The sequence below is a fragment of the Brassica napus genome, chromosome A9, assembly GCF_020379485.1.
Source record: "Brassica napus cultivar Da-Ae chromosome A9, Da-Ae, whole genome shotgun sequence".
NCBI classification, from domain to species: Eukaryota; Viridiplantae; Streptophyta; class Magnoliopsida; order Brassicales; family Brassicaceae; genus Brassica; species Brassica napus.
The window spans coordinates 30461130-30533218 of record NC_063442.1 but is presented as its reverse complement, the minus strand read 5'-3'; the positions used below and the strand labels follow the sequence as shown (position 1 = coordinate 30533218).

Below are 72089 nucleotides of genomic sequence, written 5' to 3'. Positions count from 1 at the left end.
AAAGTACTTTATTTTGTTTTTCAAACTATATACTATAATAAAATCTACACAAATAAGACGAGATGATAAATAGGTCATTTTCGTGTTACTGAATTTTAGAGATCGAGAAACCAAGAAGAATCTCAGCCTAGAACACAGAAAAAAAAATACAGAAAGAGAGAGAAAGAGAGACGCAGAGAGATGAAAGTGACTTGAGGGTTGCCTTATTTATATTGATTGTTTTTAATAAATGCTTCTTCTTTATTTCCTATTTTATAGGCCTGGGAATTAAGAGGTTAATCGTTCCTTAATTGCAGCTAAATCTCTTCTTTCTTTTTTTTTTATATTTAGACATTCTAGGCCCAATCAAATAAATTTTTTTTTTTTTTATTTATAGACATTCCTGAATGAATGTTTCCTTTTTATTCCCTTTCCAATTTTAGAGGCCGGGAATTAGATGGTTAATTACAGTCAAATCTTTTTTTATAGCCACTCTACATATGCTTTGACTTTTGACTAGGCTTCATATGTATCTATTTTCGAAATGCCCATGTCTGCTGGGTTAGATAAGCCCTTCCAAATCTCTTAGTTGTAGACAGGGATCAACCAGTATAAAAAACTAACAGAGGTCCAGTGTGGTAAAATGTGTATTTAACCTTCTTTAACTTAATACATTTTTATTAAATGTCACAGTTAGATCGCATATTTGCATCGTGCGGGATGAAAATCATCCGACTGATGCTTTAGCAAAAAGAAGTATCCAAGATTTTAATAACTTTCAGTTTCATTTTTATGTACCAAGGTTTATTACGAACGAACTCATAAGGATTTTATGTAAACTACTTCCATAACTAAATAAAGCTCAAGAATTATATATATCCCTTTCTTATTAATGAAGAAACATTTTGAAAATATAACCTTACAAGTGTAAATTATTTACAGGGATGCCATCCTTATGTGGCAGCACCATATTCACTCTCAGCCTATATAATTAACTGCCCATTCTTCCCTAGAGAATTTACAACAAATGCCATTGACAGTCCACCCTTAATAATGTCGTTCTCCAATGTTCATTCAAATTATATTACCTTAATTACATTAGCTTAACATTTAACAAAAATACAATAGAAACTATGTTACACGATCATTGCTCCCTGGACCCTGGACAGTACTGAAACACAATAGATCCATCATACTGAAACAATATATGTTCGATTCTTCAGCTATCTGCACACTTATGAAACACAACACTCAAAAAAACAATCCATATGATATAAGATTTTGAATTTAAACACAAAAATGCAAGAAAGTATCAGAAGATTCCAATGTAACTAAACCAAAGGATACTTATAAGTCTAAAAATTCAAGAAAGTTTCGGAAGATTCCAATATATCACACTATCTAAGATCGTAAGTGAGTCCATCCAATATATTGCTGCCAATTTTGGTCTTTCCACAGTTTGATCGAAAGCATGTATTTTTATTATAACTCAAGAACCGGTTATTTCTTTTGTATGCATGAACCGGTCATATTCGTTTTTGCAATGTGATTAAACCAAAAGGTTTTTTTAAATTGACTACAACTTACGGTGTTAAAACGTAAGTTGAAATTTATTATAGGTTTGTGTAGATTGACTTAATTTAAAATATTTTGGATAATATATATATTTCTGACTATTAAATGTACTTTTTTCTATAATGATTGTTGGTTGTAATCGGGGAATTAGTATGGGTTAGTGGCAATTGATATTGACGAGTATAATATAGAAAGTCTTGAATATGGTTAATGATTCGTTCTCATCATGTATTTCATATATGGCAAACATATTTTTGTGATTGCGCCAGTGATTGGGATACTTTCTTAGATTTATCGTCAAGGCAATATATATGGTAAATGGTATTGTGATTTTGCGTTAATTAGAGTGATTGACAAGTTAAATCACTCACATGATTTGTGCTAATCTTTTCAAAAGATACGCAGAGATCAGTGCTCTGGTTTTAAGCTATATATAAGCCAAGCCAGAGTTAGCACAATTCATCAGAAACCTAAACCACCACATATCTTTCGTAAAACCCTACTCTTTATGATTTATTCTTTCTTGAAGCCTCTACTCTTTATCATTTATATTTTCTTGAGTTGATTCTATATAGTTCTGGATTTCAACTTAAAATCCAGGGATTACTGTCCAATCGGGTTAAAAGAGTCATGACTAAATTGATGGTTTTATATTAATTTGTTTTTTTATGAAAAATTTTGAAATTATAATTTTATTGCGTTATGTTTTCCTCATTAAAGTTGAAATTTTTTTGGTGGATACATAAGTATATCAGTCTAATGTGGACATACGATATGGAGTCTAAATCTGAATCTAAGTTTGAGTGTAATACCTGTATCCGTATCAGTTTTGGAATCATTCAGCCAGCAATCACCAATCCACCGCGTCTCTTCCCCAAAGCCATTTGAGGACAATGATTTGCAGATGAATCAGAGGATCGTCGGGGAAATTTGTTTTTTTTTTCAATGAGATCAATTGAAAAGAAAAAAGAATCAGTAATCGAAAGAATTGGTGGTAGGGACAATAATAAGAATACAATATGCTCGGTAGTTCGTAGACGTCTTCTCACCTGTGTTCCTCTGGTGAAATATCTTGATTTTGTTAGAACCCTAATCCTTTTTTTGTCCCGAGAGAGTCAATTTGTTATTATTTAATTTATTGCATAATTCATAAAAGAAATGGACTGAATATGTTCAATTTTCAAAAAGTCCATCGTATGTAGTAGGATTTTTGAGTTATCTATTACAATATTGGGCTCTACTATAACAAATTTAGACCCATATTTGGTAATGTAATTATTTGCTAAATATGTTCAGTAACAACAAAGCCCATCATATGTAATTTTTTTTAGTTTTTTAACTACGTTCATGGTACAATTGCATCACTATAAACTCTAACTTCCCTGGAGAATTTACTCAAATAATGGACTAACGATATCCATAAATTGTTTATGCGTATAAAATACTCATTTTTTTTAATATTAATGCATTAGAAATATTTAGGAGGGGTTATTGGGACATGAATTTTAATGGAATTTGATGATTTCAATAGTTGATAAGATTTTACAAGTTAACTAGATTTGACAAATTTTATCCAATATTCTTACATAGATTTTCATTACTCGTGTATAAGATTCTATTGATTGTTATTAACTGATAAAAAATTAATGGTATAATAGGAGAAAAGAAAAAAGAATCATTTCAATTATTAAAAAGACAAAATGTCATTGTACCTTTTAATATATAGATATATAAATAAAAGTTATTTTTTATAATTTTTAAAATATATGGTTTTAAGTTTGAACTTTTTATATAAAAGCTTTCGATTTTTTTTTTCAAATTGTATTTTTTAATTCTTTTTGAATTCGAAAATACTTTTTAAAACTATTTTAATTTTTTTTTACATTTATTAAATTTTTAATATTTGCTTTCTACTTTTATGTTAAAGTTGTGATTTGTATTATTTCATTGTTCAATTTTGTGTGTTTTTGTATGCGAGTGTATTTTATTGCATAGATTTCAAAAATCTTATGAGTATAGATGATATTCTCAAAGTTTAGTCTTATGAGTTAAAACAAAGAGAATTTACATCCCAATAACAGTAGATTTTAATAGAATCTTAAAATCAATGAAACTAAACTTTTCCAATAACAAAAGATTTTGAGTGGAATTTAAAAGTCATCATCCCAATAACAATGGATTCTAATTAAATTTTAAAAATCCATAAACCAATAACAATGGAATCTCAAAATTTAATAACTTCTTACATTGTTTTTTTATACTAATGGTTCCAACAAAAAATATACTAATCTACTCTTAGTTATTATACAATTGTTTAAATAAAAATGATTTAACTAAATATTTATTGGTCATTTAAAGGGTTAGAAAGTATAATATGAAAAGTACATTGAAAATATAGAAAGACACTTTTTTGAAACAAAAAAAAAACTAAAATAACATTCTTTATAAAACAGAAAGAGTAAATCTTTGTTTTATCAATTATTTTATGTCCATATTGTTACATATAATTCATATTTTTTGAGAAAATTGAATCTTTTTAAATTCTAATAATAAAACAAAAAATCAGGAAAATCACACAATACAAAGTAGCCCAACATGTATTTTGTAAAAATGATAAATTTTATACAATATTTAATTATAGTTCAGATTTTTTCAATGTGTTTTACTATAAACACACTATCCAAATTACGATCTACTACTTTGATTTTTCAATTTTTACATGTGTTTAACATATTACACAACACATTTTATATGTTTTATCCATTGATTTTATGAAAAATATCTAAAATATGTGATATATAATAAAATTCAAATCAAACTCTCATCCCGCGCAAGGCGCGGGTCTTATCCTAGTATTTTCTTAAACTTAAAACATGGCAAACATTGCTACGATATACACGGTAGCAGTCCAGTCGTTGTCGACGTGCTAGTCTATTTTTTCTTTTTACATTCTTCCTCTCTACGGCTTTTCACAAATATTGGTACTATTCAGTTAGCATGGGCCCATGCCTCTAATCCGCAACAACGAAATGCTTTGGAAAGTGAATTTCAAGCTTTGCTATTTGCTATGATTAAATGCTGGAGTAACGGGTATCGAAATGTCCTCTTTGAAGGGAGATAATATAAACACAGTTACAAACTGGTTACAATGGAAAACAAAGTTTAAAGATGCTCAATTCTGTTGGACAAACCGACTTTCCAATACACACAGACAACCTTGCAAAGCACGCAATCCCTTCACTATCATCTTTTCATTTCTATAGCTTTGTACCTAATTTCATTAGCTCTGCTTTGTCAAATGATTTCTTTGATTATTAATGAAAGTAATTTTGTTAAAAAAAAATGTCAGCTACTGCAAAGATCTCATAACAAATCATCTGATTTCACGTGTAAGGTGGAGATTGTACGTTGATTTTTCAGACCAATAAACCAATATCTCTTGAATATTTCAGAATTCAACTATTAATATATCCAGAAAACGACACCATTTAGTAGCGCAGTCTAGTAGCCTCTTCTTGGTCTTTTTTTCTTCGTATAACAGCAGCTCCAACGGACATTTCCACCTTGACAGCGCCGAGAACTGGATCGGTGGCTGTTCATGAGATAGGACATCTCCTAGGGTTAGGTCATTCCTCGGTTCAAGACTCTTATCATGTTTCCGACCATCACGACAGGGAGGCGTAAGGTTGACTTGCATATCGATGACGTGGAAGGAGTTCAGTATTTGTATGGTTCGATCGAATCCTAACTTCAACGGGTCTAGAACTACAACACCGTCCACTCAACAACAAGACACTGGCAGTGGCAACTCCGGGGATGCTGGGAGGATCTACGGTTCTGGATCGGGTTTACTCAATAACCATTATATTGCAGGGCAAACTGAAGAAGAAGAAAGCAAAAGGATATGGAAACACTTTAATTTTGCTTTTAGCAAAAAAAAAAAAAAACAATTTTTGCATGGCAAGGGAGACGACCTTGGGCTTATTGAACCCAATCCAATTATATAATATTTTTTTTATTAAATTAATCATAAATTCATTATTAATGTTCTTTATAATTTTCTTATATAAAAATTACACAATTGCCTAATGCGACTAAAGTATATATAAAAATTAATGATTTTGAATAATAAATATTTAATAAAATTAGTGTATCTTCTATCATATTTATTTAATTTCAAACAATTAAAATAAATTAAATAACCACAATCACCATATAATAAAATTTTAGATTTTTATGTATATGTTATATTTTGAATTTTTAAAAATGACTATAAATTACTAAAATTGTTAACAGTCTCACATTCAAATTTTGTGATACATGGTTTAAAATTTTTGTTATGAAAAAATACAAATGATTACAAAATCATATACTAAAAAGTCTAATTTAAATAATTATTAAGATTAATATATATATATATATATATTTTAAATTAAATTATAAACCATATCAAATACATAAATATTTTAGTTTTGAAATTTAATCTGAACAATTTGTTTGATAAAACATTTGAATGAACATTGACAACTTAATTTTTATAAAAAATTATAAATTACTAAAACTATTAATCCCATGAAAATTTTGTTATCAGTAATTTAAATTTCTTACTATAAAAGATACAAATTATCAAAAAAATCATATGAGTAGAAAGCATCATTTAATAGACATTAATATTAAAAATATAATATGTATATTAATATCATTTAAATTTTAATTACATATCCTATCAAATAGAAAAAAAATTGTTTGGATTAATAAAATTAATTTAATTATATGTTCGCACCAATTTAATTATATAAGTAATAGTTAATGACTTTTAATTATTCAATATATATTTATTATTTCATGTAAAAACATTTAATATATTTAATGTTCATCACGCGCAAGGCGCGGGTCTTAACCTAGTGAGTCATTTATAAACCATCCGAGCTAGCAAATTTCTTTGCACACTTTATAAAAAGTTAATATTTATACGTAGATACTTAGAAAATAGTTAAAAATTAGGTAATACTCCGCGCCTTGCGCGGAATGTGATTATTAGTTTCGTTATTTTTTAATAAGAAGACATTAATCTGTTTAATCTAGATATCGGTTTCTAAAAGGTTCGGTTCTAGGCTGTTTTTTGGTTTTTAATCTCCTAAAATATAACTATCATTTTAAATCAGTATTTATTTGGTTTGTTCGGTTAAAATGTTTGATGTTTTTGTTTTTTTTTCTTGTGATAATCAAAAATTACTATTATTTGTTTATTTTCTTGTTATGAATCTTAGATAGTCGTGATGTGGAGCCAATAGTTTCATATTATAGTTTCCAAACGGATAATAGTTAAAAAGAAATATTAAAACAAATTATTTTACTACAATTTGGTCGATAGTGAAAGAAGCATTAAGGAAAATAATATTTTAACTTCCAAGAAATTAAATATTTCAGTTGTGGTAAATAGTTAGTCATAAAGTTTTCACGTCAATGTGCACATGTATGTGTATGTCAAAGTATATAAATATGGTTGATAAAAGATATTGTTAATTAATATTAAATGACATTTTTTTCAAAATAATACATGAAAAATAAAATTCTTAAAATGAAATTTTTTAAAAACAAAAATATCGTAAAATTTATATAAACTATAATATAACTATAATATAACTCTTTAAATATATATATATGCATATAACATATCAAATTGGATATCCATTCCTATAAATATGGTTCTGTAGGTTCAAAACCTAGAACTTCACCAGTGTTCAATATCTAGCAGAGAAGACAATTAGATTCTTTAATAGTATGATTTGCCGTAAATGGCTGTAGAGTGTACAAGTAACGTCTACATTATTGAATATGCAACAGTTATTAAACCATGTGCCAGTGGTTGGATGGTAGCACGGTGGTCCAGCGTCGCTAACCAAGCTAAGTTCGAATCTGACTACACTCAGATATCCCTAACACGTGGCCACCGGTGTTTTAATATTCTCTTGCCGGGGAGCGATTTACCGTTTCTTTTTATGTAACAGTTATTACTCAATGTACGGACGTGTGAAGAAATGTTATTGATGAGTTTGGATTTGAACTGGAGATTCATTCATCCATCGTTTACAAGTGTGGTGGAGTGTAACAGGTACTACTCAATATACAGACATGTGGAGAACCTAGCACAAGAGATTAGGAAATTAAGGTGCTGGCTTCTGTTGATGGTGTCGATGCCAAACTCTGGCAGGTCAGTTAGTGCTCTCTTACTAGCTTTTATATGAAGCATATCTGACAATCCTAGACCACAATGAGACACAGAAACTGACTATGAAATCATTGAAACAGAAAAGGAGAAGTTTTTTTTTTTTTGGCACGCAAAAATAGGAGTTGAAGTTATAAATGAAACTATGAAAAAGGGAATACATTTCTATATTTTATTTACTAGTGATTGTATTTTTATCTGCCACCATTCTTTAGGCTATGTGATAATATTTTGAGTCATTTAACACTTATTAACTCACTGATGCATGTTTTAACTTGCATCCTCAAAAAGAAACAAGAAGACATTCATACTGAAGCATTGAGCTAAGTTTGTTCTTGACAGGTACCAGAGACGCTCCAAGAAGATCTGCTCTCTAAAATGAGTGCACCGCCAAAGAGTGATGCTCCTCTTGTCACCCCCAACGACCTTGCTGAGGCTGATGGGTTTGTCTTTGGCTTCCCAACAAGGTTCAGTATGATGGCTGCTCAGTTCAAGGTATTCTTAGATGCAACTGGTGGCCTCCGGCGGACTCAACAACTTGCTGGTAATCTAGCTGGAATCTTATACAGCACCAGGTCTCAAGGTGGTGGTCAAAACCGCGTACGTTTATTTTTCAAACTAACACCTTATCAAAGACATTTGCTTCGCTTTAAAGTTTTGGAGTATTTACTTGTGTTGTCATTGATTTCTAACAAAAAAATTTTGTAATCTTTGTAAGCATAGTCAAAAACTATCTTTAGAACTAACTCTATTTTTATAAATCTTGATCTCATGCCAATTAAGCAAAACATAAGAATTTTTTCTCAATTTATTTATTTATAAACATAAGAATCAAGATATATGTTTACAACTACATGTTTGGTTGCTAATGACATTTGTAGCATATGGTAAGTTGTTTTTTCGTCACTTTAACTCATTTTTAGTTATAGTATGAAGAACAAAATAAAAAATCTAGAAAGATCAAAGTATAACTTATTTGTCTGAGCAAGATAATAACACTATCTTACAAATTCTCTTAACCCTTTTGTTGAGCCCGACAAAAAACATCAAGAAAATACAAAACCAAATATTACCCATATAAGTGTGTAAATATATTTTCAAACTATTGAAAATATAGATACCTAATTCAAAATCAAAATCGAAAATTTCATATTCACGTTCGAATTGAACTCAAAAATTTATTAGTTTTCTCACATTGTTATTTAAACGGTGTCTATATTTCTTGAACCAAAATCAAAAATCATAATCAAACCGGAACTAAACTGAAAACTAAAAAAAATACAATTTGGAAGTGAATGGAAAACCAGAAAACCGAACATCCATGACTAAACATATTAGTGAACAAATAGACATGTCAATAACATAGTCAACAAAAAATAATTTCACGCTTTTAAAGCGTGAGTTCTATCCTTGTTCTAGTTTACAATGGAAACCAATAGCTGTAAAAGATAACAAACTATTTTATCGGGCTGGTAAAATATACCACATGTCCTAGCTAACAGCCTAAAAGGCTAAAACAAATATGTTTCTATGGTATTTTAAAATAAATTTTTAGTAGAACTTTACATGTAATCTTGAACAAAACATGTGATTTTGTTTTTTTTTTAACTTAAGTTCAAGAAAAACATGTGATTTTGTTGTCGGGAGGTATATGCAAACCCTCATTTCATGGTGATTTTCACTAGTCTATGATATGATTAGACTTCTTCTCTATGGTAGGTAAATAGACTTTCAGGGAAACAGAAGTTAGCCATCACTGCTGTTCAAAATCCATTTATATGTGAGGACCGTTTTATTCATTTTTCTCAGTTCCAGTTATGAACCTTTGTTCTCTATATATTGGTTGGATTTTTACCAAACTATTTTTATATAGGCGCAACTACCTTATATTGTTTTTAGAGTGAAAATGGCGTTAGCGAAATAAAACAGGTTGAAAACTAGTTTTTCTTTATTTCTCGAAAAAAACTAGTATTTCTTTAGCTCCAACATTTTCTTCCTGATAGTTTCTGATAGAGAGCTGAAGCTAAGATATAAAGTTCTGGAAGAAATTCCCAAGATAACTCTTGAGAAGATGGACAACTCTCGGCAACTTCAATAATAGATTATTTAGCCCCTTCGACGATGGACTACGAGTAGAGGTATTCAAAAGTACAAATGTCTTGCAAATAAAAAGTCTTTCAAATATATACGAGCTTCCTATGAGAGATTTTATTGATTTTCAAAAGCAAGAATGAAAGACATAAGATTTGATATATATCTCGATTTTAAAACAAGAAGAAAACGAAAACTTAACAAAGAAAAATTGATTAGAAATTAGAAGTTTATACTTAAAAAATATATACACTTTTTATTGGCAGCCATCTTATATATATACTAGGATTATGGCCCATTACTATGCTTAATAGTTAATACTATTCTGTTCTAAATTTGAAAATATTTTTGCTACGCTGAATCTAATTTTGATTAAAATAATATTAACTCTGAAAAATAAATATAATAGTTATGAATAAATAAAATAGAGAATTTGGATATATCAATGTCTAGCTTCCATAGGCCATAAAAAAAGATCAGTTTTTATTAAGATACTAGGTGTCTTGCCCGCATATACGAGCTTAATCGCTTTACGAATATTTATTAGTTTATTTTTACTTAATTCAAAAACCAGCATAATTATTATTTATGTTTTCAAAAAATTAAATCTAACATATATATATATAACAAAAATGTAATTAAATATATATGTTTAGTTAAAATTTATTAAGGATAACACTGACTTTAACTACTTAATTTATTATAATTGTTCTATATTATTTTTCAGATTTTATAATTGAAAAATATGTTATAAGAAACAACACAATATATAAGAATTATCTTCTTTTTTTTAAAGTTAATATTATTAATTAAAATTCGTTTTTGATTATATAATTAATAATATATAAAATTCATTAAGGATAGTATAGATATTAACCGTTCTAACTTTCAACGTGAGAGCTCCGTTGCTAGAAATTACTTCGCAAATAATAGTATAGATCATTATACACAAGATATGAGCCCGTTGCGTTGCAACGGGTTTTGTTTGATGTTTTAATTTAATAAAAACCATATAATAATAAATAATTTTATTATAGTATTATGATTGTTTTTTGCATATGTTGTTTTTTGTTTTATAATTAAAACTTATTTTCACACATAAATTCATGCTAATATTTATATTTTATAATCATGGTGCATAGATGAGTTGTTATAAACTTTATACTAAGGATTAGAGAAAATACTATACATAAACAAACATTTAAACTGGATACAATCCGAAATAAAAAAATGAAAAGTAAAAGGAAATGAAAGTTAAATACACCAATCGAATCAATGACAACATTATACATGTTCTTATGTACTAATTTTATTTTTTGTTAAATAAGTCTTTACAATTTTATTTTTCTAGGATTTGTAAAAAAAGAAAAACATTATATTTTATAAATCTCCTTTTTATTTACAATTAAAAAAATTAAATACTCTTTTGCAATTTTCTTTAATATTTTAGAAAAACTAAATTACTATTATATAACCTATTATAATTATCATCTCTTTAGAAATTCAGAAAAAATATATTGCTATCAAATAATTATTTTTAGTTATTAATAAATATTTATAAAACTTATATTTTTACAATTTGTTTCAATACTAATTTTACACTTATTTTGTTAATTAAATAATTTTTAGTATCATATTCATCATTAAATACTCTCTTAAAATAATATCAAATAAATTTTTGCAATTCTCTTTGGGTTAGGGTTTAAAAATATTATACAAATTTCTTTTGTTTAGGATTTTTTTTTATAAGAAAAAGGAAAACAACTATCAAATATTCTTTTACAGTTTTGTAGGATTTTTGAAAAGGAAATTAATATTACATAATATTTTACAATTATATTTTGTCTAGGATTTAAAAAATAAATTTTCTATCAAATAACTATTTTCAGTTAATATTAACTATTTTTAGAAGTTAGGAATATTCAAAAGGAAAATTGCCACAAATAGCACATTTATAGTACCATATTTCATATTTATACTAACCACTTTTACCCTCACTTTTATTGAAGGGTAAAAGATAATTATACCCTTAGGGTTAACTAATCTAGACTTAAGGTTTAGAGTTGAGGGGTGAGATAAGGTTTTTGGAATGTGAAATTTAAGATTCTAATAAATATATAAATAAATACTTATAAAATATTTAAAAACAATTTTAAAAATAATTTCAAACATAATTTTTGTTTTTCAAAAAGAAATTTGAAAATAAAAATAAAAAAAATTCAAAAAAAAATTCAAAAAAAAATTATAAAAAAGTTCGAATTTGAAAAAGTATAATTTGAATTTTTTTTTTAATAATGATTTATTATATATATAAATAACAAGGGCATAAGAGTCTTTTGCCACTTAATGAAGAAAGTATTTTTGAAAATGTCTCATTAGTGGTGGTAAAAATGAAAAGTGGTACCATGAAAGTGGTAAACATGTAATTTCCCCTTTTCAAAATTCGTTTTTCTCAATATCATTAATAGTTTTACAATTTTTCTTGTTAATTGAATAATTGTTACTATCATGTTTATCATTAAATTTTTGAAGTTATAATTACTATTAAATAAAATTTTGCAATTCACTCTTGTCACGATTTAAAAAAAAAAGGAAAATTCTTAATTCATAAGATTAGAAAAGACTTTTTGTTAGAAATCTACTTTATTTAAGATTTTAGGGAACAAAAGTTATTTTCACATAATGTAAGTTTTGATTGACACATTCACAATCTAATTTGAAGTTAATTTAAAAAAAAAAAATTTGAAGTTAATTTTGGCTTATATTTTTAACAGATAATTATTAAAAAGTAAAGTTAGTTAATTATAAGAAAAATAAGATTACTTTTACGTTTTTATTTTATTTAGACTATTAAAAAAGAAATTAATTATTTTATTTCTTTTTGATTTTTATACAACTATTTTATTTTTTTAATAGAAAAGTCATGTTTAATTATTTATATATTTTATCTTATACATACAAACACATATTTATCATATTCACATTGTTGGGGTCAAAAACGGTTACGACAAATTTAACATTCAAAACGTCCGAGGAAGAAAGTAAGAATTTCTCCGAAGAGTACTTTTCGAAATAGATTCTTCCTTACGAAAAAGCTTTACGGAAGAAAGAATCGAGATGTCCGACGAAAGCTCAAACAGGTCGTTACGCAGCGACCGAACGTCCGTCCCGCTCGGTCGCTACGTAGCGACCGAGCTCGAGCCCAAGCTCGGTCGCTACGTAGCGACCGAGCTCAAGCCAAAGCTCGGTCGCTACGTAGCGACCGAGCGATCGTCCAGCTCGGTCGCTACGTAGCGACAGAGCTCAAGCCAAGGCTCGGTCGCCACGTAGCGACCGAGGGCTCGTCCCGCTCGATCGCTACGTAGCGACCGAGCTCGGCCAAGTTCGGTCTCTACGTAGCGACCGAGCGATCGTCCTGCTCGGTCGCTACGTAGCGACCGAGCTCAAGCCAAAGCTCGGTCGCTACGGAGCGACCGAGCTCGAGCCAAAGCTCGGTCGCTACGTAGCGACCGGGCTCGAGCTGAAGTTCGGTCGCTGTGTAGCGATTGAACTCTTCCGAACATCGACATACATCAATCCAGGCATTCTCGTTAAACCTTCGAATGCTATCTCCCGAAGACCGTAGCATGCTCAGTCCATGTTTTCCGCTATCGAAATTCATCGATCAAACTTCGCGGATTAGAAACCGCGGAAAGTTTGTTCTTTATCAAAAAAATATCGTAGTAAAAGTGTCGAGTCGGAAGACGACCCAAAGGGACCTAAAACACGACTCGAGGCCCATCCTACGATTTCTTAACCAAAAGCCCGTAAACCGTAGCTCGGTTTACGCTTGCCCCACAAGGAAGGATAAATGTCAAGTTTCCGCGGATAAATACGGAAGTTTTGAAGATAATTGTGAAGATCGGGAAAAATGGAAAATTTCCGTTTTTATGCTATGACGGCTTAAGGGCAGAAGAGTAAAAGCGTAAACCGACCTTGGAGCTAGTATATAAGGAGTCCTAGGCGAGGAGTATGGAGGAGAATTTTTTCAGAGCAAACTTAGCACTTAGAGCAATTTAGGCAATTTTCTGTTTTTGTTATTTCGAGCTGCGACTCAATTAGGTTTAGCCGTCTTAGGGTTACTAGAACTAGGAATCTCGCCGACAGCTCTCGAGCCCAGGCTTATACCTTGTTGTAAACGCTCATACGCAAATTCGGAATAAGATTTTCTTTGCTCTCTTTTTCGATTTCTTATACTTTATCATTGTTATTCTCGTGTTCTGATTGCTTGACGTGTGGTAATTAGCAGATATCCGGGTCCTCTGGGAAATTAGGGTTTTCCTAGTTTCCTTATTTAAACGGAAATCGACAGTGCGAATTTCGGTTCCCACACACACATACTTATGCACGACAATATCTTCAAAAATTAAAAGTTACGCTAGCATCATAAGATGTAATAATGATAGTAAAAAGTTGAGTTGTATCAAGACATTAAAAGAAAATATTATGTGTAAGTTTAAACCTAAATATAGATGTGAAATACTTATAGTTATTTTTTGTCGTTATTATTTAACATACAATTATCTATTAAAAAAAAGAAAGTTATTTACTTATAAGAAAATAAAAAGAGTACTTTTACAATTTTCTTTTAATTATGCTATTAAAAAAGTAATATTATTTATTTTAAAGTTAGTTTAACATTTTTTACAATTCGTTTTTGTTTAACATTTTTTTCTTAAAAGTTAATGTTAATCTTTATAATTCTCTATATGTAGTATCTTTTAAAATAAACATTATAATAAAAAATAATGATAATAATATATTAGTAATAATAATAATAAGACTATTAAATAATATTTATAATTAATTTTTATGATAAATATTTTTTATTATTTTCGTATAAAATGTTTTGATATTTTTTATCATGATATAGTTTAACACATATCACATTTTAAATATATAAGTACTGTGTGTCACAATCATGTTAATTAACAATTTTGAAGAATCAAGCTCAATATAATCTTTTATAATTATATTTTCACTTAAAGTTTAGAAAATAGAAATTATATTAAAGAAATGTTTTGCAGATCTATTTTTTAGGATTTTGAAAAAGAAAAATTTCTAAAAATAATTACTACTAATTATTTTTAAGAAATCGTTTTTACTATCAAATAATTTTTGAAAGTAGTTTTTTCAAAATTCGTTTTTATTATCTTATTATATATATTTTTAATCATTATATATTTAAACACATGTCACAATATTAGAAGAAAATTTATTATCAAATAATCTTTTGCAATTATCTTTTGATTAGGATTTTAAAAAAGGAAAATTACTATTAAATAATATATATAATAAGATTTTTAATAAAATTCATTTTTGTTAATATCTTAGTATATATATTTTTAATTATAAGATAGATTAACAAATGTCACAATCTTAAATATATAATTGCTATGTATCGCGATCAAGTTAATTAGCAACTTTGAAAAACCAAGTTTTATATAATAAGATAATAAACTAGGTGTCTTTCCCGCATATATGGGCTTAATCGCTTTACAAATATTTATTAGTTTATTTTTAATTAATTCAAAAACCAGCATAATTATTATTGATGTTTTCAAAAAATTAAATGTAACATATATATAACAAAAATTTAATTAAATATATATATTTAATTAAAATTTATTAAGGATAACATTGACTTTAACTACTTAATTTATTATAATTTTTCTATATTTTATTTTAAGATTTTATAATTGAAAAATATGTCTTAAGATAACAACACAATATATAAGAATTATCTTATTTTTAAAAAAAGTTAATATTATTAATAAAAAATCGTTTTTGATTATATAATTAATAATATATAAAATTCATTAAGGGTAGTATAGATATTAATCGCTCTAACTTTCAACGGATCAATCAGTGCAGGAACGAAATCGAGGATCAAAAGCTCAGACACACGTCGCTTCACCATGCATGGGGGAGGCTCTCGCAATCAGAGAAGGTTTGCTTCAAGCAGCGTCTCACAACATCACTCATATCTGTATCCGTACAGACTCTCAAGTGCTCGCAACAGCGATCAACTCTCGCCGGAAGACGACGGAGCTTTACGGAGTTCTCGCCGACATCGACGACCTATCCTTCTCGCCTCTTTCTCCCTTTTCTTCTTGTCGTTTTGTTTACATTCCTAAAATCACAAATGGGCCAGCGGATGGACTTGCTAAGGCATGTCTTTCAACCCATCTCGCTATGGACCTGAACTCTATCTAAACCTTTTACCTAAATGAAAGTCTTATGTTGCTCAAAAAAAAAAACTTTCAACGTGAGAGTTCCGTTGCTAAAAATTACTTCACAAATAATAGTATAGATAAAGAATCCATACAAATTTGTGAACTATTATTTTGAAAAAGACTGAATAAAAACAATAAAATATGCACATTTTGAATTTATATATTTCTATATGATATGATAAATTTGTTTGTCAAACATAAAACAAAAAGTATTATAAGACTTTTGCTTCTTCTTTTATGGAAACAGAAGGAAATACACATAATTGATTTTAATTACCTTTGCTATGTACGTGTTATTGAACTAATTAGCCTCATTACCACACTTCGACAAACTTCTTTCTTCTACTAAAAGCCATAAATTATATATAGGCTGATTGGCAAGTACTTTAGAAGTGCTGTAAGATTTTTCTAAAGCTTAAATTACTGTGGAAGCACCGTAGCCTATTGGTTAATGCTTAAAGGCTTCTATACTCAGGTTTGAGGTTCGAATCCCCGACTATGAAAATTATTGCAGATTACAGGAAATCCAGGTTTCAAGTCCCGGAGAAAGCGGTTTATTAAACAATTATACAGACTAAAGAGGAAAGACTTGCAAGGGATCTTCAACATGGTACAAGTAAATCTAGCCAGGCGTGGATCTTCATAGAACGGCTCAGGTGATGCAGTTAGGTGTAGGTCTTCATAAAGCAAGTAGTATTGTCGGTTGTCGAATCGTCTATGTAATCTTTCTTATATCATAATTGTAAGGTCATAATAAATCAGCGTTAAAAAAAAACCTAAATTACTTTTAAAGTATAAATATTTATCAATGATGCTTTGTAAAGAATTTTTAAAGCTACATATTATTTTTTTTCCTTTTTGTTGTAGAAAGCAATAAACCTAGAGCACTTATTTTTTGCTTTAGTAAATTTATATATAAATCATTAAATCTTTTCAAAACTACAGCTAAAATCCTACAGCAAAATTATTTACAACACAAAAAAAAAATCTACAATCTTATATATTAAACATAAAGCTACAGCTACTTCCAATCATCCTCACTTAGTAAATTGTAACAACTTACAATTCTAACTAACTAAAATACCTCTTTTAACAATTGACGTTTATCTCGTTCTCGCAGCAACATCTATATACCATCTTTTCATGTTCCTCAATGGTAAGATAACCTAGTCTTTCTTTTTCCCTATAATTATAATAAATCAAAATCTTAAAACACTGAAATTTTCCATGGTTAACTGTAAGAAAAAGGTCAAAATACTCACGTTCATATTTCAAATTGAGTTAAGGTTGTACCATGTTTTATATGATTATATATATCCATATTAAACAGTCAACTCCCCTTGGTTTTCTTAAGAATAAAAATAAAAGAACACAAGGTAGTAATATAATTAATCTTTTTTTGTTAAAGAAAAATAAAAGAGTAATCTAACTCAAAAAAAAAATTGAAACTGTAACTCAAAAGTATTTTATATAATAGAATCATCATATACTAACTATTACCTCAGCTGTCGATGATACTTTAATTTCCCTTTTTCTGAAGAACTAAGCTCTGAAATAGGAGAAATCTCAACTGCCATCTTCAAAGTAAATCATGCAAAAACGAATATCAAGTTGAGAAGAAGAGAACATTTAATCTGAATAAAAAAGTAGTCATAAACCTGTATCTTTTTTTTTTCTTTTGCTACACTAAATTAATGAAGAAGTCTCTCATGCCTCTAATGGCAGCGATGAAGTGCTCTGGAAGCAGGGCCGGCTGAGCCATAGGGGCAAGGGGGCGTCGGCCCAGGGACCCAAATTTTTTTTTGCATAATTAGTGTTAAAATGGGATCTGATTTTCAAAAAAAAAAAATTAAAAAAGGGCCCAAAATTTTTAAGTTATCCATAGAGTATATGTAAAATTTTTTTTGAAAAACTATTTTGCCCAAGGACCCAAAATTTATTTGAGCCGGCCCTGTCTGGAAGTATTCAGATGGTGATCACAAGCCCAGTTTCTCGTCAGCCAGAACTTGGGATCAGATTAGAGAAAGGAAGAGTGCAGTGTTTTGGAGTAAAGAAGTTTGGTTTAGCCAAGGAGTTCCGATCCGCGTTTCTCGTTTATTGTGTGGCTGGCAGTGAGAAATAGACTGTCAACGAGAGATATAATTAGAGGTTGGGGAATACAACAGGGCTGTGCTCTATGTGGAGAAAGAGATGAGACGAGAGACCATGTGTTTTTCACCTGCCCGTACTCATTCAAAGTTTGGGATACGCTAGTGAATCGATTGACTGGGCACAGGACAGATCCATACTGGTCGGAAACGCTGCAATTTGTCTGCAGAAACAATCTGCAAAGCATGGATAAGATCCTGCTCAAAATGGTTTTTCCAATCATGCATTTACTATCTGTGGAAGGAGAGAAATAAGCAGAAACACAACACTGGGTAGTTGAGCAAGTAATAAGGATCATAGATAAGGGAGTGCGCAACAGAATCACTTCACTCCATTACAAGTCTGATCATAAGCTGGCAGGTTTGAAAATACGTTGGTTCGAAGTTACACTCTAGTACTTAGAAGATCAATCATTTTTCAAGTCTTGTAAATGTTTTTAGGCTTATTTAGTCATATGTAAATTCTTATTTTTTTTTACATGATCAATAAATTTCACATGTCATCAAAAAAAATTAATGAAGAAAACGAAACTATGGAAAAAAGAGTGGGAGAAAAAACAAATTAGTTGTTAAAAGTTACATAAAAAATCTAGTGAAAGTGTGGTCGTGTTTTGAAAATATATTTATGCAAATGTTTTTACTTAAAATTTCACTATTCTTAAAATTTCAACCATTATAACATAGAAACGTATTCAGAAACTTAAACGCAATAAGAGGAGAACAATCGGAACCAACATCATCTGGAATTTTAGCAAAAGAAACATCATGTGGAAACATGATATTTTTTTGACTAATTAACGTGCATTCGCCTACAATTGGTTTATGTGTATTGTGTAATCGAAAGTCTAGTCAGGAATCTGCGGCGTATGATGCTGAAGTCGAGCTTTCCCTTAATTTTCGGAATCATAAACTCAGCGTTCATCTTTTGTTGTGCCATTTCTTTTGTATTTTCCTTTAGATGTTTCCGGATTTCTAATATAATCACAGGAAAATAAAATAAATATATGTCTAGTTTCTATTGCTGCCTAGTACATATTACATTCCATCAATCAAAAGAACACTAGCCAGGAAACGATCAAAGGCTCGTTTTAACATCTTTGGGCCACGGCTCATTTATTTTTACATCTTTGGAACTCTCTAGTCAGTTCCAATCCTTTTCCGTCTTCTATATTTATTTTTGGTGGATTCGCTGTTTCATGAAAACCCATTTAAGCTATCAGAGTATCAGAAACACTGTAGGTAACAATCTACGTAAATGTCTTCTAATAATTTAAACAAAGAAAAAATAGATATTATCATTAAAAACGTGATACACCATCTCATGAACGTGTTTCACATTATCACATTTCTTCAAGTCAATTTTATTTTTTCTTCGTGCTTTTAACTCTTCCAAGATAAACTATGCACACCAGCTGACCAGCACGTAGTATTTTGGGCTTATATATAGAAATAACTAGTGACCAAAACAAAATAGAATTGATACATATTTAACTTCCAGGCACAATAATTTTGCCTGTATATATCAAGATATACGAACTTCTTGCATTACATGCTTTATTAAGTACGAATATATATATTAGAAACTTAGTTTCGTGTTTTCACGAGATACAAATTTCAGTGAATAAAGTTTAAAATAACCTGTATGCTTACATCTCAAAATAAGGTTTATCTATTAAATACATCTCGCTATTAATTATTACGGTCATTATCGAGTCAAAACGTGTTATAAATAATGAAGCTTGAAGAAGTCAATAAACGGGTTTGTAGGAGTAGTTGAGTAGTGAATGAGTCTTCCTGGTTTGTAGGAAGTCGAGTTCAAGTTGTTTCCAAGTTTTTAGGAAGTCGTTTAGATTTGATTCAGTTTTCTATTTAATGTTTACGTATCACTTCAGCTTCAATAAGAAAGAAAACAGAAAATTGCAGTAACTTGTGCTCTAAGGTTCATACTTTCTTCTTCTTGCTTTAGTAACAAGTGGTATCAGAGCCTTGCAATCCATTGTATTGCGAGATCTGAGACGTGAGAATGAGTGATAAAGATTCGTTGTTGAGTATTCCTAAATTTGATGGAGATTATGAGCATTGGGCAATGCTTATGGAGAATCTGTTACGATCCAAGGAGTGGTGGGATCTAATCGAAGTAGGACTCGTACATCCGGAGACTGATGCTCAGAGAATCGAGCAGGCTGAGGCAAAACTCAAGGATCTTAAGGTGAAGAACTACCTTTTTGCCTCCATCAACAAGACGATCCTCAAGACGATCGCCAAGAAGGAGACTTCGAAGGATATTTGGGAATCAATGAAGACGAAATATCAAGGTAACAAGAGGGTCCAAAGTGCTCAGTTGCAGAGACTTAGGAGGATGTTTGAAGTTCTTGAGATGAAAGAGGAGGATACCATCACAGAGTATGTCTCCAAGGTGATGGTGGTGGCAAATGATATGCGTAATCTCGGTGAGGACATGGCGGATGACAAGATCGTTGAAAAGATCCTGCGTACTCTGGTTGAGAAGTTCACATATGTGGTCTGTGCAATTGAAGAATCAAAGGATATCAAGGAGATGACTGTGGATGAGTTGCAGAGTTCACTTCTTGTTCATGAACAAAACTTGAGCAAGCACACCGGTGAAGAACATGTACTCAAGGTAGAGGCTGGACGAAGCGGTTCTTCACAAGGAAGGGGAGGATATCAGTATACACGAGGAAGAGGAGGCTATCGAGGTGGCAGAGGTGATCGCAGAAGCACTAGCTTTGACAAAAGCAATGTAGAGTGTTTCAAATGCCACAAGATGGGGCATTTCAAAAATGAATGTCCAAGTTGGGAGAAGAATGCCAACTATGCGGAACTTGAAGAAGATGTGCTCCTGATGGCACAAACCGAGGCTGTTTATGAGCAAGTATGGTATCTGGATTCAGGATGCAGTAACCATATGTGTGGAACCAGAGAATGGTTTGTTGAACTCGACAGTGAGTTTCGCCAACAAGTGAAGTTGGGAGATGATAGAAGAATGCAAGTTGAAGGCAGAGGAAGTCTGAGAATGGAGATCAACGGCATTACTCAGGTAATAACATCAGTCTACTATGTTCCGGGGTTGAAGAACAATCTGCTAAGTGTTGGACAGCTGCAGCAGAAAGGGCTGAGGATAGTTATAGAGGAGGACCTCTGTGAAATCTGGCACAAACAACAAAGGAGACTACTCATGGTTTCAAAGATGACCAGGAACAGGATGTTTGTGGTGAGGGCTACGGTGATGCAGACAAATGAGACGATGAAAGGAAATCAGATGCTGAGTGTGATAGAGAATGAGGAAGATGTATGGCACATGAGATTTGGCCATGTCAGTCACTCTAGACTGGCGATGTTAACTGAGAAGGAGATGGTGACTGGTCTGCCAAAGATCAACAAGGGTAGTGAAGTTTGCGAGGTCTGCATGAAAGGGAAGCAGATCAGGGAGAGCATACCAAAGGCAAGCGTATGGAAGGCAAATCGTGGCTTGGAATTAGTTCACAGTGATATTTGCGGTCCTATCTCCCCAACCTCTGCTAGTGGAAGAAGATATGTCATCAACTTCATCGATGACTATAGCAGAAAGTGCTGGACATTCTTCCTAGCAGAGAAATCTGAAGCTTTCCGAGTCTTCAAAGAGTTCAAGGCGGCAGCAGAGAGAGAGCTAGGCGTGGAGCTAGTGTGTCTGAGAACAGACAGAGGTGGAGAGTTCAACTCAAAGGCATTTCAAGAGTATTGTGTTGAGAAGGGAATTAAAAGACAGCTCACAACTGCCTACACTCCTCAGCAAAATGGGGTTGCAGAGAGGAAGAATAGGAGCATTATGAACATGGTGAGATGTATGATGTTTGGCATGAAGGTACCTCTCAAATTCTGGCCTGAAGCAGCTCAGTACGCGGTGCATATACTCAACAGATGTCCTAGTGCTAGCCTCGGAGATACAACACCATCGGAGAAGTGGAGTAAGCACAAGCCATCTGTGGAGCATCTGCGTGTCTTTGGTTGTGTTGCGTTCGCTCTCATACCATATGAGAGACGAATCAAACTTGATGAGAAGAGCATCAAGTGTGTGATGTTTGGAGTAAGCAAAGAATCAAAGGGGTATAGGCTCTACGATCCCGTAGGAGAGAGAATCATCATCAGTAAGGATGTGAAGTTTGACGAGAAGAAACAGTGGGATTGGGAAGAAAAGGTTGAAGATGATCAGCTTGTGGAGGTTGATGAAGCTGAGAAAGATCAAGATGAAGGCGGTAGAGATGAAGAACCAAATGAAACCACTGAAGAAGAAGAAACTACTGGTCCACAAGAACCGATAAATACAGAAGCTGAGCCAAGAGTACCAGGAGAAGGGTCGAATACAGAAACTATCAGATCAGGAAGGAACAAGGCAAGACCAGTGTGGATGAAGGACTACGTATGCGAGAACAGAGGTATGTTCGTGGAGTTTGATAATGAAGACGTCATGGTATTATTTACCTCTGAAGATGATCCCAGCACATTTGAAGAAGCAGTAAGAGAAGAAAGGTGGAGGAGAGCAATGGAAGCAGAGATCGGCTCAATAGAAGGGAACCACACTTGGGATTTGGTGGAACTTCCTGAAGGTGCAAAGGTTATTGGGGTTAAGTGGGTCTTCAAGACAAAGCTGAATGAGAAAGGTGAAGTGGATAAGTTCAAGGCAAGACTGGTGGCTAAGGGATTTCTACAAACACATGGAGTTGATTTCTATGAAGTGTTTGCTCCGGTTGCAAAGTGGGATACTATCAGAGTTCTACTTGGATTGGCCGCACAGAAGGGTTGGAGTGTCTACCAGCTCGACGTGAAAAGCGCCTTCTTACAAGGAGAACTCACTGAAGATGTCTTTGTGGAACAACCCAAAGGTTTCACAAGAGAAGGAGAAGATGAGGGCAAGGTCTATAAGCTAAACAAAGCTTTGTATGGTCTGAGACAAGCACCAAGGGCTTGGTATAGCAGAATTGAAGGCTACTTTGTGAGAGAAGGTTTCAGGAAGTGTTACTGTGAGCATACACTTTTCGTAAAAGAAGAAGGCGGAAGCATTCTGGTGGTAAGTCTGTACGTGGATGATCTGATATACACAAGCGATTCTCAGCCAATGCTTGAAGCTTTCAAGATGTCTATGAAGGAGGAGTTTGCAATGACTGATCTTGGCAAGATGAAGTATTTCTTAGGTGTTGAGGTGATTCAAGATGAGGTTGGAATCTTCATTAATCAGAAGAAATATGCCATCGAAACATTGAAGAAGTATGGTCTTGAAGACTGCAACTCAGTTAGGAATCCCATGGTTCCAGGTAACAAACTGACAAGAGAAGGAAGTGGAGAAGCTGTGGATCCAACGATGTATAAGCAATTAGTAGGAAGTTTGAGATATCTCACTGCTACAAGGCCTGATCTTATATATTCAGTCAACATTGTTAGTCGGTACATGGAGAACCCGCGAGAGTCACACATGCTTGCGGTCAAACGAATTTTGAGGTATGTTCAAGGAACACTTGGTTATGGTATACAGTATAGAAGAGATGGAGAAGAGGAGCTAGTTGGGTTTGTTGATAGTGACTATGCTGGAGATGAAGATGACAGAAAGAGCACATCAGGCTACACGTTTATGATTGGTGGAGGAGCTGTCTCATGGAGTTCAAAGAAGCAGCCTATAGTCACACTCTCAACTACTGAAGCAGAGTATGTATCAGCCGCAAATGGAGCTACTCAAGCGATATGGTTACGTAATGTACTTGAGGAGATTGGATTCAATCAGAAGAGTAGCACAGTCCTATTCTGCGACAACAGCTCTGCAATCAAATTGTCCAAGAATCCAGTGCTACATGGGAGGAGCAAGCATATTCATGTGAGGTATCATTTCCTTCGTGAGCTTGTGAATGAAGGAGTAATTGCTTTGGAGTATTGTTCAACGAAGGAACAGCTTTCGGATATCATGACTAAACCAGTGAAGTTAGAGGTGTTCGAGAGACTGAGAAGCAACATGGGAGTTGGTCTGAAGGAAGAATAAACTGGAAGCAATCCCAGTTTAAGGGAGGGATTGAAGCTTGAAGAAGTCAATAAACGGGTTTGTAGGAGTAGTTGAGTAGTGAATGAGTCTTCCTGGTTTGTAGGAAGTCGAGTTCAAGTTGTTTCCAAGTTTTTAGGAAGTCGTTTAGATTTGATTCAGTTTTCTATTTAATGTTTACGTATCACTTCAGCTTCAATAAGAAAGAAAACAGAAAATTGCAGTAACTTGTGCTCTAAGGTTCATACTTTCTTCTTCTTGCTTTAGTAACAAATAATACATGACGAATATCACTACTCTGTACGGCCGGTCCGAGAGGTTGCTCCTGACTCCTGAGATGTGCTTTGTCGCGCCTAGGCTTTGCTTGGGAGTAGCCGGAGAGATCTACGTACGTGGTCGCTCCTGCCACCTAACTGAGTGGACTACTTGTGATGGGTTGGCTCGTGAGTCAGTTTCACGGGTCTTTGACGGGAGCTGAGTTATGTGCTAAGCTCTATAGAAGTCGGGTCTTCAAGGCCGTCTTTCCGTTAAGATCATTTCCCACCACTTCAGATATGGTGATGCTTGTGGTCTTGAATTTGAGTTGCAGGTCAAGCAGTTCTGGTTAAGGAATGTGTTCGTTTTATTGTGCTCATGACTCGTAAAGCTTCAAGAGGAAGTAGTAAGGTCTCGAAGTGGTGATGCTGTCCCTTTCGATTTGTCGGCTTAGAGGATGAGTGCGGTTGTGGACGTTAAGCGCAGTTGTGAAAGTTGGGCGCTATTAAGCTTCAATTTCAATGGTTACTGTTATCCTATCTACGATCCGATCTTGGTTCCAGACGATATCCCAGCTCAGACTAGAGGGCGGTCTTCAAGCGGGTCTCTATGACGCCGAGAGGAATGGTCTTTGGCTTCAGGTGACAGGCTGAATCAGCTTCTTTCTCGCTTTGTTTGTTGTGTTGCCACTTTCTCTTGGGTTTCTCCTTCATACCAGTATCACTCGACATCTCATTCAAGTGCTTCAAGTTTATATAGGTTATTTTTTTCCTGTTTGCTACCAAGCTGAACGGATGAAGTATGGATTGTCTTTTGATTCTATGTTTTTTTACCTTTTTTGGTTACCGAACTTTTGAGGTTTGTAATTAGTTAATCCCTATTTGTAATCCTCATCTTTCATTTCTTGAAATGCCATTTACATTTTTTGTACTAAAAGAAAATGATCACACGCAAGAGGATTTAAAGAAAGTGGCACAACCATACCAAACACCATAAATAAAATTGAAAATAAGATAATCCAAACTAAACGACCTCGAAAACATCGAGGTCTTCGTCGGGTTTCTATCATATTTTAAACAATTTAAATTCAATCACAGTTTGTTACAAAAAAAAAATTCATTCACAACTTCTACACGTTTTATATTGAATATATACAGAACAGACGTCCAAAGGTGCAAGCATAATTATATTTATTTGCAACAAAATTCAAACATTTGATCATTAGTAATCTTAAGGAAATGCACTGTCATTAATCATAAATATAAGAGGCTCGTGATACACAGACTACTATCCTCGCGCGCATAGAATTAAGATCTATACACATATATACATAAACCATGTATTATATATAATATATGAGTTGGCCTATAATATATCATAACATTTGAAGTAGAAGGCAACAAAATACTCATAATCATAATAAGATAAATTTCCTGGCGACAATAGATGATTTATAATAGTTCTCAGATAATTTATGAGAATATTAGTAATTAAGCAAGCTCCTAATGATGGCTGCTTCCGCGCTGTTGTCGTCCGTCGTAGCCAAGAGTTCCGACAAACGGTCACTTAGATCATCAACCTCTCTGTGCAAGTTCCTGATGTAGTTGCACGTCTCTTGTAGTACCGTAGATGCTGACACCTGTCCATTAATTTTTATTAGAATATTGTCAATTAGAGTACAAAATAACGATCATTTAGATATTCACAAAAAGTACGTACATGATAAAATGTTTTTATAACATATGCAGTTACTTTCTATCCTATATAAAACATCTTGATCATTATGAATAAAAACTTCTTACAAAAGACTAGTATTTCATGAGTTTTTTCAAAAGAAAATCATTTAAAAACTTCTCACTCTCTTCCTTTTAATTATTCTTATATATATATATATTGTGAGATACCCATATAAGAAACTTTTATAATGGAATTTATCTAAAAATTTCGTATATATCTTGAAAATTAACTAAGTAGAAAGATATTCTCATGATTACCATTTTCAGTGTGCAAAGATATTCTCATGATTACCACTTTCAATGTGCACAACGGTATAAACGGCCAGTATTTAATAAATCCTATTTATCGTCTATATGTAGAACTATAGTGAGTATTTAGGTAGAGAAGAGTAATGGGAGACATGGAGTTAAGGTACTTGGAAGTAGGAAGGGAACAAACTTAGTCCCACTCCACCAACTTGTGAATTTAAATTCATAAAATAAAGCATTCAAGGAACAAAAGAGATACTAGTATATATGCATAAATGAGGCTGTGAATTAATGTTACTTTATCTACGGATAGATAACTGTAGGCCACATGTATTTTACACTAGACGGCATTGGAATTCACCATGCATATTAATTAGTTATATGCACTATATAATGTTTCCATTTCATTTGAACTTTCTAAGTCCATGTGCTAACTTAATTATATATCCATACAAACAAGGAACATATGTTTGTTTGTATTTGCAAGAAAGATAGATTTACAAATAGATGTTTGAAGTGTATATACCTTGTCAGAACGGCGGCGGCGGAGTTCAGGGATAAGGTGTTGGAGCCTTGTTACAAGATCAGAAATCTGATCGTCAGAGATTCTTGAGCTCCCTGATGACTGTCTTGAACGTGATGATCTTCTGCTCGACATCTTCTTTCTCAATGTATATTAAGTGTCTTTGTGTTTTGTATGTGTGTGTGCGGAGAAGATAGGAATCCAGGAAGGATAGTTAGTTACGTGTCAGAGAGAGAAAGAGAATGAGAGTGGAGAAGATGAAAATTGTGTTGAAGAGGGAAGAGCAAAGTGGATGTGTTTTTATAATGAAAATTTATGAAGAGAGAGAAGATGAAGAAGAGACAAGTGCATGGAGGGAGGGTGTGGGCTGTGTTTCTTTTAACAAGAGTATCCTAGCTTTCAACTATTTAATTATTTTCTCTTCTCAGTTTCTCTCATTAGCGCTAAGTACAAAAATATACTGTTTATTTGGGTAAGCTTCTAGCCATACTTTCTCACGAGACCAACGTCTTGTTTGTTACAACTTAATCTCCCTTATCCCTTTGCCCAAAAAAAAAAATCTCCCTTATTCCTGTAATCCTGTTCCACTTCACGTTTTTTTTTCTATCGAGCTATTCACATGGTGTAGTGATGTATTATAATAGTTTCAACTTCAACTTAATAGCCATTATTGAGATTTCAAAGCTCCACATTTTTCTCTCAATATTGAACATATAGCCATATAGGTAACCAGTATGCGGATAAGGGTTAATGCACTTAGATGTGGCTCCATATTATGTGCAAACATTTATTATTTCAGGCCACCGGTCTTATTAAGTTTTTGGGATAATTTTTTTACCAAATAGGTTTTTGTAGTCTATCTGAATATGTGGTTGTGATAAATTCGTACCAAGATAGACCAACTTTCTATTTGTTTTATTGAAAATTTCAAAAAAGAACTGTTTACGCTAGGACCTCATATAATGTTGGTTCTGCCGGCGATCCAAATATCTAGTGCATATGAGCCATATAGAGGTGTTGTAGTAGAGCAAAATTTCATAAGCAGATTCTTCATGATGAGTTAGTAACTTAGAATCAGATGGTCTTTTAACATTATTTAAAACTTTGCAGCCATCTTTTATCCACTGCCAAAAAGGCATCACTTATCCAGATAATATTGGACCAAAACTCAGTTGAGATCGAGACGCAACCGGCTAAACCCTTTGTCTTTGTGGTTATAACATTTAACAAATGCGCACTCTATCAAGATTCAAAACCAAACCAAAGTCACTCCTCGGTGCTACAGAGCCTTCCAAAATCGGGCAAATTGGTAGAATTAACTCAGTGCACTATTTTTGGATCTACACATCCGAGTAGACTAAACAAATGAGAACAAAACAGAGAATTATATAGAAGCGAAAGTGACACCGAAAAGGAGAGAGGGCCATGGGAAGCAGAAGAGGGATCAAGTGGGGTTTTAAATGGCAAAATCTGTGTTTATCGCCAACGACACCGTCCCTCTTTGCCTTCTCTCTCTGTCAGCCTCAACATTGCATCCCCACGTTAATATGTATTACTTCCTTGTCTCTTTTAATCACTATTCTCTCTTCTTCTCTTTCTCCAATTCTTTCTCATTTCATACTTACACTTATTTATGGGAATCTGTATGTTTTTTTAAGAAAGATTTGTATGGGTTTTGATCACATATAACTGTGCTCTTCATACATACATGTTTGATGTAAAACATGTATCCATATATCTGAAGAAAATGTTTGGTTTTCTTGTTTTTATGTATAACGAAGACAAAATACGAAGAGAACACAAAAAGAATTACGGTCATTCATATGATTTATATATATAATTTTATTTTTACGCTGGTCGATATCATCAAGGGAATGTAAGACATGTTGGTACACGAATATACCAAAAAAAAAAAGAATACCAAAGATGTTGAACCACCATACGGATCATGTTGGACGTTAGGGCTGGACAGATAAACCGAACCCCAAAATCAGAACCAGTCCGATAAAAATAAATCCTAACCTATCCGAACTTGACATAAATACCGAATAGATCTTATTTTATGGTATTTTGGATTATGGATTTTATCCGAATCGAACCTGAATCTAAATGGATATCCGGTAGAATCCAAAAATTTCAAAATCCCAAAGAAAAACTTGTACCGAACATAGTTTTAATTTTTAGTATATATCCAAAATATACTAAAATATTATTAAACATCACAAATAATTATCTAATATAAAAATAATTGACTCAAATTTTTAGTTTAATACATATTTTTGGTATTTGGTTAATATTAATATTTTTATATTTTGACAATTGAATTTGAAACTCAATTATGGATAAGTTTGCTTCTCAAGTTTAAACGGTGGGTTTAAAAGTTTTAATAGTGTTTCTTAGGTTTATAGAGTTACTAGTTTTAATTTTAATTTGTTTACGTTTCATTATGTATGATTTTCGTTTGTACAAGGTTTTGGTTTGTCATGCTTTATCTGATGTTGTTACTATAGTTCAAAGAAGAGTCTCGTATGGTTGATAGAAGACAAGTATGCTAAAGTGATTTTGAAGAAAAACAATATGGTTTGAGGAAGTCATGCAAAAAAATTTATTGAAATTATTGGATATATATTAAGTTCAGTCAAATACAAATCAATATTTTTGGAACCGATAACAGATTAATATCTGAAATCAAAACTATTTTGGATTCAATCGGATGTCGGGCAAGTAACCAAACCGAATCGAATTCGACTAAACCCGAACTTTTATAATATTGGAATGGGCTAAAATTCATGAACCTAAAAATCCAAAATCCGAATGAACCAATACCTAAACCCGATTGAGATCCCAATTTCCCAGCCCTATTGGACGTTACATTTTTTTTTGCATAAAGGGATAACATTACACTCGACAACTCTAAATTAATTTAAAATATCATACCTATAAAAATGAATTTCATGTATCATGTGGTAGACAGTAGATGTATAGTTAGGTGTTGATTATCAACTGGATTGTCTGATTACTTTTCGGTTGATCATGTGGTAGATGTTTGGTTTGTTACGGTTTATCTTTATTTTTGAGCAAATAACGATTTCAATGTATATATATATATATATATATATATATATATATTAAAAATTAGCTAAACAACAAAATATGTATTTTGTCCAACTAATTAGACTTATATTGGCTTAATTTTAATTTTGGTTTGACATCAATCCAGTTTGAAAGTAGTATGTACATGTTTGGTTTGACAATAATCCCAACCAAAGCTACATGACAAATAACTTGTACCAAAGACTAAACCAACATCTTGGATTACTATGAAAAGAAGCATCCAATTGGAAGCTACCGATTTGATTCAGGTTCGGATACACATTGATTATACACACATATAACCTAAAGTAACTTAGCTTGTTGAAACACACATTTAAAGCTCTAAAACACTATAGAAACTGAATATAAATTAGACTATTTTGAGTCGTCCAAGTCAGAAATTGGAACGAGACTTGAGGGTTTGATTGGAAGAGAAATCTGAAAGAATTATGCGGTTAATTCCGGGGGAGTTAATACAACATGCATATGCATGCTTTAATGACCTGACCTATCCTTACACGCAGTCCGAGATCAGTAGCTTTCCTATTAATTAGGAACCACACCATCTCTTAATTTATGCCTTTGAACCACAACATTAAAAACAACAAAATTTTAGTTTTCTACATAATACTTTTCAGAAAAAACAAACGGATTGAACATCGAATAAATATGAATGAATTAACTGGCTACTACTAGCTTGGTAGTACTAAGTTATATCTTAAAACATGTGTTGTGTTTCTAAACTAACTCTCTGTTTGTTGGCAACGGGAAACCCTAGACCGACCAGCGACCAATGTCAAGATTTTGACGAGAAGATGCTTATCACGTCATAAGTAAATAGTTGCGGACATTCATAGTATCAGTATGGGTTAAAAGGTTAAAATCGATTCGAGGAGCCACACATTGTTGACGGTCAAATACATATAACGATAAAACTAACCCATCCCCGAGATGTTAAAACATGACATGTGTTCTCGCAATCTCTGTTTTTTTCCTTTCATTAACAAACAAAATATACTCATAATTCAAATGCATATACAGTACAGTATATTGATAAAAACATATTTACATATATTCAATTACTTGTGGAACAGTGTAAGGACGATATTCCAGAAATTTTCTGGTTATTATTACTAAACCACGATCTTGGAGTTCGGATGACGCAGAGAATCTCCCTAATTTTGTTTAAATATTATTAATAAATCATTTGTTTATGATCGAATACATGTGTTTGTGTGTGGCATCTTACTGTCTTACATAACTAGGTTGGATGTAGGTAGGATCAGGATTCCTCGAGATCAAATCCGATTGCATTCTACTTCTTAGTTGGTTAGTTTAAATACAATAATTTAGTCGATCTCTCAAAAGGAAATTATTTGCCACGAAATCGACTCTACGCCAACACATGAAAATAAAAAGAAGAAGCATTTTAGCATAGATTCATAAAATCATACTAAAACACAACTAGTTTAAGAGGTTACATAGGTATTTTGTCCGCATGTCGGCTCACTTCAATGACAGTAATTATATTACTAAGAGATTGATGAGAGGGTATATTAGAAAGAACTATATTTACTACACTATCTACAATCATGTAAGTGACACTTTAACCTGTTTAAAATTAATGATAATACAATAGACATATATATAAATCACTCAGATGTATATGATATAGTATTTGAGATGTTTTGATATCTTCTAGATTCTATTGGATCCTTATACATTCACAATCACAACATTTGTGAAAGACTAGCCTAGAGATATTAAATATTTTTGTGGTAGAATTTTCTCTTGGTTCAAAGCGATATCTCAAAAATTAACTTTTAAAGTACTATAACAAACCACCTATATAAATAAATAAAACTGTATAGCATGGAAATAAGTTAGTATCTTATTATTTTGCACATTGCTAAATAGATATAAACTATGAAATTAGTTTTATTTTTAAATTCATCAGTATATGATAAAATATACAAAATACAAGCAAATAGAGGTGTTGGAAATTTTTATTTAAAAGGAAGAAAAACAACTTATTTGGTCAAATATTATATATTACTTTCATAAATTTGACGCAGAGAAGCATTTGAAGTGAAGAGTACACTTGAACCTGACCCAAAACAGGTATTATCAATTTATCATACCAAATTTTAACATTTGGTGATTTGTACAAATATAAACATGTTACAGATTTATCTGATCGATACAAACATGAACATTTGTCCAAAACCCACAAGGCTCTTACAATTTTTATGAGGTAGGGTGTATGAGGCTCATGTGATGTTTCTGCCACTGTTGTCCTCTCATAAAATCCAATTTCTATACAAATTTTTGGATACGTTGATGTACGCTGCAATCTAATATCCATTGTTGGAATTTATCGTCTATATACATAATAAATCAATTCGCATAACCGGACAGATAATATCTGAAGGTACTACAACATATTCATTTTTGTACTCAGCCATAACAATTTGGTCATTACAAAATACGTTAGAAAACAAAAACAAGATATACAAACTTGTAGCTATTAAAACACTTCGAAACAAACGAGATAATTTTAACCCATTGATACAAAACAAGGGAGTAATATTCATCTTATGACGTTGACTTGCAAATTGCAATGCCCCACAGAACAAAATTAAGATAATCCATTCAATCCCCGACACAAATGCATGATACAAAACAAAAACAATGATAACATCTTTGGTTTGGAGTTAATTTGACATTATAGAAAAAAAATCATCAGCTCAAATTGTAGAGTAAAATAAGTAAAAACAAGAATGAACATGAGCATTATGAAAATGGCAATTTTTGACGATAAGTTGTATTTTCTTAGATTAATTGTCATCAAATCAAATAAAACCTAGAGCCAGAAAAGATGTGAACAAAAACAAATTCACTCATAGAACTTGACACTGCAAACACATTTGTGATGGAATTGAAAACGATGTGATGCTGATCTATAAAGTGGACATATGAATCAAATCACGTATCAGATTTGATTTTTGGTAATAGACTATTAAAATTGTTTAAACCCTGGATATTAATTTCTTCTATTAGTTGCAAACCAATGGGCTAAAGAAGTACTGCTGTGGGTCACCTAAAGTTGTCACACCACTAAAAGCCGCCCAATACACCACTTGTGTTTAAAACCCATTGGCTATAAACGTCTAATTGGCCATCATATGACCTATTCCTAAGTTTTTGGGTATAATTTTTTCTAAGAACCCTAAACAACAGACATAACAAGCCACCTCCTTTAATGCAGAAGAGGTAGCAATGCTTGGATTTTCAGACCAAAACAAAATAGGGTTTGATGAAAATTAAGAGCAGAAGGAAAAAAAAGGAGGAGAAAGGAAGAGACAAAAGTCAACGAAAGTGAAAGACCTGGATAGCCCATGCCTTGTTTTTCAAGAGAGAGAAGAAGAAAGCGCTACAAAAGCAGAGCACATGTGTTGTTGCTATTCTCCTCCGGAGCTATTCACACTAGATCAGAATTTGACTATTTTTAGTGCTCAGAACCTGGGATTTTGTCCCGGTAAAATCAGATTTTGCAGACCGAAAATGAAACAAACCATGATCAAATGTTTCTCAACCGTTTTTGATGTTAATTATTCTATTAGATGATAATCCGAGCGCATAGTGAACTATTTTAAAAATATATTATATTTAAATATTATAAATAATATATATTTTGTTATCGATAATTTTTTTTTAACATTTGATTAGAAGTGAATATTTCAGTACCATTTGGTTTGATTAGTACAATTTGGTTTGATTCGGATCCTTAAGAGTTTGGTTCAATTCATATTTTTGTGGGTTTGGTTCAGATTCGGATAACTTATTTAAATTTTTTTCAAAAATTAAAGTTCATATATACTTTAAAATTTTCAAAATCTAAAAATAAAAATAATATATAACATATAAATTTGAATAATGTATGCTAAAATACTCAAAATTAACATAAAAGTTGGTTTAGCTTAAATATTTGGATAGAAAATCAATAGATATTTTAAGTACTTTAGGTATTATAAGTATCGTTTAACTATTTTAAACATGTACCTATAACTATTTGCTTATATTTCCAAGTATTTTGGACAACTTAAAAACTTCTTATATATTTTTTATATTCTTTTAGATACTAAATTTAAAAAGAATGAATATATTTAAGTATATAAATATTGTTTGGATATTTTCGGATACCTAAAATATTAAGGTTTGGATCGGGTTTGGTTTTGGTTCTCTAGATACCAAAATTTTGAACCTATTCGGATATCTAACCAATTTTGGTTAAAGTTTAGTATTATTCTTTGCATCAACCTTGGTTCGGTTTTTTGGATTCAGTTCTTTTGCCCAACCCTATAGTTTTATTGTGACAAAATTTTAACGAAAAATGATGATAGTTTATATTGATTTTGGGTATGCTACAATTTTTAAACTAAAACACATTTTACTATGCATGTGGCCTATTTAGTTAATCATTAAAAACTGTTTAAAGCTTATTTAAGAAAAACAATAGGTTGAACTAAATTTAAAGTCATTTTTAAACCAAATCACAAAATTTTCAAAGAGATTTTTAACATTTTTTGTAATTTAAATTCGTTTAAAAAAAATCAAAATATAACATATAAGAAAAAATCTAATTTTTTATTATATGGTTAATGTGATTGTTTAATTTTATTAATAATATAATATTATACAAAAAATGAGGAAGAATGCAAAAATTATTATCAAATCTTTATTATTCATAATCATTAATTACCATATATATGTTAATTATATTAGGTAACTTCGTAGTTTTTATTTAAAGAAAGAATGCAAATTTGGGATTTTTGCAAAATTGACCTACAACTTAAAGTCAAACATAAAACTAACCTCTTTTTTTTTTGAAAATTGGTTTTGCCCTATTCACCCCACAAGTTCATATAATTTACGAAAATGCCATCAATTTTTTTTTTTTCCGAAAATGACATTTTTACTCTCTCACCCTCATCATCTTCAAGTAATTACAAGATTGCCATTGTCATCAATACCACAACCACCATGAACAACCAATTTGAAGCTCTTAATGCTCCCAAAATCGATTTACCCTTCTTCTTTTTCCATTCTTGTGAACTAAACACAACATATCTCTCACTTTCTCTCCACAATGAGCTAAAAAAACCCCAAGATTTTGATTCTAAAATTTTTATGGTTCATAGAGTCATAGATGCTAACGATTATGGGTGGGTGACTTTCGTTTGTGATTATGTGTGCTTGGAGAAGCCTTATGTATGCTAAGGAACTTATCTCACCAATTTAAAGTATGACATCAAGTTTTTTTCCAGATCTGTTCGTCAGACGACTTACTTGGGAAGTCGTCTGGCTGTAGACGACTTACCTTTCAGTCGTCTGGCTGTAGACGACTTACCTGCAAGTCGTCTGGTCAACGCAGAGGTTATTTTTGCAATTGACTTTGAAATCTGTAACCTGAGACGACTGAAAGTTAAGTCGTCTACTATTGTTTGGTTTCAAAAAAAATTCCAAAGAACCTAGACGACTTACATTTCAGTCGTCATAGGTTAGTTTTGCATTTGACTGGATAATTTCAGAAGTTTGACTTCCCCAGACGACTTACATTTCAGTCGTCTGGCGATAATTAAAATAATAATATTTTTTTAAAAGTAGACGACTTAAAGTTAAGTCGTCATAGGTTAGTTTTGCAATTGAAAAAAAAACTTCAAGATTTAATTATACACAGACGACTTATAATTCAGTCGTCCACCAGACGACTTAATTGTAAGTCGTCCAGGACTTTTTCTGAGATTCTGGTCAAACCTCGTAAATCCTGGACGACTTACATTTCAGTCGTCTCGTGGACGACTGAATTATTAGTCGTCTGTATATAATTAAATCTTGAAGTTTTTTTTTCAATTGCAAAACTAACCTATGATTAAGTCGTCTACTTTTAAAAAAATATTATTATTTTAATTTTCACTAGACGACTGAAATGTAAGTCGTCCAAAAGGTCAAACTTCTGAAATAATCCAGTCAAATGCAAAACTAACCTCTGACGACTGAAATGTAAGTCGTCTAGCTTTTTTGGAGTTTTTTTTAACCAAACAATAGTAGACGACTTAACTTTCAGTCGTCCGAAATAACAGATTTCAAAGTCAATTGCAAAAATAACCTCTGCGTTGACCAGACGACATATAGTTTAGTCGTCTAGACAGCTTAGATTGAAGTCATCCGCGTCTTCTCCACTAGTTTTTAAGTCTTCTACGTTAGTTTTTGAATAACTTGTATTTTTAAGAGTGATAAGTAACTTTAAGATATGTAAAACTCATATTTACAAAATATGTTCTCTCCCTTAGTTTTACTAAATTTGACTAAGTTTTTCAATGCAAACTTATAAAAAATATGATATGCTTTGACTAGTTACTATTGTTTGTTTCCATCTCTTACCAACATTCTTGTTTATTATGATGAGAAAAAGGCCATTGGAGTTTATTATTGCATATGAGAGATCCAAAGATAAGAAAAAGGCTACTGAAGTCTATTATTTCATTGATTTGTAAATGTGTAAACACATTGTTAGCACATTTAATACATCTTGGAAAACACTATTACTGATTTTACAAAAAATTCACAACTAAAAGAGTATACATGCAATTCACAAAACAGACCACAAACAAAACTATTATAGATCATTTATCTACAATGACAAGCTAGGATTCCACTTGAGTAGACAAGACCAGACAACTTTTAAGAAGTCCAGACGACTTCCAGGAAGTTCAGACGACTTTGCCAGAAGACTTTTAAGAAGTTCAGACGACTTCCAGACGACTTTACAGGAAGTCCAGACGACTTTTAGGAAGTCCAGACGACTTTGTCAGAAGACTTCCAAGAAGTCTAGACGACTTCCAAGAAGTCCAGACGACTTTTAGGAAGTCCAGACGACTTTTAGGAAGTCCAGACGACTAACAAGTAAGTCGTCCCAAAAGTCTTCCAGATCTGAAAAACCTGCATATTAAATCCAGATCTGAAAAACCTGCATATTCAAAAACGTTCAAATGGCTTAAAAACAGAAAAAATGAATGGAAGATTAGATAAATCTACCTTTACAGAACACACAAAAATACATATCTAAAAATAATAGATCTACCTTTAAATTAGTGGAAGATGAGTACCATCTAATAAAAAACCTGCAAAAAAAAATAGATTAGTAACAAAGACATGAGAGAAAATTGAAAAATTCATATAAAGTTTGGTGTTTTCAAGTCAAAGAGATTAGAGTGAGTTTGGAGAGTTTTAGTTTGGGAAAAAAGTAAGAACTTTATACAACAAAAAGTTACCAAATGAAGAAAAATCAGACATAAGAACTTACCAAAACGCTCAGAAAAATCCAGACGACTTCCTAGAAGTCCAGACGACTTCCTGGAAGTCCAGACGACTTTGTCAGAAGACTTCCAAGAAGTCCAGACGACTTCCAGATGACTTCCAGACGACTAACAGGTAAGTCGTCCCAGAAGTCTTCCAGATCTGAAAAACCTGCACATCAAATCGAGATCTGAAAAACCTGCATATCCAAAAACGTTCAAATGACTTAAAAATAGAGAAAATGAGTGGAAAATTAGATAAATCTATATTTATAGAACACACAAAAATACATATCTAAAATTAATAGATCTACCTCTAAATTAGTGGAAGATGAGTACCACTTGATTAAAAACCTGCAAAAGAGATAGATTAGTAAGAAATACATGAGACAAAACTGAAAAATTCATATAAAGTTTGGTGTTTTCAAGTCAAAGAGATTAGAGAGAGGTTGGAGGGTTTTAGAATGATGAACATTACATTTTTGTTGCAGCCATTTGAGAGGAGGAGAGAGAATATGTAAATTTTTCTTTATATAGGGAGACAAAAAATTCAATTAGATTAAATATTTTTGACTCAGACGACTTCCTGGACGACTTACATTTCAGTCCTCTGGTGAAGAAATTAAAACAGACGACTTACATGTAAGTCGTCCAAAAGAGTTTAATATTTTAGCGGGAAATTAAATATTTTTAGCGGGAAACTAAAATAAAAGACTTTCCAGACGACTTACTTGTAAGTCGTCTGGACGACTGAAATATACGTCGTCCGGGTAAATTATTCAACAGGCGACTGAAATATAAGTCGTCCACACCCTAAACATAACCCCTAAACTTAATTATCTAATTAAACATTTTATAAAACCAAATCAAACTTGAACAATGTTTACTATACACAGAAATAAACACATATAAGTGAAAACTAATTTTTGAAAAAAACATTTTAGTTTTCCAATATCTAACCCTAACAATACATACAATACTATAACATATGTTTGCCAAACTCCTAAACCAAAGTATTTCATGATTCACTACTTCCACTCATCTATCTTCAAAACAATTCAATTTTATCATATCTTAATTTATATCAGTTAAAACTGTTTATAATTACTTGATTTTTAATTTTTACGCATCAAAATATTTTTTTACAAGATTTATAAATTATTTTTAAAATAAACTGGTACCAGACGACTTACACTTCAGTCGTCCAGACGACTTCCAACATCTCGGACGACTCAGACGATTTACTGGGGCTATATTCGTAAAAATGGCTTCTGTTTTTTTGTTTGGTCACAAGGGGCTGAACTGTAATTTCACTAGGCTTTTAAGTTAGTTTTGCATTTGATTCAAGTTTGGGTATAGGTTTGGGATTAAAATCAAGTTGTGGGTTAGTTTTGGCAAAAACCCCTACAAATTTCTTATATTTTGTGTTAATATAATATTCCCTAGTAATTGGATTTTGGACCAATATTTTTTCAATTGATTCTTAAGCTGCCACGTAAGCTAAATTGACATCCTAATTAAATGACACCTAAACATGAGAACTTTTTAACTAGTACAAACCTAAAGTTACAATTTTTTAAATGATCATCAGTTAATATACATGGGATTAAAACATGATCATGACATATTGATAAATGTTATGTCTAACTATTTATTCCATTTATTTAACAAACATCTTATTATTCTCTTTGTATAAATGTATCTAATTTTATTTAAATAATAATCACTACGTTAGCGCGGTTATCAAGAAGTAAAAGAACTAACCCTACATATAACGTTATATAACCTTATGTTTTCCATAAATGTACACTAACCACTACATTAAGATAACCCTATGTTTATAACTCTATATAGTTAAATTTCTTTAACATATAAGAAAAGTTTACAAAAAAATGCTACATATTTACAGAAACATTAAAAAAAATTCAAACCAACATTATATCCGCGGGTCAAGATCTAGAATAGACAAATATGATTATAAATAAACGGGTATACGGGCATATGATTACAAAAAACCAAACAAATACCGGATCAACTTTTAAATTGTTATTATTTTATAAAATAGATTTTGATTAAGATTTATGCACAAATATAATTACAAAGAAAAACACAAATATGAAAATAAAATTCTAAAAAAAAAATTAAAACAAAAAATATATATATATCCTTTAAAAAGGCGGATCAGAATCTAATTGTTTGTTAAAACAATAAGACTGCAACTGAAATTACATTTTTTGGAATAAAATCATTTGGAATATATCATTCCATGGGATTCTATTAATTACACCAATTATCATAAAAAATTTCATAACACAATTCCACGTATTCCATTTTGGAATGAAACAAAAAAAATCATTTGTAAAAACTATTCTTTTTATTCATGATTCTAAACCTTCGTGAATGAATGGAATGTGTGGAATCTCTATTCCATTTATAATTTTAATTTTAATTTCATTTTTACATCATTCCACTTTTTCTATTCCACAAATAATCATTTTTTTATTCATAGTATTCCTATTAGGAATAACAAGTTTACTTTCTTGATAAAACGACAAAAGATCATATTTTAAAAAATTATAATTTCCACAAAATTAGAAACAAAATTTTAAAATATTATTTAAAACTATATTTTATATAAATAAAAAAAAAATAATATAGCAAACATAAATCAAAACAAAAATATATAAATATTTGTTTACTAAACTATCTACGTAAAAGTAGAGATGAACAAACAAATAGAAATCCAATTAGATGATTTATGTAGAAACGGAGAATCACTAATAACATCCTCTCTCTCTTTTTTTGAACACAACACTAATAACATCCAAAGATCTATTTGGATGTATCACTTATGGAATTGACAAACGAATAGCACCTTAAACTCAATAACTAATGAATACGTGTCGAAGCAGCCTGGGTTACAGCAAATGAAACAAAGATGTCGGCTTTAACTTTGTTTTAGGCTCTAGAACTTTACTTAGCAAAGGGTCCTAAACACAGATTCACGGGAAGCACTTCATTCTCTGTCAAAAAAAAAACACAAGGGACCATAAAATGTTACGGTTTTATTGAAAGTGTCGAGCTTTCTCATCAAAAACATGATCTATAAGACATTTCAAATCACCTGTCTTTCGACCTCAACAAAAGATGCTTCAAGCCTTCTTTTCAGGACAGATATCTCTTCTTCGCAGCTCTCCATCTTAGTGTCTGAGAACAAGATTATAACGAATCTAACCCGTGAGTTTCAGTCTACTATGATCCAAAACATCATCAATCGTTCAAAAGGCTATCTATTTATCTTGAGCCTTATCTACTAGTAGTACACATGAATGACCTGATTTAAAGCAAAATACAGGCTACAGTCACATCTCTTTTATGGACTCTAGTTAAACCATAATTGAAGTGTTGTCCCATGTCAGCATCAAACATCAGGAGAAAAAGGTTTTAAGCTAACAAACAAAGTGGATTTGACTGCATTTACCGTAATAGTATGTCGACAAAATCGTGATCCTCTCCGTCGGCTGCCAAAAGGGAAAGTAAAAAGGCAACTAACTATTTACTAGACGGACCAACCAACAACAAAAAATAAGCCTAGTATTGTTGGAGACGTACCATTACAAAGATCCCTTCGCGGCGAGTAGGGACCTCTTCTAGCTTCCTCAATGTTTCATCTCCTTTAGTCACTTTACCAAACACAGCGTACTGTTGTACATCAACAATCTTATTACTAGTTCATCTTGACAAAGAGCTCAGGTGGTTTGAATTAGCTATAACTAACCTGACGATCAAGATGAGGAGCGTCACCAAGAAGCATTGAAAATGAAGACTGTGCACTGTTTGGATCTTCATATCTACAAAACAAAAAAAACCATAGAGAAGCAAACATCATCATCATAGAGATATGAACACACAACAAATAAAGAACATTCATAGACACAAACCAATAGCATAACACACCTTCCCATAGAAAGAATACCTCTGACATGCTTGACATCACTGAACTCTCCAACAATAGTCTTCTCAGCTTCTTTCCTTTGCTCCTCGTTCATCGGGGCTGATCTTCCACTCGCCACATCAGCAACTTGAGCAACAAAGCCTTTATCAACCTTCAAAATGACTTCAAACACTTAGCAGTAGCACCCAATCAAATCCAAAGCTTGAGCCTTTGAAAGTACCCTGAAGATATGATTAGTATTGTATCCTCCTAACCGAACGAGCTTGAAGATGTGATCCACTGTCTTTGGCGCAACCGTGGGGTAGAACCCAAACTCGATGTCCCCATAACTAGTCTGCACATCCACATTAAATTTTCAAAGTTGAGATTTTGATCATAGAATCTAAGAACCCAGAACAGATCATTCGAAATAGAGCGATCTAGTTGTAATAGCAGAGAAGTGGAATGAACCTGGAACACGACACGAGCTGAGCCAAGTTCTGGTTCGTGAGAAAGAGCTTTGACTACAGAGAGTAAGGCTACACACGCCCAGACGAAGATCAAGATTCTCGTGTTTCCCATTTCCCGTCGCCGATCTGATCAAAGTCAACACCGTCGGAGTAAAGTTAGTTCTTCCGATCGTTGAAGACGATGTTTTTTTTTTGTTGAGTTGGGCCTATTGTTTGTTCAACTAAAGGCCTCAAAGCTGTTTTAGTGCGGCCCATGGAGCTTTGTATGTAGCTTATTAGTTATTTCAAAGCAAGCTCTTCAACTAGAAAGTTTTAGGCCATGCGCAGCCATGAATTCTCAACTGATCTCTCATCATTAAATTAATGAAAATAAATCAATAAGGAAGAGAGAGAGTGAAAAACGTTTCTTCTTGAAGAGATTAAAAAAAATCTGAAGAGACTCCACTTCCATTTTTTCTTTCTTCTATTAGGTAAATTTCATTTAGTTTTGAAATTTAATTACAAATAATATTATACTAGTTTTTTATTGATTATGTAGAGTGGATTATGCAGTTGTGAACAAACAAAAAACACATTACTGCATATATAGAGTAATTCATTTTTTGTTTATTCATAACTACATAATTTACTATATTTTGCGTTTATAGTTTATATTGAGTAGTTTTATTTTATCATGTAAACCCTTAATTATATCATCCATTTACTTAGAATACGACCTGTAAAATCACACAAATGTATTTTTATTTTTTATGGATCAAAATTTTATGATTATATATAATGAAATTATTGTATAAACTGTTTTTATGGATCAAAATTTTATGATTATGTATAATGAAATTGTTGTATACTATTTATTATGTATATGTGGAATTAGTAAAATAATTACCGTATAATGTATGTAATTACGAAATGTATATATGGAATTAATTATTTTCAAATACACATATGTATAATAAAAAGGAAAAGACAAAAAATATTAAAAGTTAGGTTTATTAATTATTGTTGCCATGATTTTTTAGTTAGAATTTGATTTTGGAAATACATTAATTGAAGAGAAAAGACAAAAATCCTAAAAGATAAGTTAATTAATAACTTCAGTGGCATGCCATTGTAAATATAGTGGAAAACTAAGGGATAATCTAATTTTGTACTCCTATTTTAATAGATTAGATGTTATTATATGTATATATATATATATATATATATATATAAGCAATGATCTATGTTAACTTTATTGATATTATTTTGACATTTCAAATTTTAATTTTACTAATTTGTTACTTTGATGCTAAATGTTAAATGCTAAAACACTAATTCAATACCATTGATATCAACACGACAACCAAAACGATACAATAAATTTTATTATTAAGATCATGATGATTAGATAAAAATCAGTGAGTGTTATAATTCGAATTTAAAAAACAAAACATACGGATGAAATTTTTGAGTCCTATCAACTATGAAGAATCTGACAATTACGAAGAGCTAAGGTCGGCCCGCCCTACGGGCGGGATATACTTTACTGATCTAGATTATTATTTTTATATGATTTTGCGGTTTGTATTTTAGGTTTACATTTGCAAGAAATGTGAATGAGGTATACTATTTTATTAATTTAAGTTGTTGGTTAGTAGTTTGTTTGTAAATAGTTTTTGTTTTGAATTTTTGTTTCTATGGCATCACCATGATTGAGTTGTTATATCATTCTCAGTTGAATAATTTGTATCTAACAACTAATGTATATGACTCTTTTTGAGGTTTTCGTCAGCCGTAAGGCTTATACATAATTTTCCAAACAATTTTTTTTTTAACTTTGGTGAAAAACTGGCAATCAAAACATTAGCCATCCAATTGGATTGGAAATGGTGTTGTTCGGTTGGGAATGTTGTTCATGGTGTTCATCAGTCTCATTTCTTAAGTTTATTTTTATAAGGTATGCATTATCAAGGGTTGCAGTTAACTAAATTTTGTATTTGAGCGTTGAGATAATTTTAATGAGGATATGTTTTATCTTATTTTTGTTGGATATATCTTTTGATATGTTTGTTTATTTTAGGTTGTCAACTCATATAATTTTATTCTTAATTATTCATCGTTCAGTTGTATTTTAAATATGTTGCTTTACCCTTCAGTACTATCATATTGGCTGTTGAATAATATGAGCACCAAAGAAAGGTATTCATATACTAAATAATATATAACATATAAATTTGAACAATGTATGCCAAAATCCATTGCCTTCCTAGGATCGTTCCGGGCTATGTCTGGGATTTTTGATTAAATTTAAATTTTGATTATATATTTAGTATGTTTACTTTATTTATAAATATTATAATTTCTAATAAAAATATAAGTAGCTAAACAATTATAAAATTATTTTAAATTATTCATTGTTTTTTTTTAACGCATTTTAAACAATTGGGTTGTCCGGCGCTGCGTGCCGGATTTATATAATAGTTTCATTTTAATCGTTTTGGTACAATAATTTAAATATATAGTTAATTGTTAATATATTTTTTATTGTAATTGTATAAAATCAGATTTTTCCATCTTAAAATATTTATCAAAAGTATGTATATATAATTTATTTCACTTTATACATCATTGATCCTGAAATCATTGTAAAGAAAGTGAATTTTAACTTATGCATAAATTAATTAACCATTTATAGAATAATTGGTCCTGAAATCATTGTAAGGAAAGTGAATTTTAACTTATGCATTAATTAATTAACCATTTATAGATTGATATCTTATAACCTTTTGTCTGAATATATGTTACTTTGTGAAAAATTATCATAATATATATTATGTTCATTTGAGCAATAAAAAATATATTAGGTTCTTACATTTTGAAAGGAGTTATACATTGATAATGGATAGTCACATCTCATCAACTCACAGTGATTAATCAAAAAGTGAAATCCTTAATAAAGGAAACCAAAGGAATATCATTAGTCAAATTAAAATAACATACGTAAGGGATCCAATATATTTCAGTATCATCAAAACGGATGCCGTAGAAGTTAAAACTGATAAAAAATTATGTAGCATATTTTACCGATTCAATTTGGGAAACTTAGTTTCCACAAAACATATATTTGAATATCAACAAATGGGACACTCCTTGAATTGAGACAAAGAATGTGAAGCATACATTGCTTAATCCATTTAATTTTTTTCACAAATACTCTTATTTCACTCTTGCAGACATAGTTTTCACAAAGACTACTACTTTCAAACTTTACTCGATGAATCCTTACTGATTATCGACGATTATTTTTTGAATTGCTGTATAATTCATTTACTAATTTATAATTCTGTTATTTTTAATCTTTTCGGGTCACGGAGACTGACGAATTAGTAACTATTCATATACCTTTAATTAATATTGCTTTTCAGTTTTAGTTTTATGAAAATTAAAAGTAAGTCGACAGAGTTTAAAGATCATTTTATAAAATATAAAATTGAAATCAAGTTTTTGTTTTTGTTTTTTTTTTGGTGTGGGTTGTTTGTATATGTACATGGTGTACAGAAACATTAATTTTATTTATAGATTTAATAGTTGCCTGAAATTGCATTCATCTATCATCATCTTAAACTTTGATTCATTAGGTGCAATTGCAAGGTAATTCATATATAGTCCTTTTCTAAGGAACACAACATTTCCACCTTATACTGATCATCTGAGTGGTCATAAGAGGATGGGTCGAAAAATAAACTTAAATCAATGAATCATTTGCAGAATGTTAAGGAGAAACCCAAGCACAGAGCTCTCCTGTACATCTTCGATGGAGACTGCAGGAATCTGATAGTTAATTTCGATTTTCCTCTTATTTTTTTTTAAATGGTGAACTTGGCTAAAGAATCAATCACCTTCTTCTTCTTCATCCATCTTGTGAGATTTAAAAGTTTGATCATTTATCTCCCTGACCTAATCAATGATTTTGTTTTCTTCAGTTCCTTCAATAAACAAATCAAATAAGTATCAATGAAACCTTACAAAATCTTATAATCCCGCATGAACAGAAAAAAAAAAGAAGAAGGTGATTTTGGAGTGTATGGAGCCAATTGAAGAATAGATTCTTGAAGATGGGTTCCTTGCTGATTGACTTAATTATGATTGTAGCTTCCGTTTTGTCTCTCGACTAACAAAAGAGTATGTGTGGTGAGCTTAAACTAAATGCTGATGCTTAACAATTCACACACCAATCCAAACACACAAAGTCCCAGATTAGAAAAAAAGAGTGAACTGTTGTTACGTCGATAATGTACCGAGCAACGGCGGTGCGGTTGTTCAATGCAGACCATTGAAGAGCATAGTAGCCCAGTTCATCAGGCTAAGAAACAGAGCAACCCTCAAACTCAACCAATCTATGAAGCTTCTCCAAATCACCATAAGCTGCGGCAGTGTACACATCTCTCTTCAAACTCTCATCTTCTCAGACCACCTTTTCATATTAGCTCCACCTACGATAATGATTGAGTTCTGTCCGTCCATTTCACCTCCCTCTCCACCTTTCTTCTTCTCTTCTCCATCAATCAAGAACCCAGAAACTAACTTTTAAACCTCATGGACTTCTTCTCCTCCAAAAACTGCATCTTCAACTTCTTCACCGTCTTTGAATTCACCTTCTCCGGCAATCAACAGAGATATCTCTTTTCCAACACTGTTGGTTCACCATCCTCCGGCAAGAAGAGGCGACACTCACCACCTCGTCTCCCTCACATCTACCTCATACGGTTTTCTCCTCCTCATCGATCTCCACGAACCCAAAACCGCCTCCGATCCTTCACGATTCAAATTTGGGTTAGTGGATATTTTAATCACCACGCCATTAATATCTACATGGGGACGGAGGAAGAAGGTGAATCGAAAGCCTATTCTCTGAGCCGATATCGCGACACGTTTCAAGAATGCCCAGTTTCTATTATTCAGGATGGGCTTCACCAATCTTTATTTTAAAATCTTGTGCAATCAAAAGCCCAAACAAAACTTAAACTCGAATAAATGAAACGATGTGTATTGAGTTAAGGGACACGTGTCGCACCAGGAAACTTCGAATTAGTGATGTGGCAGACGACGTGGACACCCTGGGAGAGAAGCAAACTGTACTTTATATAATAAGATATAATGATCATCACCATCTTTTTTTTAATAATCAAATTTATGACAATAACAAGCTTGGCGAATCATGGCAATCCCAAAGATCACGATGACTTTCATGAACCATGACAAATATTGAGGTTAAATGTTTTTCCGTTTCTTTTATTTTTTACTTTTCCCGGTAAGTGGTAACTAGTCGTAATTGGGTGTTAAAAACAGTGAGTAAAGCTTCATGTAACAGCGTGTGGATATTGGATGAGTTGAATTCTGAACAAAAGCATTTGTTCGTCTTCCTTTATTCGTGTGTTTGAAATTTGGGTTTAGGCCAGATTCATACTTTGATTTTAGGTTTCAGTTACATCAATCGACATATAGTTAATGCTCCCCTCGAAGAATATGATTCCCCCTTCCCCACCCCCCCCCCCCCCCCCCCCCCCCACCCCCCCCCATTTACGTGTAAACTATAAGATCAAGCGTGGTTTATGAAAATGACGACTAATTAATACTTAGGCATGTTTTATCTACATTTGTTTTTTGGATATATTAATAGATTCTACACTTGTTAATCAGCATGCATGGACTTGATAGTTGATATGCGCCATTAGGGAAACTAAATATAATTTGTCTATAAAGATGATTAATAAAGTCTATCTAAATTTGTCTATAAAGATGCCCACTTCCTTTCTTCTCCTCAATGGGGTTTCCACTCGTCCTCCAAATAATTCCGATTTTTAAAATCCGACACACGTCACTACATTATTCTTTTTAGGCTATAACATTACATTCTTGTTATCCTGTATATGTATACAAGCTGGTACGTGTGTGTATTCATCAATGAGACTGAGTAGATATTGTAAAGCTACTATTTAATGTTCTATAAGAGACGTGTTGGTGTTTTGTTATGTATAGAAAAGATAACTTATGTGTATTGAACTTGGTTCTAATAATACTTTTGTTACTCGTTCAATTTGGTTTGGGTGCGAAGCTATTAAACATTCGGATCAACTAGTCTCCTCTTTTGTGTGAAATAAAGATGAGAAATTATCCATCATCTATCATCCATCTTTTTCCCCTTCTTTTTCTATTTTTGTAAGAAATGTTAGAGCACCCGCAATGGTGTTACTCAGAGGGGAATCCTTAGAAAAAGTGTATTTTAATTTTTTTAGTATTATTATTTTTATTTTATTTTTAGATAAAAAAAATAAATATCAACCAATCGCGGATCGCCACATGTCGTTAGGACCCACAAATAGTGCAAGGATTCACTAAAAAAGAATCTTTATTTAAGAATTTTAAGGATTGAATCCTTAGTTTTTAGTGGGGTCCACAGATTATTTAATTATTTTTTCTTTAAGGACTCCTCCTTAAGAATTCCCATTGCGGGTGCTCTTAGTAGCTTCTTTCCTTTTTTTTTTCTCCAAACTTAAATGGGTAGAATGAGATGGGGCCATTACTAACTTAAGCGTCGAGTCTAATCTAGTCAGATGCTAAATAAGACATGTGACTAAAACCCAGAGGCTCATTTATCTTTTGACATTTTCTTCATTTTGGACAATTTTTCCTTAGCTTCGTATTCATTTTCTCTGATTTCTGCTTCTTAATAGGCTAATAGCCTAATACCATTAATATTGTTCAAATTTGTCATTATACTTCTCATTTTCATGCGTGTTGAAACGCGTAAGATATTTCTTTATATTCTAAGAAAACGTTGAATTCTATTTACGTACAGTGCCATCCACTAAGGCAATCAACGATATGTAAAGTAGAGTGTCGAACGCTTTTATTAAGGCAAGTTTTTGCTTGTCCAAGATAAAATCTCCATTTTCCTTTGTTTTGATCATAGTTGTTACTTGTTCTAAAAAGGTTGAAGGTTAAAGTAAAAAATAATCATATTCATTTACGTATCGCTTTTACAACTTAAAATATTAACGCAAGTCAGAGGTTGTTGTTCGTTTTGATAAGGGCAATTGTCAGTAATAGCATTTTTTGAGTTTTTATCTCAAAAATGGCACTAGAAAGAGAAAGTCACAAAAATAACATTTATTAAAGGGTAAAATATCTCTAATACCCTTAGTTTAAAATTAAATAAACAAACAAAAATAAATAAAAACAAATAAAATAAAAATAAAAAATGGAAAAAATAAATTTTTTTATAGCTTCAGATTATATGTTTTCAGATTCGAAATTATTTATAATTTTTCTTTTGAAATTCTTTTTTTCGAAATTTTTTTGTTTTTTTCTAAATTTTCTTTTTATAATTCAAAAATTTTATTTTTAAATTTTTATTTTTTTAGTATTTATTTTTTATTTTATAAAATCTTAAATCCTAATTCCAAAATTCTATCCCTTAACTCTAAACCTTAAGATTTGGATTAATTAACCCAAAGAATATGAGTTTATATTTACCTTTTTAGTGAAACATATTTTTGTAATTTTGAGCGTTAATTGCTAGTTTGGTAACAAAAACTTGGTTTGGTGCTATCTTAGTATTTTTCTCTTTTGATAATGCGTGACTCATCGCACAATCAAAACAAACATCACTTGATCCCAATTCGAAGATTAAGGCCGCCAGAACCTGCGTTAATAAAACGATTAGCATTTTGTCATAAGTCGAAAGTCGCAGATCACATCAACATGCAAACAACAAGGATTAGAGGTCGAAGACTCATGTCATAGAAACAACTGAAAGCATTTGTATTAGAACTCTTAAGAAACTTTCAAACAAAGAAATAGTAGTATTTTAATATAAATTGGTTATAAAAAAAAATAAACTAAAATAAAGTTATATTATTCATAAAGGGTGAGTATCTCATAAATTTTATGAGTTTTTATTTGAGGAATTCTCTTCACTTTACTTTCCTTTTATTAATTTTTCGTTTATATTGTGAAATGTCCATAATAGATGTTTTTAATAAAAAATGTTCGTACATGCATGATGAATATAACTAATATCATATATAATAGTAGTTAATAAAAAGATGATCTCAAATGTGTCGATATCAAAAGTAGAAAGTTCGCATCTAAACTCAGATAAACGGCGTGTCAAATGGGAAATTGTAAGATAAAAACTTAGTTTATATGACTATATCAGTTACCTAAAAGAATTTGATTTATCTAGGTATAAATTAGAATAAAATTACTTAAATGAAGCAAACATAATACAATAATTTTAATTCGTGACACTTGGTTTAATAATTTTATTATAGACAATAGAATAAAAAGTATGAAAGTTAATAATATCACTGCGTCTTTAGCATTGTTTCCAACCTGCATTTTCTTAGAATTTGTTATTGATACTAAGAAAATAAAAATTTGCTCTTATAAGCCATTTGTAGAACAAATCTTGACATAAAAGCATATCGAAGATATATTGTTCGATATGCTCAAGAACTTTATCCAGTATCCTAATTTGATTTAATAAAATGGTGTGACGTTCATCCTTAACTTCATAGCTGACTACTTATGTTTCATGATACATAATCAACCGCATAAAGACTATCAACTACATTCAACTCCAAAACTCTTACCAAAAACTGTTTGGAAAGCTTTCGATCATACAACGCTACATTAATTTCAGAGACGAAAATGTAGGTTGCTAAAATTACTGTCATAGAACATGAGATCATATATAAACTCGTGATATTAAATATACAAGCTAAACATCTACCATAGTAACCATACCATAAAAATGTTGGGGGTTTTAATTACATAACTTGGAATGTGCATTTGTGAATTCTGTCAACTCATGTAATAGTTTTGTGTGGACTATATTCGTGTTTGTTAAAAAACTGCTCCACCTTTATATTAAGCATGAGTACATATAAAAATTAGTCAAATTATCGGAAGATTTCAACATGAAAATAGTGTTTCACTTCCTTTTATATCTTTAGAGCATCTTCATCCTTACTCCATTTTTTTCTCTAAAATAGAGTAAAAGTGAATATGGAATAAGAAAAATATTCTAATCCAATTCCATATCTCACTCCATAATAAAATTTACTCCACAAATGGAGTAATCTATTTTTTGTTTGTTCATCATTTTATTATGGAGTGGGAAATATAATAGGATTAGAACAATTTTACTTCATTTTTACTTTTAGTACATTTTAAAGGAAAAAATAAAGTTTTACATCGGAGATGCTCTTAAATTAGAATCCAACCATTGATCTATGTTTTGAGTTTCCAAGTGAGTCAAATGGTTAGGTGTAAAAACGATCATCGTCATGGCTCATGTGACCAAAAACGTTAATTAATAGGGGTCCAATCAGTAACATCATAAATTACATCCCGCTGTATTCAAATACCAAACGTCCCTCAAGTTTCGAATATGTGGACCCCACGCAGCAGCAGGTGTATCGGCTCGTAGGCTATTCCAGTCTGTTCCAAGCTGGTTTTTTTAAAAGTAAAGTGGGTGATGACACGTGTCGAAGCCGGTATTTATTTTTAACGCAAAACTTAAGCGGCTCCGTCGTATAATCGCCGGGAAAACAACAACCGACCGGTGAGTACGTTATATTCGTCCTTATCCAACTTTAATTTAATGTTTTCTACAGCAATTATAGTTCAATAAACAATCATCCACATTCTTGACACCACCCATGTCCCAAGAAAGGAAAGAGTACGATCGCAATTTATAAACTACTTTTATGATAAACTAGAGATTTTTTCCGCGCTTCGCGCGGATTATGTCTTATAAATTTATTTTATTTATAATATTATTTGTTAATTTTTTTCTTTTATATTAACTTCTTGTTTTTCCAATGTTAGTTTTTCTTAATTTAAATTTATAAGTTAATAATTTTTCATTTTTTTGTTGTAGATGGAGAATTATATTTTTTATTGATGGTTTTTTGTATGTGATAGTGACATAAATTTTTTGAAATTTTAAAATAATATTATATATAGTACGATTAACACATTAAAGAAGAGAAACATATTCAGACACATTTTACACAGGTTTTATATGCATAATTTTAAACATTATATATGTATATATTATAAGTTTGAAACATGTAAATGCTTTCTAAAGCTAAATACTTGTTCTGAGTTTACATAACTTATCGAAAGTTTTATCTCTTTTTAAATTCAAATCACAGAAAAAATATAAAAAAGTCAGTATAGATAGGTTTTTTGGGCTTTTAAATCAACACTGAAAAATTACATGAATCAGATAATAACAGTTTTGTAAACAACTGGATAAAATTTGACCGAGCCAAAGATTTTCACACAATATGTTCTTTCTTCTTCAAATTGCGAAGAGCCTATAGGCACAAGAAAAAAATCATAAATTTTGTTTTCACTTATATAACATTTTTTATCCTTTACACACGGAGTTTATTACACTGCTATAAGCAATGTAGAACTCTATTCATATAAGATTCACATCTATGCATTTTGACAAAGAAGAATTTCAGCCATATTTAGTTTCGGAATGTACCAACTTCAGTCATATACACTATATTTTCTCTATGATTCAAAACTTATAATTTTAATATATGTGCAGATTTCCATGTGAAAAGGCACGCATGCCATCTATCATTCAACCTATTACTTTTTCCAAAGTAAACACTATAATCCTCGTTTGGTTAGCTCCACAAACTAATCTCTTTGGATCAGTTTATCAAAAAATATGGATACTAATGTCAGAAAAGAATATAAACACTATCAACAATACATATTGGCACAAGAATATTTGGTTCAAGGAACATATTCCACGTAATGCGTTTATATCATGGCTGGCTTTGCGGAGAAGACTGCCAACCAAGGATCGCTTGAGGCGTTGGGGATTAAATGTCTCAGGAACGTGCGCCCTTTGTAATCTGGAAATAGAGACTCACCATCATCTCTTCTTTGAGTGATCTTTCTCTCGCTTGATATGGGAGCCTTTTGCTGCTGAAGTTTGGATTTCTCCTCCGGCTGATCTACACTCTGTTGCAGCCTAGATCAATCAACCTCGCGTCAACGTAGATGCACATGCTACTCCAGTCATCAAGCTCTACTTTCAGTCATGTCTCCTCACCTTCATCAGTCATCCTTGCCTCTTTCGACCGTATGATGCGTGACCGTCTCCTCTCTTACCCGGTAAGTTCTTCTTTCTCATCTTCTCTACTTCTTTTTATATTTCTTGTATAAGACTTCCTTAAGGCTTTTTTTACCTTGAGTTGTTGTTGGTTGTTTTTGTTTCCTTGTTGTAATAAGTTGTTTAAAAACAACAGTGTAACCTTTTAGAAAATAATAATCTTAACATCTTACCAAAAAAAAAACAACAAATATTGACTTATTTATGTGAATATATATTTTATTTTAAATCATTATAGTGGACGAATAAAACACCATAATTTGTACAACAAATTTTCTTAGATTCACCTCATCATACTCACCATTTTACCATTTTAATTACATAATTTTACATGAGCTTCTTCATCCTTCCCGGTTATTTTCTCTTTATTTATAACTACAATATAATGTTATAAATTATATATATTATAAATTAATAATTTATTTACCCTTAAAGTCTAACTATTAAAATATAACATAATTCAATATAGATATATGATTCTATTAATAAATTAGTAGTTACAAATTTGAAATTTTTAGAAATATCAAAAATTGTATGTTAGTTAATTATTTTCTAAATAATATTTATTTTTAATTCTTTTTAGATGAGAATATTTTGGCTGAGGTGGATAGTCTCAAAAGCCTTGAATTTAGTCCCTTTTATATAGTAGGATTATGATGGAATTGAAAGTAAAAAATAAAAGGGATAAGAGTTTTGTACTCGGTTTATAATACAGTTTAGTACGATTGAAGCAATATCATGGTTAGATTCGAGGTATTGGATTGGATTACACTTATGTTCAGTAATGAAGTAAAGAAGAATTGAAGTACAAATATTTATTATTTTGCTTAAAGTTTACAACAGTAAACCAGTACAGAATAATTAGATAAATATTTTATTTAAACGTATATTTGTCTACAAATTCCATTAGCTTCTTCTGATTTGCAGAGGAGCTTAAGCCTTAAGTTATATGAAATATAACAACTGGAAATACAGAGAGAGAGAACCTTAGCTAATTAAATCTTAAGTTTTTTAGTTAGTTTTTTTGTTTTTTGTTTTTATCATCATCTAATCAATCAGCAACGTCTCCTTCATCTTCTATTACAATTCTCCATTGCTTTTTTTGTTGTTCTTACAAGAATGTTATATTGTCCTAATGGAATCGACTTTGTACTTGTTCTTGGTTAAAAGCTCGGATCCAATCTAAAGAAAGGAACCAGTTTCTTGATTTTCAGACAAGATGTTTGAAGGCCGACCACGAGATTCTTGTCTGGTTTCAACGCTTTTCTCCATGCCAAGTAACGAAGCCCAATGGAGCTTCTCGCTTTCTAAAAAACGTTCTCTACTCAACAGCGACGAGACTGCTCTTCATAATAACCACAAGAAGAAGATTTACAAGCTCACCGAGTTCTTGAATCTTGACGGAGGTGATGATGAATGCTCAGCCAGCAACAGCAACAACAACGGAGAAAACGGATCTTCAGATTCAGGAGGATCGCTAATCCCGGGGATGAACAAAGACGACTCCATAAGCTGTTTGCTTCGCTGCTCACGAGCTGAGTACTGCTCCATTGCTTCAGTGAGTCGTAGCCTACGCGCTCTGATCCGAAGCGGTGAGATTTATAGACTCAGGAGGCTACAAGGGACGCTCGAGCATTGGGTGTACTTCTCGTGCCATCTCAACGAGTGGGAAGCTTTTGACCCGAGGTCGAAGCGGTGGATGCATTTGCCGAGCATGCCACAGAACGAATGTTTTAGGTACGCAGACAAAGAGTCTCTCGCTGTCGGAACTGATCTGCTTGTGTTCGGTTGGGAAGTGAGCTCGTATGTAATCTATAGATACAGTCTTTTGACAAACTCTTGGTCAACCGGGAAGAGTATGAACATGCCTAGATGCTTGTTTGCCTCTGCTAGCTACGGAGAGATCGCGGTTTTAGCCGGCGGTTGCGATTCCAACGGTAGGATTCTTGATACCGCGGAGATGTATAACTACGAGGATCAGACTTGGTCGGTATTACCGGAGATGAACAAGCGGCGGAAGATGTGTTCCGGTGTGTTTATGGATGGGAAGTTTTATGTGTTTGGTGGGATTGGTGTTGGGGAAGGGAACGAGCCAAAGGTTTTGACTTGTGGTGAAGAGTTTAATTTGAAGACGAGGAGATGGAGAGAGATTCCTGATTTGTCTCCACCGAGGTCTAATCAGGGGAACGGAATGTCTGCGGCTGCGATGGCTCCACCGCTTGTAGCGGTTGTGAATGATCAGCTTTACGCGGCTGATCATGCGGGTATGGCGGTTAGAAGGTATGATAAGGAGAACCGGGTTTGGGTAAAGGTAGGGAGTTTACCTGAGCAAGCGGGTTCGATGAACGGTTGGGGTCTAGCGTTTAGAGCTTCTGGGGATCAGGTTATAGTGATTGGTGGACCAAAGGCTCCAGGTGAAGGATTCATTGAGCTTAACTCATGGGTACCAAGTGATGGTACTCCACAGTGGCATTTACTTGGGAAGAAACAGTCGGTTAATTTCGTTTACAACTGCACCGTTATGAGCTGTTGAAAGAAAGCGCATAGAGATTTTTACCGGGAGATATGTTGGAGTTAGCCAGGGTATAAACACACAAGGCTTGTTAGTAATGATGATTAATATATAAAATCTTGTTGTTCTGTTACTTCTCTAATTGTGTAGTTTCATGTTTCCTGCTGAGTTCTATATTTTGATCTTTACGTTTCAATGGATGTGTCTTCTTTTCATTTGTTACATTAGCTGTTAGATCTCTCACTTGCTCTAAAGGTTCCATAGTCTTGATCTTCATAAGCAATTACAGCTTTTAAAGTCATTCAAGTGTGGTCACATCTCAATTTGCTGTAAAAAAAAAAAGAGAAAGTCACTAAGATTTGCTAGTTGTTTTGTCGTTTTGTACTTTGATTTATCATTGATTGGCCATTTAGTAAAGAAAAAAATGGAGAAAACAGAAAACTTATTGATTCAATCGATGAATCGAGTACTGGAAGTCCAAAGTCTGAAGAATTTATTCACATTCAGTAGCAGCTGCATCGCCTCTAAAAGCTTCAACTATTTGATTATGCTAAAGTATTAATGTTTAAAAAAATGAATTTCCCTTTTAAATATTTAATATATTATCTTTCAGTTTTTGTGGCATGAATTGTTTTGGCAAGAGGATCATATTCGAGAAGAACTTTCATTTGATAAAATGACATTTTTCAATTGCCCATTACAAAAAATGAACCATGATTAAGGCATAAAAAAAATTCAGGCAAGGTTAGTATTGGTGGAGGCTTAGGCTTGTAGCCCATTTTGGCATTTTTATTGCACTTAAATCTGTTACGGTCGAACTGGTGACCATATAAAGGAACATTAAGAATGAGTATAGGGAAAAAATGCAGATGAATAAAATTAAAGGAATGAAAAAAAAAATTATTTTTTAGTGAAAAACAAATTTATTCTATATTCTTTTAAAATAAAAGAAATGAAAAAGAATGCAAAGGAAAAATTATTCCTTATAAATGGTAAAAAAATTAGGTATTCTTTTTCATTCTTTGGTCACTAGTTACACTTACACCCTTAATTTGTCGTCTAATACAACTGTAAAATCTGATAAAAATGAGATTACTTTTGTTGACTCCCTAATGTTTCTTCCACTAATGCAACATCAGCTTAAAAAGTGAAATGAAATAGCAAAGAATATTGATTTGCTCATTGTTATAATATTATTCTTAATGCCATTGCCTCCACTGACCACTACTCTAAAGTAAACACAATTTCTAGATGCGAAACTTTACAGAAATACATAATTTGAGCTGCAAAAGTAACTGTTTACAATATAAAATTTGATTAAATATAAGAACAAGAAAAGAAAATCGATATCTGTAAATCTGGGGGGGGGGGGGGGGGGGGGGGGGGGGGTGTCTTGGAGGGGAACATGATCATGTCTAGGGTTCAATCTTATCAACAGTGGCAATGAGACAAATATACCTTGTTCTGGTCTTTCATTCAGATGACCATGGGTTTGAGGTTCAGAATTCATGGGCTACAAAAAAAAATTAAAAATACAAGTGCAAAGAGAGAGTTATATATATATATATATATATATAATCTATTAATTTAGGATCTTAATTTCTATCTACTATTTAAAAATGGACCATTTAATTAGCCTAACTTAATATAATTAATTACCATAACTATCGACTATATATGTCTACATAATTAATATAATCGATAACAACTTCTTACAATTAAATATAACTTATGGTCTACTAGGGTCGGCCCGCCCTACGGGCGGGATATATTTTATTTGTGTTCTAGATTATTATTTTTTATATGTTTATGGTTTTTGTTTTTAATTTGCATTTGCAAAAGATGTGTGATAATGATTTTTGTTTTTTAGAAAGAATTAGGTGAGGAGGATTATATGTGATAATATATATTTTGCTTGTTTGCAACAGTTGTTTCTGTTAACCATGTTATTTAAAAGAAAATTCTAATAACCATGGCCTTACAATTTGTGTTGTTTTCAGAGATGAGTTTTCTATTGTTTAACCATATTATGCTTTGTATAATGGGTTGGCTTTTTTGGGTTGCCCGATTGGGTGGTGAGTGGTTCGTATCGGGAATAAAATCGTTAAAGTACGATTCATTATGAGATTTCTTAAAATTTTAAGGTTCATGCAAAATTGCATGGATTGAGATATTAAGAACTCAGCGGGCACCTTCTTGCATATTCACATTACTGACTACCAAATACCCTGCAGTCCATTGCATCTCACTGGCATATTCAGTGGCATCAAGTCCAATTTTTTTATGAAGTCAGATATAATCTAGAGTAGAAAATTTAGGCTTTGAAAAAAAATCATGGAAAAAATTCACTCAATAGCAAGCCTGATAGAACTTGAAGCAAGGAAACCAATTCAATGATCTTACAACGTGGCATTCTCTCCATTGAATAAACATTACTTTATATATAAGGATAAAAAAAAAATTTTGAACTGATATATATAAGGATAATTGTAGGATTTTTCTGACAAAAAACGTTTCTCGGAAAGTTGTCGTTGAAGTTTTCAGAATATCTCAGATTATACCGACATATAAGTTTCTCGGTACTTTGTCGGAATTATTCATCGGAGAATGGACAGTAATAAAGTAAATTGTTTACCGATGAATATCCGTGAAAGTCGAAGTTGGAATTTGTTTTTGTGTTTCAATAGATATATATTTATTAAATATACTGTTAATTATATATCTAATACTTTAATCTTAATATCTAACTCTCTAATCCACGTGTGTGGTTTATATCAATTGCATGCATTTTTACATTTTCTAAATTTTTATTTAATATAACATAGATTTCCTGTTTTTGTGTTCAAAACAAAAAATCCTCTTATCTTCTCTTCCACATATCTCTGCAAAGAGCTGATCTTTTTCGAATCGAAGAGCAGGTCATTGTTTTTTCTTTTCTTCTCCTCCTTTCCTAATTTTGCATCCTTCATTTATTCTTTCTTTTTCCTTTTTTCTCTTTCGTTCTTCCCCTTCTCTCTTTCTTTATGCCTCTTTCAGATCTGTAGTTTTTTTTAGCTAAGTAAGATCTGTGAATCGCTCAAAACATCACCACCACTCACTCAACTCTTTGCACGACTGCCGTCACTACCGCAACCTTTTCACTGCCACCGTCACAATCGCAACTTCTCTCATCGCCAACTTTGCAACTCCTTGCACCGCCACCACCGCACTTCCACAACCCTCGCTGCAATTACTCCCCCGCCGTTTCCGCTCACTCCACCCTACACCTACGCTGTCGAAGAGAGAGCATCCGGAACCCTCACCACCGTTGCAATTTACACCGACCAATAGTAAATATAGTTTATTTTTATTTCTTTTTTTATTTATATAGGATTTTGATGGTTAATTTTTTTATATGGAGAATTGGAAAATTATTGGGATTGTATTCCTGAAGTTCATCGGAATGTTCGGGTATATTTTCAATACAGAGTTCCGACTAATTTCGGAGAAACTAAGATTTCCGAGACCCAAACTCCAACTAAAATTTGATTGTCGGAATGTAGTAGGAGATACTCATTACGGAGAAACTATGGCTGTCGGAGATTAGGCATTATTCTTGTAGTGATATCAGTCTCTATCTATCCGGTTGTTATTAGAACTTTCACTAAATTAAATTACGAAGAAAGACCCAGGAAAGAAAACAAAAAGCCCTCATAGCATAGCCCACAAAATATTAAATGAAACGCAGAGTATTATGGTAAAGGACACCTGGCGACTTCACAGAGTGTGACTTAGTGACGTGTCCTCAGCAGGAGAGACTCCAACATTTTTTTATATAATTAGATTATATCTCTTCATTAGTATCAACCTATTGATTAGTGAACTACAAAAAAAGATCACCTAATTTACACGTGCATGGTTTTGGTTTTTCTTCCTTACCATGAGTGAACTACAAATGAATTACAACCCCTGTTATAAACAGATCAACCAAATTTCTTCACATACACTAATCAACTTCTTGGTTCATTTCCTAAAACATAACATTCAATTATCTGGTTTTTCGACAATGACTTATTATATCTTATCAAATAATTTTGAGATTCACTTCTATTCGGTTCAACTTCTATCAGGAATTCAGGATATGCTTTGAGATTTTCACAAGTGTGGCAGCAGCTGAAAAAGACGATAATAATTTAAGATCGGTTTACTTGATTATTTAGCTACAACAAACCTAACCATAAACACTATATGTAGATACTACTCGTGTGTATATTTCTAATCACAACAACAGCTCAGTCGTTCACATAAAAAACATTCTAATGGCTCCCTGTTATTTGCTCAAAGATGTAAAACCATACAAAACTACTTGGAAAGTTCATGTGAAATCTATTCATTTATGGAAAGAATCCTCTGATCTGGCTGATGATTCACTTCAGATGATTCTTGCAAAGAAGAGAGTAAGTGGATGATATATAGTTTAACAAGTAGTTATTGTCTTATATACTATGTTTTGTATACTTGCCTAACTTTAACAATTGTTTTGTATACTTGCCTAACTTTAACAATGCTTCTTTATATTATTTTACATGGAACCAAAATTCATGCAACTTGCAAGAGTATTTTTGCATATAGAGTACGATCCCAACTTACACTCGGTATATATCCCATTGAGAATTTCTCAATGTCTTCTGCCTGCGGGAAATATCAAGTGTACAAGGTTTATTTATCAAGTAAGACTCATTATAAAATTGATAGTTATTTTATGTCTACTGGCCAACTTAGTTCGATGGACCATATCCATAAAATTAGTAATCCTTCATTATCTGTCCAGACAACATACTCTAATGTACTATTATGATATTTAAATTTTTTGCTAAAATTGCTAACTAATTTATACTAAGTTTTTTGGTGTGCATTCTATTGATTCTAGAAAGCACACCAACATAGCTAAGTAATTTAACTAAGTTTTTTGGTGTGCATTCTATTGATTTAACAAAGTTATTTTGCAATTAATTTGAGGAACATAGTTAAGTATATTTAAAAACCAAATTATTTAACATATACTGTATACAAAATTAATAATAAAAATATATGAAGCTTATAGTAATGTACTATTGTGATATTTAAATTTTTTGTTACTTTATAGAATTCATATTAAACTTAAGAATTGTAATGTAAGTGTTAAAAACAATTTTAATCTTTTATATACTCACAAACAAAATTTATACAAAAAAAAAAATACTGTACTCTAAACCTATAAAACAAAAATACAAACATAGTATATGAAAATAGGAAATAAGTTAACATATGGTATAATATGTACGCAAAAATAAATTAATATAATTAAAAATACGTCAAAATCGTATAATATAATTGTCTATTGTTCTTGAGATCAGTGGCGGAGGAACCTTACGTCTATACTCTTAAATAATTTATATTTTAGTTGTTTAAACATATTAGGTAAGAAAAATCTGAAGCACCTAGGATGCATCTTATAATATAATGATTTGTCGACAAAGTATAATTATATTCGTTTATAATTTTGGTGCTAATAATTCGATCGTCACATGGGATTGAAAGTATATGCCTAACCAACACATAGTTTGGCTGGTCCACTCAGTAGAACATCGTCATTATCGTTGGCAATAGTCTACTAATATAATGCAAACGCATAGTACTTGATCGATTTAATTTGACGTGCCAAAGCTCATTACTGTTACATTCATTTAAATATTTTATATTCCAATATCGCAACATGTCATATATCCATCCTATCATTATACTGCAGATTCAAACATATATGTCTGGGTCCGAATGCCCAACTAATTCTGGAAGCTCGAAACAAACTATATAAATATTTTATGTTTTCACACATACGCAGTTTATCTGAATTGTAGGTTTTGATTCAGAATGTGTAGCGCATTTTCAAAGCCGTGGTGTTACTCCACTACGCCCGTATGGACCAAACACACATATAGATATTATAAGATATTATCTTTGTGGAAAGAAATATATCAAATGATTACAAAATTTAGAATCTAAGCAGATCTCTTGCAAGAAGCTGAGTGATTCATCCTACATGTTTCATATCCCGCATCAACCTACTCGTCATTGGATAATTCAAAGAGATATTTGGCATATTGATGATTGTTTGCTCTTTGTTTTGTCATGGATTCCGGAGGAGTCTTTTAAAATACCAGAAGTTTCAATACTACCGGTGTGGGTTGCTTCGGGCCTTGGAAAGCCTATCTTAACTCATAAGCCTCGCTTGGATCCTTCAAACATGGGGCAAACTAAAGTGCTAGTTGAAATGGAGTTGGAAAGAGATTTTCCAAAACTTATAGCTCTGGATGATAAGCAAGGCCATATTTATCTGGTTAAAGTAGAATACACATGGATCCCTTCAACTCAATTTGTGAGAGATGTGGCGGCTTATTTTATAAAGCGAAGAGGTGTTTTTTGCCTTCAAAACCTCAAGATACTTCTGGTTCTTCATAAAATCCAGTGGTGTGAGTGTGCCTTATGTTCACTCTCCACCGGAGCTGAACGTAAACTTACGTGATGTTACACACTTGCACTTAGACTTGGTTGTGGATTCTCATGTACCAAATGATTCTTCACTTCCTCCTTTGGAATGCCAGGTTATTAAAGAGGTACCAGAGGAATGCCAAGCTTCAAAGAACAACACCTGTTACTCTACCCCACATGTACAACATGATAACCAACTAGCACAGCCAACTTTAGCCAAGACTTTATCACCATTAGTAGATATTGTGTCTAATCCCATTTAAGCTTCTATTATGGAAACTTTTCCATCAAACATTATCAACAGGGAGGTCCAAAAAACCTCTATGGTTGATCCCTTCAACACATCGGTTCAGGTTAGTGGATTTCAGAGTCCTTCTCGGTTTGCTGTCCTTGGTGATGTGGACATGGCCCCTGATGAAACAACGAGCTCGCTCGGGTTTACAAGGGGTGGGAAGGAATCAAGAAAAAAAAATTCTTGAGTACACATAACACAAATAGTCTAAGCATATATTTATTCCTATATTTTCTTTTCATATATGACTGACTAGTGAGTCCCTCCACCCGAAATTAAGCTGCCATAATATTCTTACTCAAGATTGTTGAAAAATATTTCATCGGTAAATTTAATGCCACTGTTCATAGATTAAAACTCAACCTTTTAGCCAAAAGTAAAAAGAGATAAATGAGGAAAAAAGTTAAGCCCAACTGACGTAATTTATAAGGAATTAGCATACAGATTGTTAAGTTTCCTGATATTTTTGATTAAACGTCAATTAATGATAAATGCAAGGGTCAAGTTTATTAGGGAGTGATTGGTTATAGCGGTAAATGCTAACAATCAAAATATAGTCTTGTATAATTTCAACCAAATAAGTTTTCTTTATTTTCTAAAAATCTACAGCAAAATATTTTTAAAATAAGAAATAGATGTAGAGAGCAAAAAAAAAAGTGATTTATAAAAAATACGATTACAGTAAATAAATTTACACCGTAAATTCTATAATAAAAATATAAAAGTACAACTCATTCCAATGATCCTCATATAATAGTTTGCTCTTTAAGAAAAAAATTATGTTAGATCTTCGAGATAATGATTTTTGTTGTATTTCAAATCGGTATTTCTAAATTATGTTCCATTTCTCATTTACGATTGGCATCTTATGACGTCTTTTTTAAACCCCCATCGTCTAGTGGTTTAGGAGATCTCTCTTTCGGCGTTGATAATTTTGATAATATATCAAAGTCTATTCCTTCTTGATTGAAATGTTCAACTAAACCCTTTCGGGGACTTGCTTAAGAATAATATTTCCACATCAAAGTGAAATAGAGAACTTCATTCTCTTTTTGAAACTTAAAAATAATATTGGTAGTAAACCTTTTGTAGACCACTTTATTTAGGGAGGGGCATCATTACTCGATACTCGCCTTATACTCGTGACTTGACCCGTATTCGCCTTGAAAAATCGAGTACTTTCCGTTAGCAAGACAAGTAACAAGTCAAAAAAATTTACTACTTGCAAGGACAAGGCAAGTATCAAGTATCATTTTATTTTTTGGTACTTGCCTCGTTACTTGTTATTTGTTACGCGTTCTATAAAATACTTGTTATTTGCAAAAAAAAATTGGAACATCGAAATAAAATGGAAGAACATTGAGTTTCATACGGTCTTTCAATATTTTGAACGCTTATTTTTATTTTTGTCTATTTCTTTGAAAATTCATGTGACTTTTGGATGTTAAAAATTTAGAATATGTGTCTTTTTGTATGTAATCAAGAGACAATTACTTGGTTTAATAAGTAATAAAGCAAGGCAAATTACTTGCAAGTATCAATTTTTTTCCAAGTACTTGATAAAACAAATACTTATTTCAAGTAAGTCAAATATCGAGTCGTAAAAAAAATATTCGGACAAGGCAAGTCAAGTAGCAAGTAACCAAGAATCGGCAAGTACTTGCCTCGTGCCCACCCCCTAAGGCCATCAGCATTGAGAGTTCAACTATGGAGTTCACACAGTTTTCACAAAAAAAAATATTAAAATAAACAAAAGAAATGAACGTGTCTCCTGCGAGGTCACTGCACTGAACCCGGATAATCACTGTAGTGCGGGCCCTACGGCACGTAGCGGCCAACGATTGATCCGATTAGTTAATTTTTTTTTAAACAAAAATCAAACAGAAAAAACAAAATAATAAAAAAATACTTTGTGAACCACTTCCATGGGGTTCACTGATGCAGATGCCCTAACTTTATTCAGATTAAATGGTTCAAATACCGTACTAATTTTTAAGTTAGTGATAAATGAATTGATTTATTATATCTCTTGCTCATTTGAAATTTTCCCTATGAAAACAAGAAGTCGTTGCAGTCTGCAGCTGATTGAGTGCACACATTCTCTTGTACCTACGGATATGACAGCTTAGTTGGTATAAACGCAGACGTTGATACTATTATGTTCTTGGATTCGATTTGCCGTAAAACATTTTACTGTAGAAATGGTATTAGCAAAAGCTGGTTGTGGGACTATGAGAGACTAAGGCCGAAAGTCCGAACTCCCCTCAAAATTCAAAAAAAAAAAGCATTCTTTTGTTAAATGGAAACAGAGAGCTTAGGACAAGACGAACTGTGAATTGTGAAGATACACTTGATAATTTCTTTTTGGAAGTGATCGGTTAGACTGTACGAGTTGAATTTAGCTTAATTTTTATTTACAGCCTTAAACACCACCAATCATGTTTTATATTAGTTTTAAAACTACAACCAAAAAAATAAAGGTACAGTCAAAAAAACAAAAAAAAAAATATAAAAATTTTATTTTATAAAATTTCATATTTTTAGTTGTAAAAAATTTTAAAGTTACTTTTAAAACTAAACAAAAAATCTTATCGACTAAATATTAAAGTAAATTTTCTACAATTGCAATCCAACCAATCATCCTTAATATCATAAAAGAATTCTTATCAAACTAAAGAAACACATGACTGACGACGATAAGGAAATATAAATTAAAGAAAATGATTTGGTTCCTCTAATACGAGCAAGCTGGTTATTATCAAAATGAGCGAATTTAAGAAAACTGTATAGAAATATTTGGCATGTTTTTATATGAGCAACGTGAAACCTCTTTTTTCGCTTTGAATAATTTTCACGGGAAACGATTCAGGCTCTTTAGTCAAGTTTTTCGTTTTTTAGTTTTTTTTTATTTACCGTTATTTTATGTGTTTCCATTGCTATGCCACTTTGTCTTTCTAACACATGGGTAGTAGTACTTCACGATGATCTTTCGACGCAGCAAACAGCAGGGAGAGTTAAAAAAGTATAGTGATTATGAATAAAGAAAGAAAATAACATCATACTTATCAAAAAAAAAAAAAAAAAAAATAACATCATTATCTCTTTCCCCACTGCAAATTAATCAAACAATTAAAATGATATTTCGTTCCGCCAAAACAAAAGAAGTGTGCCTTAAAAATGAAATTTAAAATCCATATAAAAAACCGACCCACTTTTCTTATCATTGGCCTTTTTTCTAGATTTACTTCCCCCCGAGATTTACCATTTTAGGCTTTCTACAAGAACAACTCAGATTGCAGCAACGTATAATAATTAGCAGCTTCATCTTCAAGCTCCCAAAACGCATCACCGAACCCATCTAACAAACTATTTCCATATACGTAATCCTGATTAATATCATTCTTAATCATGTCATAATTACTCTCGCCAAAACCGGTGTTAGGGATCCCGAGTTCGTCGTCAGAAGCTTCCAAAAGATGCTGTATCACTTTCTCATTGTTCTCATCATCGACATCGTCTTCCTTCCAAGAAACACAGGAAGTCGACGAATCTTCAACGTTGGAGACTCTAGAAACGGCAGCGTTTTTGTCATCTGATGAGATTTCTTGCTGGAGAGCGTTTAGAAAGGAAGTTAGGTCATTGTTGGGTCGGTTAAGTTCGTCTGAATCGTCGAGGAGACAGAGAATCTGGTCGTTGTAAGAGGAAGAAGATGAAGAAGAAGGCTTCTGTCGCTTTGTCGCTTCTTCGTCGGCTAGAGTTTCTTCTTCTCGGTGGCGCTTGATTGGAGTTGTTTCAGCCATCGTACTCTATAGAGTATAGAGAAAGAAAGAAAAAAGCTTTTAAAATCTTTAGAGAGAGAAAGTTGTAAAGGTGATAAGCAACATGGAGAGTCTGGAATGTATATATAGAGATTTTTTGGTCAAATAGATATTTTTAACTATTTAAATAATGATGCAATTTAGCCAAATAGACAAATAGTATTTTTAAAATGTAAAATTATAACATTGCTCCCTGCATGTCAGAAGGGAGAAATCTTCTGATTGCATAGTAATGGATCCTTCAATACATGCATGCTGAGGTCGAACATTTTATCCGTTAAATTTTTGATTAGTTTCCTTATTCATTTTTGATTCAATCAGAAAAATTTGATTATTCGTAAATTTTAGAAGCAAATCACAATACTTAAAAAATTAGAGGTGGATGTCTGATCCGCTCTAGCTTATATACAAATAGATGTATATCTATGACTAAATATAGAATTTTAAATGTATAATCTTATACATTTATTAATTTAACATATAATTATATATATATATAATTACTTATGAAATATAAAATTAAGAAAAAAATAAAGATATTTAACGAAAACTACAATTTTCTAAAAATATTTGTTTTATAAGAAAAAAATATTAATTTTAAAAATTCATAAAACACATTATTTCATTAATTTTTAGTTTATCTTTTATATTATGAAAAGTTTATTTTAAGAGAAAAACAAATTTCTATAATGTTTTGTAGATTTATTTGTATTGTATAAAGTAAATAAAGTATCCGTGAATATTCGCAAATATCTATTAATTTTTCGGATATCCGGAAAACCGAATATCAGTATTTTTTCGAACCAAAACAAATCGGAAAATCAGATATCTGTGAAGAATGAAGCGAATCACAAATACTGAAAATTATGATATTATCCAATTTGTGCCCACCCTTAATGCAAGCTTTGATATTTACCTTTGTGACAGTTTAATTACAATATTTGTATTTCATAATATTTTCCTATGAAAACAGTATTATATAATATTATATAATAATATATAATGCAAAATATACACTGAATTCACATAAATTATTAGAACTGGAAAAATATCAGTAAATTTGATTTGATAATTATCATTTTCGACTCGAACAATTCTTTTACATATTCGTAACTTTACAAAACGAATCAAATATTATACTTTGAAAATTATATGCTGGTGGGATATTCAGACAGATCCGTTATATACATATATTTTAAAATTATGTAACTTTCATATTTTATGTAAGTTTAACAAGAAAATATTAATTAAGTCAATTATTTTAGTTATTAGATTATATTAAATAAAGCAATTATTTTAATAAATTATTTTTATTTTATATTATTTGGATTTTTATTTTATTTTTAAAAACAATTATTTGTAGAGATTAAATGAATATTGGTTAAAATATATAAATTGAATATATGATATACTAAATATTCGTATATTTGTTGGATCAATGTAATCAAATAATTAAGTATTCCAACAAATACATCGGTTACGAATATTTTAAAAAATTAGATATTCAATTTGCTATGTCCTTATAAATTACAGAATGTGAATTGCATGTCCAAAAAATCTAGTTTCTAAAGTAATTATAATAACTTATAAGTATGGACTTCAAACTGTGTAGCTACTATTTAAATAATGTGGTTAAGAATATTTATATTTTCGTTTTCATATTTTTTTGAAAATAACAAATATTGTAAAGAGAGAGACAAAAGAAAAATAAACTAGCTGATGTCAAGGAGATTTGGCAATATCTTGTTCTTGTATTGACCGTAGGATTAGCCTTCCAAAACGAGTTGTAGATTACGAGGAAATCAACCGGCTGAAATTTCACGTCATTGGATTGCACATTGTAAGAGACAACTTCTCATTGTTTACTTGACCCTTAAAATAATCACAACTCAAAAGTCTCAACCAACATATTCGTTGATATAAACCTCATAAATTTTCATTAGTTTATTAATCATCTCACCGAAGCTTTAAACTTAAAAACAATGAGAATCATTTCACGACTTTTAGTGAGACTATTTTAGTTTTTACTGGGACTTATTACGAGAACACCCAATTTGTAATTTGATTACCATAATAACTTTTGTAAGACTTATTACAAGAACACCCAATTTGTAATTTGATTACCATAATAACTTTTGTAAAAGAAATTTCAGTGTTTTCTGGTGAACACGTATGTTCATTACACTATATTGCTTCTATGTGTATAAAGCATTTTAGGTGTTAGACTAATGTTTTCTTCTTTTATATAATTCGATGTACGTGACTCAGTTTTTTTCTTTTGTGACTCAGTACGTCTTACGCAGTAGCGGAGGCAAGAAATTTTTTTATTAGAGGCATAAACATTAAGTGGGCTTAAATATAATAGTTTTTTCTAAATTTTTTAGTGGGTTTAAAGTTTAAACAAAAATATGGGGGCAAACTTTCTTTTTTAATGGGGGCATATAGATTAAAATTCAATAATGTACACTAATTTTCAAAATTTTGTTGGGTTCAGTTCAGTGGCCCCTATCTTGATGCATGTGGCTCCGCCACTGGTCTTACGTGAATGGCATTATGGCAACACTAGTGCTATTAGCTACACAAAGTATTTTGAAACATTTTTGCAATTAATTAGATTGACCGTTTCATTTATATGGCTACAATTGGTTTAGTTGATATTTTATGGCAGCACTCTAGCTGGTGATAATGAAGAAGATATTTTGATTATTTTTTAAAAAAGAACGCATGGTAACCGATCAAATATTCGTCTCAAGAAGATAGAAGACAAATGAAACAGTAAGAGAAAAAAACAGATATTCTGAGTGTTTCGGAAACGCATGGTTTTTTTTTTGTTCACCTCGGAAACGCATGGTTACCATTCAAATATTCATCTATGATTTATTAAAATTATTATGCGGTTACAATAAGATAGAATACAAGAAACAGTAAGACAAATTGACAAATATGGCGGTAAATACAAGCTAACAAAACGACAATGACAAGAAGAGAACAAAGAAAAAGAGATGAAGTTCGACTGTGCAACTGGTGCATGGAGGTGAACAAGAGAACAGTTAACCATATTCTATAAAATTAAATTATGGCCCTAAAATCCAAACCTTTTTATTTTATTTTTAAACAAAAAACGAATGAGATGAGGTGATGAATGCATGGTTCGAGGTAGCCACACAAGTGGATTATTGTACTCTTTCTTTCAGATCTTAACTTTGCTTTATTGGCCTGCTTGACATCGTTTTTTAATAATCTATTATTGATGGACCTAATTTACACCCAAAAACTAACTTAAGAGTAGAAGATTATCTATACATGTATATATTTATATATTGTTCAAAGACCACAATCACCACCTATGTGAGATATATTAATATAATCTTTACCTCAGTTTTTTTTTTTTTTTACTAAAATTCTTCACCTCACTTAAACTATATATTTACGGTTAAGGGATGGTAGATTCTCTCTCCTCTCTCTCTTAAATTGGGAGAAGTGAAAGAATCGTGGTGGTCCCTTTGTCGACGTCTCCGGTATACAGTGATTCCTTTGATGCTGTGTAGCCGACTCTGATCTCCGGTGGTTCATGATCTCTTCGGTAGAATCATCCGGCTTTGGACTCCGGTGGTTTCGCGTTCTCCTTGGCGGAATCATCCGGCCTTGGTTCGTTTCTTCTCCATCATCGATGTTTCTTTGCTCTGACGGATATTGGAGTTCGTTTTGGAGTTTCGATCTCGAGTGGAGCTAGCTGTTATGTTTCGATGGTGTTTGGTGGTCTGAGCTAGGAGAAGATCTCGATTTATTCGATTGATGATCTTCGAAATTCAGGTTTGTGTTCGTCGCTACTGAATTGTCTGTTCTTCCAATACAGTCGTTGGAAGTTTATTCAGTAGTTGTGGTCTGAGTTCCCGGAAGTTTCCGGTGTTTAAGTGTTTTGGTTGATCGGTGATGATTTCTGTCGGAGAAGATGATAGAGGTGTGTGTCATCGATGTGTCTCCGGTGTGAAACGGTGGATTCCGGCGTTTCGTCGGTTAGGTCTCCGGCGGTGAAGCTCGAGACGGCGAAAGCGGTGGTGGTTTTGGGACGCGTGTCATCCTCGGTAGATGAGGTCATACACGTGGCTCTTTCACGCGGTTGTCTAGACGCGTGTTTTTCTTTTGTTGTTTTCCGGTGACCTTGTATAGGCTTTTGTACTTTTTATTTTGTTTGGGCTTTGCCCTGTTGGGTTTAAGCTTTAATAATATCAATCAGATGGAAAAAAAAAAAAACTATATATTTACGGTTACCGACATGAAAAAGAGAGATAACTTAAATTAATAACCAATGCTTTTGTTTTCTTAACGTTTCCTTTTAATAGAAGTTAAATAATCAATTGGGTTACATCTTCCAATTCTCATTCATCAAAGATAATGTATTAGTGGAAATCGATAACTAGATTACGACATTACGTGGAGGCCTCTTTAAGTTTTGCTAAGCCTCTTATTTTTCAACTGATATATAACAACTACGTAAAATATAAAACACACACAAAAAGTTGCATATTTTTATATCAGCCGCTCAAGATAACGTCAGGATTCAAGAGGATGGTGCGTGATGCCAGAGACCTGCTGCCAACGAATCGCTTATTACATAGATTTCATCCACATAAATATATATTCATAAATAAATGAGTAATCATAAAAATAGCTTATGTGATTTTAAGTATCATCTCAACTTGATATTGTACCATGAATCGGTATTTGTTTGGATTGATACTTTCATAGCAAGTATGTAGATTTTTCAAATTAACTTGATATTTGGCCACGTTAATATCACAGATTTTATCATATAATCAATTAGCAGCGAGTAAACTGATGGTTTATTACAAATTTACAATATACGTCTTACTTAACTAAAATGAATAATCGCTTGACATTATAATTAGCCAAACCCAAAAATGAATCATTAAGTTGACATGACCTATTAGCCCAACTGGTTTCCAGCGAGTAGTTACCTAGTCACAACTCACAACCAGAGATTTACCATGTCTTTCTTAAGAGAGTACTAAGGTCCAAATTTAAAATAAATAATCAAGGTTGAAATTAAACATCAAAACTTTATTCTTAGACATAATATACATTTTTAGATGTGATATATAGTACATGTCATTTGTCAAGAGATAAATAAGAGAGTACTAAGGTCCAAATTTAACATCAAAAACTTTATTGTTATAAACTGAATTAAGAAACAGTATGTAAGAAACTTTATTGTTATAAACTGAACTAAGAAACAGTATGTGGTTAAGATTCTCTAGGAAATTGACATTTCCAGACGTTTATTATATAATTTTCTCAGCTGCGTTACATGTTAGAACACTTCCAATGCGAGTTTTTTCCATTGAAATTTTTAATATTATATATGTATGTATATATTATATATGTATAAGTAATTGTGAAGTCTACAATTTTTGTAGAAACCCGTAGATAAAAATTCTTTAAAAAAAGTTTTAAGAATTCTTAAAAACTCTTATTTATAGGGTTCTACAATAATTATGGACTCTATAATTATTTACATATATATAATATATACACATATATATATACATAATACATATATTAAGAATTTTAATGGAGAGAACCCTATTGAAAATGGTCTTAAACTTTCAAGAACGTAGACACATGCATGTACGTACCCACATGTGTATTGTACCGTACATGGATTGTGTATACGTAACATCTCACTGTTCAGTATCAACATCCGAATTTATTTAATTATAATATAATGTAATCTGAGGCAGTGGCGGACCCAGAAATTTTTTTTACTGGATTCAAAAAAATGTCAAAAGGTTCTGCTTGGGTATTGAACCCTGGT

At 31.9% G+C, this 72089-nt stretch overlaps 4 protein-coding genes, 2 long non-coding RNA genes and 1 pseudogene across 7 annotated transcripts in view; 2 read left to right on the top strand and 5 right to left on the bottom strand.

Moving 5' to 3' along the window:
- Window positions 1-111, bottom strand: part of LOC125578383 — a 903-nt gene extending 792 nt beyond the window's left edge. The window contains exon 1 of the long non-coding RNA XR_007316468.1: window positions 1-111. This exon is cut by the window's left edge and continues 297 nt beyond it. This is a non-coding gene — a long non-coding RNA (uncharacterized LOC125578383).
- A 737-nt stretch (window positions 112-848) lies between these two features.
- On the bottom strand, window positions 849-2854 carry LOC125578379. The gene is made up of 2 exons (XR_007316465.1): window positions 2367-2854; window positions 849-1213 (listed from the first exon to the last, which is right to left on the bottom strand). It is a non-coding gene; the product is annotated as an uncharacterized LOC125578379 (long non-coding RNA).
- Window positions 2855-6428: 3574 nt separating this feature from the next.
- LOC125578378 lies at window positions 6429-10524 on the top strand (annotated as a pseudogene).
- A 15279-nt stretch (window positions 10525-25803) lies between these two features.
- On the bottom strand, window positions 25804-27427 carry LOC106445053 (transcription factor PRE6). Its single transcript, XM_013886536.3, has 2 exons — window positions 27085-27427; window positions 25804-26212 (listed from the first exon to the last, which is right to left on the bottom strand). Exons 1-2 carry the CDS (start codon window positions 27214-27216, stop codon window positions 26057-26059), a joined length of 288 nt encoding a protein of 95 aa, XP_013741990.1. The 5' UTR covers window positions 27217-27427; the 3' UTR covers window positions 25804-26056.
- Window positions 27428-40196: 12769 nt separating this feature from the next.
- LOC106445052 (peptidyl-prolyl cis-trans isomerase CYP23) lies at window positions 40197-42185 on the bottom strand. Of its 2 annotated transcripts, XM_013886535.3 has the most exons (8): window positions 41938-42185; window positions 41708-41821; window positions 41490-41638; window positions 41311-41383; window positions 41145-41234; window positions 41014-41053; window positions 40657-40739; window positions 40197-40555 (listed from the first exon to the last, which is right to left on the bottom strand). In XM_013886535.3, the coding sequence occupies exons 1-8, from the start codon at window positions 42046-42048 to the stop codon at window positions 40535-40537; spliced, it is 681 nt and encodes a 226-aa protein (XP_013741989.1). In that variant the 5' UTR covers window positions 42049-42185; the 3' UTR covers window positions 40197-40534. The 2 variants fall into 2 exon arrangements, with proteins under 2 accessions (XP_013741989.1, XP_022544401.1); XM_022688680.2 differs by lacking the exon at window positions 41014-41053.
- An 11628-nt stretch (window positions 42186-53813) lies between these two features.
- Window positions 53814-55851, top strand: LOC106445051 (F-box/kelch-repeat protein At1g26930-like). Its single transcript, XM_013886534.3, has one exon. It carries the CDS (start codon window positions 54344-54346, stop codon window positions 55655-55657), a length of 1314 nt encoding a protein of 437 aa, XP_013741988.1. The 5' UTR covers window positions 53814-54343; the 3' UTR covers window positions 55658-55851.
- Window positions 55852-65552: 9701 nt separating this feature from the next.
- On the bottom strand, window positions 65553-66322 carry BNAA09G29380D. Its single transcript, XM_013890895.3, has one exon. It carries the CDS (start codon window positions 66233-66235, stop codon window positions 65711-65713), a length of 525 nt encoding a protein of 174 aa, XP_013746349.1. The 5' UTR covers window positions 66236-66322; the 3' UTR covers window positions 65553-65710.
- Window positions 66323-72089: the final 5767 nt, after the last annotated feature.

What these genes read in the sequence shown, in the direction of transcription:
- LOC106445052 (XM_013886535.3), bottom strand. Translation starts at nt 42,048, where the DNA reads ATGGGAAACACGAGAATCTTGATCTTCGTCTGGGCGTGTGTAGCCTTA. An exon ending in CAGCTCGTGTCGTGTTCCAG is followed by an intron (nt 41,822 to 41,937) that starts GTTCATTCCACT and finishes GTGGATGTGCAG; the next exon opens with ACTAGTTATGGGGACATCGA. An exon ending in CTCCTCATCTTGATCGTCAG is followed by an intron (nt 41,235 to 41,310) that starts GTTAGTTATAGC and finishes GATGTACAACAG; the next exon opens with TACGCTGTGTTTGGTAAAGT.
- LOC106445053 (XM_013886536.3), bottom strand. Translation starts at nt 27,216, where the DNA reads ATGTCGAGCAGAAGATCATCACGTTCAAGACAGTCATCAGGGAGCTCA. An exon ending in GCCGCCGCCGTTCTGACAAG is followed by an intron (nt 26,213 to 27,084) that starts GTATATACACTT and finishes ATTAATGGACAG; the next exon opens with GTGTCAGCATCTACGGTACT.
- LOC106445051 (XM_013886534.3), top strand. Translation starts at nt 54,344, where the DNA reads ATGTTTGAAGGCCGACCACGAGATTCTTGTCTGGTTTCAACGCTTTTC.
- BNAA09G29380D (XM_013890895.3), bottom strand. Translation starts at nt 66,235, where the DNA reads ATGGCTGAAACAACTCCAATCAAGCGCCACCGAGAAGAAGAAACTCTA.